The 53,487-nt window shown below is 42.8% G+C and overlaps 2 protein-coding genes across 2 annotated transcripts; both read right to left on the bottom strand.

The window, feature by feature from the left end:
* Window positions 1-24,610: 24,610 nt before the first annotated feature.
* On the bottom strand, window positions 24,611-32,512 carry LOC106561133 (L-amino-acid oxidase). Its single transcript, XM_014124772.3, has 9 exons — window positions 31,948-32,512; window positions 31,705-31,850; window positions 31,059-31,267; window positions 30,814-30,926; window positions 30,159-30,360; window positions 29,952-30,020; window positions 29,517-29,653; window positions 28,880-29,177; window positions 24,611-28,581 (listed from the first exon to the last, which is right to left on the bottom strand). The coding sequence occupies exons 2-9, from the start codon at window positions 31,733-31,735 to the stop codon at window positions 28,105-28,107; spliced, it is 1,536 nt and encodes a 511-aa protein (XP_013980247.1). The 5' UTR covers window positions 31,736-31,850; window positions 31,948-32,512; the 3' UTR covers window positions 24,611-28,104.
* Window positions 32,513-43,730: 11,218 nt separating this feature from the next.
* Window positions 43,731-44,925, bottom strand: LOC106561134 (maternal B9.15 protein). Its single transcript, XM_014124774.3, has one exon. It carries the CDS (start codon window positions 44,765-44,767, stop codon window positions 43,913-43,915), a length of 855 nt encoding a protein of 284 aa, XP_013980249.2. The 5' UTR covers window positions 44,768-44,925; the 3' UTR covers window positions 43,731-43,912.
* Between the last annotated feature and the right edge of the window lie 8,562 nt (window positions 44,926-53,487).

Raw genomic sequence — 53,487 nt, 5'->3', positions numbered from 1 at the left:
CTTAGCCTATGAGCACAAGACAAAACAACATATTTTTTTATGTCTTTATCAATGTCTTATGCTAACTGAGTTACAGAAACTTGCTGTTTTATGTTTTACTCTAACATTTTGGAATGTTCATTCATATCGTCCAACTGAAATTGTTATTAGGGAACATGTTTCCCACAAACGGAAGCCTTGCTTAACACAGCTCAGATAAAGATTGTGGAAACTCAAATCAAGTTTGTCAGTTGGATTTCACATGGTAGAGGAGATGCTGGGAAGGAACGATTTGTCCAATTCAATGTCAGTGTCTGCTATTTCATCTTCAGAGTGTTATAAAAATCGGGAGATTGACCCTTTCTGACAGCGGAAACCTGTGCTGTTAACCCCCTCTTCCATCTTGCCTACATGCTGTCCGACCCTTGGTCTCCTCCCTGGAGCTGTGACACCTTTCCCCTCTGTTATCTTCTCCTCACATATCACTGCAGTCCTGCCTCAGATCTCAGTCATACATCCTGTGTGTCTCCAGGCAGACATCGGCTCAAAATGGATGTCTTCAATCATCTTTGTAGGTCAATCGCTGTCACTCAATCTCAAATCGACCCCCATTCCTTATCTCCCAGGGCAGGAGTGTCAAACTAATTTTGCCCCGAGGGCCGCATTCGGTCTTCAACGAGGTCTTGTGGGCTGCACTGCAAATGTGTTATATTTCCTTGCTCCCACCCCCAAATATAAATAAAATATTTACAGTATATATATATATATATATATATATATATATATATATATATATATATATATATTTTTTTTTTTTTTTTACTCAAACCACCCGCAGGCCAGATTGGACCCCCTCTGTATGTTTGACACCCCTGTCCTAGGCACTGGATTTGAAATGATAGGATAGGTATAAGCACATTCGATCATATCTCCTTCTATGGCCAAAATGTTATGCTTTCACACAACCTTCATCAGGGAGTGATGAAGTTTAGCCACCAATTTTTTTGTCAATGTCACAAGCCTTCCCATATGAACTCTAATTGAAATGCAAGACCACAGAGATTATTTTAACTTTCAAGGTGAAGGGTGTTGGTAAGAGAAGTAGAGTCCCTAATGGGTGGGGAGTAAAATAGATTAACAAGAAATGACTGTTTCTCTTGGCTGTATGTAGAGCAGTTGAAACCGGAATCAGCCAAAGCCAAAGCAAGGAGACTTTGGGATTTCGTTCCAGATGCTGAAGAGAAGCTCCCCAATGTCGGGGGAACCCCCCAAAAAAACACACCCCTATACGATTTGTCATTGGCACCAGCTGTCCCGCCTATCCGGCCCTGGTGGCAGTGTCACAGAAAAGTTCTAGGAGCGTGGCCAAATGGCAGTCTGAATCACACGTCTGGGAGCCATCAGGGACATTTGCTGGGCACATTTAAGCGACCTGACTAACCTGCCATTTAGTCCAAAACCACAGGAGGTGGTGGTCTTGCCTCTGCAACCACGGTGACGGAATGAGGAGAAAAACAGCCATCAGCCCATTAGCTAACTAGCTAATTATAAAACACTCGCTAATTATGAAAGACATCAATAGCTGTCATACTAACTGCCTCTGTTTTTATTGCGGCCATGATTGCCTGTCATTTTGTCTCTATTTGTTGCCTGGATGGATGAGGCCCGAAGCAACAAACAACAGTGCGGAGGCTGTGGTCCAGTTATCTCCATCATCCAGCGGATGAAGGTGTCTGAAAAGGAGGTCGCCCAGTGCATTGTGGCAAATGGACTAACGGTTATCATTATCTTCAGGCCTCTGTGGACACAGTGGTGCAGTGTGAATGACAGATGGGGCCTTGATGAGGTACCAAACAATGTTCCAGGACCTAGTGGAGACTATCTCCCTGCAGCTAGGAGGCTGGTTGCAGTCTGATGGGGACTCATGTGGAGGACATTTAAACAAGGGGGTTTGGAGGAAGAAGCTGCTCGGTGGGGTAGACCAATTCAAGCACCCCTAGAGGACACTGATTTGACAACAGAGAAGCATTTCATTTTAATTTAGGGCATTTTCTGATTCGGATCCTGGAGTGTTTGGTACCCTGATCGATGCTTAATGTTTCACACCCCCAGAAGTAAATTGAGTTAGCTAGCTAGATTTGGTTATGGGTTCCAAGATTGAAAACAAATTCTGCTACCTGCCTGAGTGGTTGGTCCATGATTCAGAACCAAAGTACCAGATATTGTGATATGTTAATGCATGTTCCATGGAACTACATGTACAATACAGGAGGCTGGTGGCACCTTAATTGGGGAGGACGGGCTCGTGGTAATGGCTGGAGTGGAATAAGTGGAATAGTATTAAATACATCTAACACGTAGTTTGACGCCATTCCATTTGCTCAGTTATTATTATTATGAGTCATCCTCCCCTCAGCAGCCTCCTACCATGCACATTACACCCACCTTAAAACCTTCCCATAGATCACAGACTGCTGTGTTTGAACTGTTCTAAACACCAAAGTTATAATCTAGGATAAAGGTATACATCAAAGGGAACAACCTCTCTTCCTCTCTCCTCTCCTATTTCTATCTATCCAGGTGGGAGGGCCTGGTGGGCTTGCAGTACTGTAATCACCTGGGGGCCACTAAGGCAGGTTTGAGCACACCGCCCTGAGCATTAAATTCCCCCATCCGCCATGCCTCCTGTACACACACATTAGTTGAGCTATTTGGGGGGAACAAGGGAACAATCACACCTGCGGGGGTTGGGGTCAATTTATCTTGCAGGCGTTTGAGGGGAATTCACTATATGGGTCTCTAAAGTGATACAAGGTGCCAGACATATATCATAGTGATGGTCTAGAAATAAACAAACACATTACCAACAGCAGATGAGATGAAAGCTGGAAGATATGATGTGGCACATTGTTTTTTGTATGCAAAATACATGTAAACACATGAGGCAGTGAGCCAGAGATGTCCACCTTTCATGACTATATCATGTGTCTGCTTTGGTTCGAGCCAACTCACGCCGTGTGGCATGCCTTGTGAGTCCTCTTGTCCTCTGAAACAGAGTGGATGGCTCTGAACACAGCCAGTCCCATTCTCACAGTAAACACCCCAGCCAGGCATCTGGACTGCAATAAGCAGTGGGGCCAGCTACTGTAACTCCCACCTGTGGGCCAATGTGTGAGCAGAGGAGAGGAGCGAGGGATAATACAGGGCATTCATCCTAAATGATATACAGTGTTTACTTCCTCCAGGCCTCTCTAACTGCTCTCCTCTGTCCGGCACTTGAGATGAGCACAGCAGAGGCCTGAGGGGGCAGACAAAGTGTGTGTGTGATTACTGAAAGATACTCTAATGTCCAAAGGGATTCAACTGTCTTTTGTGGAAGCCAATATATAAGAGAGGTCTTAGTAAGAGCTCTAAGCTACCTTAATAATCCAAGGAGCAATGTGAAGAGAGCGAGTGAGAGATTGTGTGCGTCTGTGCGCGTGTACTGTACAAAATTAACAGATAGAAACTCCATAACAGAAAAAGTCCAGTAATTTACTGTGCACCATCTTTAACAATGCAGCCAGCAACCATGGTTAATTTCATTGCTCCATGGCTCTCATTCATGTAGACACACTGCTATGTTGTGGTGAATGGAAGAATTACAGCGTACTGCCTGATAAGTTTTCAGCTTTACCTTCTGAATCCCTGTACTGTGCAAGAAACCAATTCGATTCCTGTTCCACCTCCAGCAGTTGAATGCGGTTCCTTTTCGGAAGAAAATGCTATCACTATCAAAATACTATCTCAGAGAGAGAGAGAAAGAGAGAGATTGAAAAGGTAAAGAAAGAACAGTGAATTAGTGAAGCGCACCTTAGCAGAATGTTTAATGAAGTCCGTCCAGAGGGAGGTGATTAATGGGCAATGCGCTTCCCTCCAGATGGCCATCATGCATCGCCGGCGAAGACAGAAACTCGATCACAACGAACGCCACGCCAACCCACCTCATGCCCACTCTGGAGAAACACAAACACTGACAGAAACCGTCGCACAAACGTTCACATAATGTTGGTACATATCTATTTTAGAGTTTTCCACCCACTTTCACCGCCATTTCACTCTCCCATAAACACACTCCCCAGCTCCACTTACTCTTAAAGAAGTGGGAAATAATAGAGCGTCGGCACACCTTACCCTCACATCTGTTTATCCAATTAGACAGCAGCACCAATGTCACTGCCATTCACGCGTCTGAGTCTTTGCTCTCTTCATTGTGTCTATGAACAGGACAACGTGATAACGTGAGGTGACACAATGTCTGTTTTCACCAGACAACCTTGAGAGTTTCAAACAATATCGCTTTGAAGTGTCTGACTTCAACTAAGTGACCCCAAGGTTCACTGACTCACTGTTCACTCCATCTCACCAACCAATCCTTTTTGATGATTGATTCACGAATTTCAAGTCACATAGGAAGGTGACACGCCAATTTCTAGATGTCTACGAGAACAGATTGTGTCTTTCAACAGATAACCCCCCGGCTTCAACATTCCATGTCAAGGAGATGAATCTGAAATGCCCATTGTACACAAAATCGTCACCCTAACATTGTTATTTTCTAAAATGCCCATCATAAGAAAATACAAGGCATTAACATTTTGAAAGAGGAAATCTTCTTGCTTAAATTGTGAGTATTTCTCTTTGACTAGTAAACAAATAACATCATCTGACTTTTTTTTAAGGTAATGTGCTTGGAAGCTTCACTCGTCTCGTTTGAAGACATGTCGCATGGAGGGATATATTAAGTGGGTTCTTCATATGCCAGACTGCAGGCACTCTTGTGCACGCACACAGAGTTGACATACTTTATTTGAATCCACAAATCACATTACAGTTGAGATTAAATAAAATATTTCAAAGGACATGGATATCTGGACACATGGATACAGATAGCACCTTCTTCTCCACACAGAAAAGGTGCCCATGACCGCTGACACAGAGCAGTTCCTCGCTAGCTGCTACCGCCTTTGTCTTATGCAGGCCTGCAATCTGAAGGCCACATACTGTCAGTCTATGTACATGGCCTAGACTCCCAAATATCAGCACCACAAGCTTGCACTGATATCCAAGGCTGTTAAGGCATGGTATTTCAGTCACTTGTTAGAAAAGGCCCGCTCCATGTAAGAGTCAAAAAGGCAACCCACTTCCAAAATGAGCACCTCCCTTTGGCCTCCCCCCACAACGTCTGGCATATTTGGCATACAAGAAAACATATCATCATCAACATTAAACCAGCCTGAGAGAGTTTGTGAACGTGTGCTGTTGGTGAGACTACCTGTCTCACCTCAGTAGCTATCAGGTCGATAAGGCGGTGTCTGGCTATGTACTTTGTATGTGTCAACCATTAACAACATATACCCAAGAAAGCAAAGGTAACTGAACTAAATTACTACCGTCCTGTAGAACTCACTTCTGTCATCATGAAATGCTTTGTCAAGGATCATAACTGAACTATCAAGGATCATATCACATCTACCTTACCTGACACCCTAGACCCAATTCAATTTGCTTACCACCCCAATAGATCCACAGACGATGCAATCGCCATCACAATGCACACTGCCCAATCCCATCTGGACAAGAGTATACCTATGTAAGATTGCTGTTCATTGACGATAGCTCAGCATTCAACACCATAGTACCCTCCAAGCCCATCATTAAGCTCGGGACCCTGGGTCTGAACCCCGCCATGTGCAACTGGGTCCTGGACTTCCTGACGGGCTGCCCCCAGGTGGTGAAGGTAGGAAACAACACCTCCAACTCAATCATCAAGTTTGCAGACAACACAACAGTAGTAGGCCTGATTACCAACAATGACCAGACAGCCTACAGGGAGGAGGTGAAGGCCCTGGGAGTGGGGTGCCAGGAGAAATTTGGCTTGACATCTAAAACCCTCACAAAATGTTACAGATGCACAATTGAGAGCATCCTGTCGGGCTTTATCACTGCCTGGTAAGGCAACTGCACCACCCGCAACTGCAGGGCTCTCCAAAGGGTGGTGCGGTCTGCCCAATGCATCACTGGGGGCAAACTACCTGCCCTTCAGGACACTGACAGCACCCGCTGTCACAGGAAGGCCAAAAAGATCATCAAGGACAACAACCACCCGAGCCATTGCCAGTTCGCCCCACTATCATCCAGAAGGGGAGGTCAGTACAGGTGCATCAAAGCTGTGACCGAGAGACTGACAAATAGCTTCTATCTCAAGGCCTTCAGACTGTTAAATAGCCATCACCAGCACCTTAGAGGCTGCTGCCCTATATACATCGACTTGAAATCACTGGACACTTTAATGATGGAACATTAGTCACTTTAATAATGTTTACATATTTTGCATTACTCATCTCATATCTACATCATGTATTCTGTTCTATTGTATTTTAGTCTATGCCGGTCCTACATTGCTCGTCCAAATATTCATATATTCTTAATTTACTTTAGATTTGTGTGTGTTGTGTGTATTGTTATGAAATTGTTAGATATTAATGCACTGTTGGAGCTAGAAACACAAGCATTTCACTACACCCACAACAACATCTGCTAAACATGTGTATGTGACCGGTACAATTTGATTTGATGTGCAACAGACACCAAAGTGCTAGGTTGTATTTTGTTGGTAGGACCTGCAATCTCGCCTTAACACTAAAAGTGAGAATGTCTTCGCCAATAGCAGCATTCTGATACATGGAGTGGGTGACAGAATGGTAAGCACAGTCCATAGCAGCGAGTTTCCCAAGCAGCCTCAAGCCAGTCCAGTGCTGCCGTTGCTGCATCTGCCTGATACCAAAGAGAAGGAGAAGTCTACAGTGTCCGGAAACGACTTCACCATATATTTTCTGTATTCAGGGTTCACTCAAACATCGTTTTAAACCTTGTTTTACTATTGACAGCTGATTTCAGGATTGTCTATCGACCTATAAGTCACCTGATTTATTAGTTTCAGTCTCTGAGTTGTTTAATCAAAGTTTTCTCCTCTAGTTCCTGATATCAGGGCATAAAAACTACAATCTGTCTCCTGAATTAACCTAGTGCGCATGTGCTCCCAGCTCGGCGCACATGAGCTCTAAGCGAGCTCAATCCAAGTTCAGTTTTGAGATAGGGCATAGGATTAGCTGGACGTTTCTGACTTTTTAAACTGACTATCGTATTTGTTGAATAAATCTGAAGGCCCTGAAGGAATATAATTAACATAATACAAAAAACCCATATAAAAATCTGTTAGTTTAAGATATCTGTTCACCGCATCCGCCGTTGTCGCACTCCCACATCTACGGTGAAAGGGTACAGAGCTAGAGCGGTGTTTGTCAAACCATGAGACATCCTGAAAATCGGTCTTCTCAAAAAATTGTCTGTAGCATCCGAACAGTTTGCGGTACACAGTATTGCTCGAGGATGCCCGCAGGCCCCACAAGACTCGTCCGAAGGTCCCCTGGTACAGATTGAAAAAATGTATGGAAGTATATATGGAGACTGTTTAGTGCCAAAAATAAGGGGTTAAATACATGTAAAAAAACAAATAAAAATAAAATGTTTCCTGATCTTTCTTATATCTCTCAGCTATAGGACAGACACTTCAGAACAAACTTCCTTTAGATTTGGGGGGGGATTAAATTTGGTTGTTCATCTCAGCTAACATTTCTTAGATTGATGAATTAGTCTAGTGCCCAGCTATCTAAACTTAGTAATCTTGGTCAAGTTACCGGTCAGGGGGCCCCCACCGGTAACTCTCAACAAAAAGTAATCTGTGCGGGAGAGCATGTCTTTGATAACATGCTCCTCTCTGGAGGAGATTGGAACATCATCAGCATAACACTGTACTGGGTTCCAAGACCTCAAAAGTGTTGAGGCACACTGGTTGACGGATAGGATGAAGTTAACAGCAGCCTGTTTTTATGCCAACCCTGAGTGGAATTGGTTCAGTCAGCTGCTTCCACAAATAACTTGGAAAAATGTGCCTTTGTATACATCGGATATAATGCCCAAATAAGGCTGAGGCAGGTGTATTTCTTCAAGGGCATTGATCACTACACTTTGCTAAAGTACCAAAGGCATATCTAAAAGTCCAATAACACAGTGTTAAACTTTGTGGATTCATGCTTAAAGTCAGCAATTCCAGTTTTTAGGCAGAATACATATTCATTCATGCCTGTCTGTCTACAGTGTATATATGCCTTTTGTTTGGGAGAGAGAATGCCTGTATCTACAAGCCATGGTAGTATGCGGGCAATCAAGCATTTCATTAACACTTTATAGACAGTGGGCAAGAGAGAGTTGTCTCTCCATGTAGATGGATCATCTGGAACATTGTCTCCTTAACTTCAACATATGTTTAAACCCGACATCATTAACAAAGACTCAACAACCTGACTCAGATAGAGAGGAATGATATGTATGCTAGCTTGCTGGCTAAGGCTTTCCAACACTGCAACTTTTCCAAGTTAAGGTAAGCTTTCGGTTTTATTAATTTATTGAAAAATGGGAATTGAATTCTTGACAAATATAAATGAGATTCCAGAAAACCATGAATACCTTATGTTTCCCACCAGAAAAAGTGGATTCCTTATCTATTCTATTCTTCTCACCATTAAAAAAAACATAGATACAACATAGATTCAAAATGGCAATTTGGTACCCTTTGAAAACACTTTGGTGACAAGCACTGAACCAAACAAAGCAACGACTGTACTGTCCTCAGACTCTCTCATTCACAGTTGAGCAGCTTAGCAGAGGGCACTAATGATATACATTAGGGGGTGCAGGCTCCCTGTCAGAGGGAAACAGGAACATTCCTGAGAAGGTTCCCCCTTTAGGTTCAACAGAATGTATAATAACAGTACATGCACAAAAATGGTTCCAAACCCAAATATGTCCAGAGCTATCTGTTTGCAATTATGAGCAGAATTGCGAACAAACCACCCCAAAAAATAACATTCAGTATGAGGCAGGGCCCCGCAAGGATTAGAAGTGCTGTCGCTACTCCAGTGAGGGCATGCAGATAACAAATAATGGTGAAGAGTCGCGGCAAATGAAAATACTGGTGCTTGCTGCAAACAGGGTGCCTCCCTGGCTATGATTAAATCCAGCATCTGCTGACGTATTTCACCTCTGGGAAGTGACAGAGAGCAGATATCATTCTGCGGCACGATGCAGCATAGAACCGAAAAGGGAAACGTTCAAATGGAAAAGGGCCGTGATAACACAGCAGACTGAAAGATATTCAAATTTGTCCCCCAGACAGAATAGGAGCCCATTACTGAGGAAAGTATCCCAAGAGCAGCCATGAAAACAATCACACCTTTAAGACAGGAGATGTGTTTACTTGGTGTCCAGGGAGAGGTGGTGGCAGAGAAGGCCTTTGGGCCAAATTAAAATGTTCCAAGATTTGTTCCCTTGGTGCAACGCTTAGAGCCTTACCAATGGGAATTTACCAGTGAAAATGGAATACAGATACCAAAACATTTCTTTGCCACCCGGTCTCTTTATTTTACACATATACCCTAAGGATGGCAAAGGGTCAATATTTTTTTACAGATTTGATTGCACAATGATGGCAAGCTGCTTCCCCCGTTATCTACTGTATAGTCCTGGTCCCGGTGCAGCTGTAGGAGCAACCAGTGACAACAAGATACGTTGTCTTAGTGGTCTTTGAAACGTGTGATTCAGACCTTTTCACATAGAGCGTTAGCAACACACAGTAGCAATGAAACACCTTTTTCAACCATTGATGATGCTAAGTTCATCTGGTTAAATACAACAGAAATCAACAGAAAACATGGTGTTTACTAGACAGGACCTTTAACCCCAATTATCATATAACAAGTGAGCCAAACCTTGGTATTAATGCTCCTGTATCCTCTTTACCAGGGAGTATTTGTCTGACTGACATTAACTTTAGGAATTTATTACCGTGCAATTAGCAGGAACAGCTGGGTAACCAGAAGATGTTTCCAGGAATAATATGCTCTGAAATGTCAACTTTTACCACCACTGGGACTTTCCTTAAACCACACTGGCTGGCTGCTGCAGCTACACTGCACAGAGAACGGCCTGGCCACCGCATTACATAAGTGACATTAATATTCGCCTCACACGGAAAATTCAAACTGGAGCAAAAATAAGTTGACATGGAGCAAATTAGAGATTGTGAGATAAGGGTTGTCAGTAGGTGAAGTCATTATCAAAACCTGTAGTAATACTTGTCTGTTGTGTCTCCATAATATAGCGTGGTTTAAGGGAAGTCCCAGTGGTGGTAAAAGTTGATCCAAATTAATAAGGCTAATCATGCCACTATTCTTCTCCTCCCTCACAGCATGGCCGCAGTTCACTACCTCTTTCCTTATCAATGTGGGTCCCTCTATATAAAAACCATAATGTATAAAGGCTTCATAAGCACTACATAACTGCTTCACAAATCACAGAAGTCATACTACATAAACTTTGATCCAGTTGCCCCTTTTCTGTGTCAAGCATGCGCTTCCACTGAGTATGCAACCATACCTACATGGCTGTTACAAGGTGCAACCTGCCCATTTACTGCCAGTTTGATAAAGGTATAGGAAACATCCCAGTGCTTCCAGCGAGCTGTAAGTGATTATGCTGCTTAGTACCGGAGGAAGCCAGATGGTTTATTCATACAGAGAAACATTTGCATAGCTTCCCTATGGCTTCTTAACAAGAGGACCAGCCTGGGGAATAAGCCTGATATTTCAACATACAAAGCTCATCACAACAGTTTACAAACAGCTGCAGGGACAGCAGCATTATGCCTTAAAATAGTTTTTTAATTGTTTACTCTTTACACAATCACTTGAATGGGTGAAAATATTAATTATTATACTGTTATTTATAAGCCTTTCACAAACTGGTTATCGGAATGAGGGCAAATTGGAAGCGTAGTATTCTGTAGACTACATGTGACTGGAGAACGTTCTTGAACATAGCTCTGAATCTTATGATCTAGTGACACCAAGTGGCTTTGGTAGGAAATATACAAATGAAATGAGTGAGCAATTAAGTCCCAAACTCTGCTAACATTGAGCAGTGATACCAAGCTACCAAGAAACTTGAAAGAAAGAAAAACATGTTGTTTTAACGAGAACCCACAAGTGAAATCATGCACCCTCAGTCGGGGGTATTGGAAAACAGTTATTCCCTGGACCGCATCAATGGAATGAAAGGGGGAGGTCAGCCATCCCTATCACAAGACAAATAAATTGCTCTCCCTTTCTTTTTTTACAACTCTGAACGGCCCGGAGGGAGGTCAGAAGACAGAAAACAGATGCCTTCGGCAAGTCAGCAGACTGTGTTATAATCTGCATGTGTTACTGGTGATGACCAGCAAGGCTTTCGAACAGCCAGGGATGTACAGTGTCTTCAGAAAGTATTCACACCCCTTGACTTTTTACACATTGTGTTGTGTTACAGCCTGAATTGAATTTCTTTTGTCACTTCTATACATAATACCCCATAATGTCAAAGTGGAATTATGTTTTTAGCGATTTTTACAAATTCATAAAAAATGAAAAGCTGAGATGTCTTGAGTCAATAAGTATTCAACCCCTTTGTTATGGCACGCCTAAATATATATTTATATTCTGACATTGCTCATTCTGATATTCCTTAATTTCTTTATTTAAATGTTTTGGGAATTGTGTGCATTGTTCTATTGTTATTGTTATTTATTACTGCATTGTTGGAGCTAGAAACAAGCATTTCGCTGCACCTGCGATAACATCTGCAAAACATGTGTACGCGACCAATAATATTTGTTTTGAATTTGATTTAATAAGATCAATACTGTAATACATTTTTGAGGTGAACTCCCAAACTCTTAGTGGTTTTGGCTTTTCAACATGACATATCTGATTGAATCTATGTCAGATAAATAGATAAAGATTTTGTTGGTCACAAAGACGTTTACGATTACGCGTTTACAATCAGTATACAACCTGACTAAATAGGACTTTAGCCTAATGTAATTGCAACCAGTTTTGAACACCAGGAGTAGGCTAGGCTAGTTTTCCATTCTTTGCAGCCCCCCCCCCCCCCCCCCCCCCCCCCCCCCCCCCCGTAAGAAACAATGAGATTACAGTGTGTGCAACTCTTCATTTAATCCAATTCACTCTAACTTTTTATTTTATGAGCTGAGAATTGAGTGATTGTGTGATTTCAATTGTTGGAGGTCTGAGAGAAGAGCACTGATGAGATTCCTCTCCAGTGTGTATTATCTGGTGACGTTTTAAGTTACCCAGTTGTGTGCACTCTGATGAACTGTTAGAATATCAGTTCTTATGAAGCACTCCCCACAGTCAGAACAGGAGTAAGATTTCTCTCCTGTGTGCACTCAGATGAATTGTTAGATCCCCTGATGTTGTGAAGCACTTCCCTCAGTCAGAACAGTAATAAGATGTATTTCCAGTGTGTACTCGCCTGTGATTTCTTAAGTTATGAACTGTTAAAAGATCAGATCTTGTGAAGAACTTCCTACAGTCAGATGAGTACAGTCAAAAACATGATGGGGTCGCCCTTTCCTGCAGTCAAATGACTAAATCACCCTCTAGTGGTCTCATGGGTGGAATATCATTAATATTTTAATTATCATGACACTAGGCGAGACCCAAATGCAGACACAGGAGGCAGATGGATGGAGTTTAAGATGTTTAATAAATCCAAAGGGAATAGGCAAGAGAAAGGTTGTGGACAGGCAAAAGGTCATAACCAGATCAGAGTCCAGGAGGGACAGAGTGGCAGGCAGGCTCGAGGTCAGGGTAGGCCGAATGGTCAGGCAGGCGGGTACAGAGTCCAGAACAGGCAAGGGTCAAAACCAGGAGGACTAGAAAAAGGAGAAAAGGCAAAGCAGGAAAACGGGGAAAAAACGCTGGTAGGCTTGGACATACAAGACGAACTGGCACAGAGAGACAGGAAACACAGGGATAAATACACTGGGGAAAACAAGCGACACCTGGAGGGGGTGGAGACAATAACGAGGACAGGTGAAACAGATCTGTGTGTGACATTAATATTATAATGAATAAACATAATTTTTTTTAAACCTGCCGAAAATCCCGTGTTTCTGTCAAACGGTCAGTCTTCTGTGATGTATATAAAGTGTAATATTGGGATGCAAACTCAAAATGTAATACATTTAATCTCTATATCTGGCAATGTACATGTGACTTTTTTTAAGCCCATAACCATGTGCGTGAGGTGTATACTTTTGTGTCAAAGCAGATTTTTTTTAAGATTACCAAGACACAATCTGTGTGACCCTAATTTAGCCCACTGCAATAAAAGGTTTTAAAAACAACCCAATGCTGAGTAAATAGTGGACAGAACACAATTTGGGTTATTTTGACCCAAACATTTGGGTCACTTAGTTAGGTTGTTTTCTTTGAAGTCTGGAGGCATGGCTTAGTACGGGAGTGGGGTTGAGATAATTTTTTGGGCCACCTGTGAGAGTAAATGTAATTCCGGTTAAATATTAAAGGAAAATATACATTTGCAGTGTATAAACATAACATGAACAGGAATGACATTTCTGTAACGGGTGGCCAAAAATAACCATCTAAAAGACACACCCCCAATAGGAGAATAATTGTATCTACTAAACACGGAAAATAAGGTATGTGGTAAACATTGTCAATTTCTGAGATTTTTTTTTGTACATTTTGAATCATTTATGTAATCAAAACAAGCAAATAAAGGCTTCATAACTCATAAAGGTCATGTAAATTCACTGATATCATCTCATAGAACAAAATTTTGAAGTTCTCCTAAGCCTGTGTTAACCCCTTTAGGTCTAATCCCTAAGATTGCAATATCTACGAAACTAACATATGGAATTGATTTAAGATGGACATAAAATGTATAATTTTGCCATTTGATTTAGAATTTTAGGATCCATTTAAGTAAAAAATAAAAATACAGTGGGGGGAAAAAGTATTTGATCCCCTGCTGATTTTGTAAGTTTGCCCACTTACAAAGAAATGATCAGTCTATAATTTTAATAGTAGGTTTATTTGAACAGTGAGAGACAGAATAACAACAAAAAAATCCTGAAAAACGCATGTAAAAAATGTTATAAAATGATTTGCATTTTAATGAGGGAAATAAGTATTTGACCCCTCTGCAAAACATGACTTAGTACTTGGGGCAAAACCCCTGTTGGCAATCACAGAGGTCAGACGTTTCTTGTAGTTGGCCACCAGGTTTGCACACATCTCAGGAGGGATTTTGTCCCACTCCTCTTTGCAGATCTTCTCCAAGTCATTAAGGTTTCGAGGCTGACGTTTGGCAACTCGAACCTTCAGCTCCCTCCACAGATGTTCTATGGGATTAAGGTCTGGAGACTGGCTAGGCCACTCCAGGACCTTAATGTGCTTCTTCTTGAGCCACTCCTTTGTTGCCTTGGCCGTGTGTTTTGGGTCATTGTCATGCTGGAATACCCATCCACGACCCATTTTCAATGCCCTGGCTGAGGGAAGGATGTTCTCACCCAAGATTTGACGGTACATGGCCCCGTCCATCGTCCCTTTGATGCGGTGAAGTTGTCCTGTCCCCTTAGCAGAAAAACACCCCCAAAGCATAATGTTTCCACCTCCATGTTTAACGGTGGAGACGGTGTTCTTGGGGTCATAGGCAGCATTCCTCCTCCTCCAAACACGGCGAGTTGAGTTGATGCAAAAGAGCTCCATTTGGTCTCATCTGACCGCAACACTTTCACCAGTTGTCCTCTGAGTCATTCAGATGTTCATTGGCAAACTTCAGACAGGCATGTATATGTATTCTTGAGCAGGGGGACCTTGCGGGCACTGCAGGATTTCAGTCCTTCACGGCGTAGTGTGTTACCAATTGTTTTCTTGGTGACTATGGTCCCAGCTGCCTTGTGCTCATTGACAAGATCCTCCCGTGTAGTTCTGGGCTGATTCCTTACCGTTCTCATGATCATTGCAACTCCACAAGGTGAGATCTTGCATGGAGCCCCAGGCCGAGGGATATTGACTGTTCTTTTGTGTTTCTTGTTCTTTTGTGGTCTTGTAGCCCATTCCAGCCTTGTGTAGGTCTACAATCTTGTCCCTGACATCCTTGGAGAGCTCTTTGGTCTTGGCCATGGTGGAGCGTTTGGAATCTGATTGATTGCTTCTGTGGACAGGTGTCTTTTTTTACAGGTAACAAGCTGCGGTTAGGAGCACTCCCTTTAAGAGTGTGCTCCTAATCTCAGCTCGTTACCTGTATAAAAGACACCTGGGAGCCAGAAATCTTTCTGATTGAGAGGGGGTCAAATACTTATTTCCCTCATTAAAATGCAAATCAATTTATAACATTTCTGACATGCGTTCTTCTGGATATTTTTGTTGTTATTCTGTCTCTCACTGTTCAAATAAACCTACCATTAAAATTATAGACTGATCCTTTCTTTGTCAGTGGGCAAACGTACAAAATCAGCAGGGGATCAAATGCTTTTTCCCCCACTGTATATAAAAAAAAGATTTGATGAAACATAGAATTTGGTCTTTACTGCTATAGCCCATAGAAACGCATTGAATGACAAATTTGTACATTGCAAAACATACAGAAAAAAAATCACATGGAACAAGGTTTTGAAGTGTCTGTCCTATATTTGAGAGATATGAGAAAAACAAATCAAACAACAGTAAAACAAAATCAACCCATGTTTGGTCACAGTATTCGTGGCGCAGTTTACCCCTATGCACTTTTTAAGCCATAACTGGGTTACCTTCAGATGACTCCCCTCACCCTTGTGTAGAGCAGATGAACCGACACCTTTGTGTTCGTGACAGTCTCCCCTTTCAAAACTGGTGCCATATGTGACCCGTTTCAGGAAGCTAGGCATATGTCGCACGTTACTACTTCACAGGAGAGGCATTTGAAAGTATTTTTATTTCGATCAAAATGTGCTTTTTGGCAGAAATGCCTTCTCGAACATGTGAACTTTCATGTGCCTTAATATCAAACTTGTATGATATTGTATGATAAAACTTGTATGATAAAATTGTTAAATTACAAGCCTAGTTGGTTTAGCCACTGAAAAATACAGCAACCTTCCCGCTAGCCATGATTGGCTGAGATCATGAGTGGACTGGACATGCCGAGACATGAGTTTGGATTGGTCTGTGGTGTAGCATCTTGTGTCTATAAAATGAGCTGCTCGTAATGTGTAAATAATCCTTTCTACTGCAGTTTTTTTTTTAAATATATAACGTTAGCCATGGAGAACTGCAAATATGTTGCCACTGCTCTCAATAAAATTGCTGCCCTGAATTTATCAGGCGCCATCGACAAAGGTCAGTGGGAAAAAGTTGTGACGGACTACTTTCTGGAGGACGATCGTGCCATGCTGGCTTGCTAATGTTACTCTATGGATATTAATAAAGGGTGACTTGACACAACTGGCCAAACAAGCTGTGCAAACTAATCAGAAACAACACATGACGTCTTATTTAATAAAAGGGGTTGTGGTCTGCAGTGAAGCTTTCATCCATGTATACGGGTAAGAATCTAACATTGAACCAACTTGGTTAACTTTAGCTAGCTATGACAATCGGTTTGTATTGCTAGTGAAAGCTTGCTGTTAGCTAGCCAGCTGGAGTTTGATGACTGGCTTGCCAACATTACTCTATGGATTGGGATTTGAGTACATTTTTTAGCTAGCTTCTCCGGGATCAGTGTCCCTTCCACGGGACGGTTGAGCTAACGTAGGCTAATGCGATTAGCATGAGGTTGTAAGTAACAAGAACATTTTCCAGGACATAGACATATCTGATATTGGCAGAAAGCTTAAATTCTTGTTAATCTAACTGCACTGTCCAATTTACAGTAGCTATTACAGTGAAAGAATATCATGCTATTGTTTGAGGAGAGTGCACAATTTTAGACATGAAAAGTTATTAATAAACAAATTAGGCACATTTGGACAGTATTGTTCCAAAAGTTTGAACTGAAATGCAATGGTTGATTGGATCAGTCGAAAGCTTTGCACATAAATTGATGCCATCTAGTGGCCAAAGTCTAAATTGAAAACCGGCTCTAACCAGAATAGAAAGAGGAGTGGGAGGCGCCGGTGCACAACTGAGCAAGAGTACAAGTACATTAGAGTGTCTAGTTTGAGAAACAGATGCCTCACAAGTCCTCAACTGGCAGCTTCATTAAATAGTACCAGGAAAACACCAGTCTCAACATCAACAGTGAAGAGGCGACTCTGGGATACTGGCCTTCAAGGCGAGATCAGTGTCTGTGTTCTTTGTCCATCTTAATCGTTTCTTCTTATTGGCCAGTCTGAGGCTTTTTCTTGGCAACTCTGCCTAGAAGGCCAGCATCCCGGAGTCGCCTCTTCACTGTTGATGTTGAGACTGGTGTTTTGTGGAAAGCTATGGCTAGCATCAACACCTGACTCCGTACTTCAGGCCGCTTCCACAGATCAAGCAGTACCAGCACTTCAGGTGAATATAATTTTCATTGCATTGTATAAGGTTATTCTTCATATGTAAACTTGGGAGGTGAATTTATGTTGTGCAAGGTTGTAATATCTTGTAATTTTTTGCTGCTCTGGAGTCTGGTGTTGTTGTCACCAAGGAGTGTTCGGACTCAGTCGGGACCAGGTTTCAGCTGCTGCGCAACGCTGACGTCCTTCCTCCCATAGATGGTCTGCCTGTACAAGCACCATCTGGACTGGACACAGCTAGACAAACATATATTTTTGAGAAGATCAGGGAGTTTTGCAACGAAGAGGCTATGGACATCACATGCCATGCACCAAAGTCAAGGGCAGGACAGAAACAGGCTCTCCGAATATAGATTATCTTGTTCATGCATGGTTCAGATGGACCAGTCATCAGCACTATCTGCGGTGCCTCTATTCAAATGACTCTCTCCTAACACAAAAGCCATACGTTGCTGCTACTATTTTTTTTATCCTGCTGCTCAGCCACTTTACCCCTGATGGTATGCATACAACTATCTCATCTATCACTATCGTTATTGATAGTGATTGCTACCCTGAGATTAGGCTGAGTACACCCCATGAAGATCTCCTCCACCGCATGAGCCAGAGGGGTCGCAAAGATCACGTCAGTGACTCAACGCACTCAAGTCGAGTATAGCGAAACAAGCCTGGCTCGACGTGACGTCGCCTCCTAGGGACGGCATAGAAAGGCACTAGTAAGCCAGTGACTCATCCCCCGTAATACGGTCAGAGAATCCCAGTGGAGAGAGGGGAGCAGGACAGGCAGAGACAGCAAGGGTGATTCGTCACTCCAGTGCCTTGCCATTCACCTCCGCACCCCTGGGCCAGACTGCACTCATTCATAGGACCTACTGAAGAGATTAGTCTTCAGTAAAGACTTAAAGATTGAGACCAAGTCTGTGTCTCTCACATGGATATGCAGACCATTCCATAAACATTGAGCTCTATAGAAGAAAACCCTGCCTCCAGCTGTTTGCTTATAAATTCTATGGACAATAAGGAGGCCTGCATCTTCTGATCGTAGCATACGTGTAAGTATGTACGGACGGACCCAATCGGAGAGATAGGTAGGAGCAAGTCCATGTAATGCTTTGTAGGATAGCAGTAAAACCTTGAACTCAGCCCTAGCCTTAACAGGAAGCCAGTGTAGAGAGGTTCTAGCAGTGGTATTTAGCACTAACTGAAGTTTATTTAGTGCTTTATCAGGGTAGCCAGAGAGTAGTCTAATCTATAAGTGACAAAATCATGGATTTGCTTTTCTGCATCATTTCTGGACAAAATGTTTTAAGATTTTTGCAAAGTTACAAAGGTGGAAAAAATCGTCCCTTGAAATATTGTTGCTATGTTAGTCAAAAGAGAGATCAGGGTCCAAAGAAATGCAGAGAACCTTCAGTTTTATTTCAGACGACTGTACAACCATCAAGATTAATTGTCAGATCAAACAGCAGATCTCTTTGTTTCTTGGGACCTAGAACTAGCATCTTTGTTTTGACTGAGTTTAAAAGTTTGTCATCATCTGCTTCTTTATGTTTCTGGGATAAATTCCTGTTGCTGCAGGATTATTTTCCTTCTGTAGCAAACTGGATCAAATTAAGATCTGTATGCATCTTAGAAATAGTTTTCACATACAAACTTTATATGTTCGAACTCAGCATCAAATAGGTTTTCTAAAAATAACATGGTCGCTGTGGTAGAATGTTTATTTTGATTGCAGATTTTGTGCATTTATGAAAATCACATCAGGTTGTCTGATTTCAGATGTGTCATGTAAACAAGTTTATTAGGGAAATTGATATTCTTTCAAAACATGTAAATGTTTAAATGAAACTGGTATACTGAACAAAAATATAAATGCAACATGTAAAGTTTTGGTCCCGTGTTTCATAAACTGAAATAAAAGATCCCTAAAATATCCCATACAGTGAGGGAAAAAAGTATTTGATCCCCTGCTGATTTTGTACGTTTGCCCACTGACAAAGAAATGATCAGTCTATAATTTTAATGGTAGGTTTATTTGAACAGTGAGAGACAGAATAACAAAAAAATCCAGAAAAACGCATGTCAAAAATGTTATAAAATGATTTGCATTTTAATGAGGGAAATAAGTATTTGACCCCCTCTCAATCAGAAAGATTTCTGGCTCCCAGGTGTCTTTTATACAGGTAACGAGTTGAGATTAGGAGCACACTCTTTTTTCCCTCACTGCACAAAAAGCTTATTTCTCAATTTTTTTTGGCACAACTTTGTTTACATCCTTGTTAGTGAGCATTTCTCCTTTGCCAATATAATCCATCCACCTGACAGGTGTTGAAGCTGATTAAACAGCATTATCATTACACATGTGCACCTTGTGCCGGGTACAATAAAAGGCCACTCTCAAATGTGTAGTTTTGTCAAACAACACAATGCCACAGATGTCTCAAGTTTTGAGGGAGTGTGCTATTTGCATGCTGACTGCAGTTTTAGAGAACTTGGCAGTACATCCAGATACTGATCGTCAGCTTCCTCTTGAGGAGCTCCTGTCCCAGCTTGTGCGAAGTAAAAGAGTTATCGCATGTGATGTTGTGTCCTTGTGTCACATCCAGGACAACCCATATCCTTGGCTCTTCTCCATCTGGCTTCCCCGTCTACACGTGCAAGTTCCAAGCATATGATGAAGCAGCATTCCAGGCAGCCCAGATCTTGATTCCATATTTTGCAGGTTTAGACGGTATGTACTGCCTGGGGGCAGCGGCCCCTAAATGGCATAAGCTGTTTATCAACAGTAATGTTGGGCCCAGGGTTGTAAAACAGGGGATGGTGGTCCACCCACTTGTCACACACTGACCTGATTGCAGCTATCTTGTCTCTCTGCCTCCGAGATGGTCTGGTGTCTCGGTTATCGAAGCGGATAATCCTGGAAATAATGTGGAAGTTTTCCAGAGACATTGTTGCACGGAAAGGTTATCTGCCAGTTTCGGCATCCCACAAGGATTCTGTGGATTCTCCATTAGATCTGAAAACACCAACAAGGATAAGAACCCCAGAGACTGCATGTAAATGAGTTTGGTCCATCTCCTTCCATCTCTCCAAAAACACGCCTTTCCTACAAATTAGTACAGTCCAGAATGATTTTCTGGAGAGTGTCTGGGATGAACAGTTCAAAAGAAGACTATGTCCTGCACATGAGTAACCACCATCCGCGTCGGCCTGGTTGCTTCCTTATCACATTGGCAGCCATGCAGGGTGGCTCATTCCTTGGACAAGAATACCATTCAATTTCACAATTTTTTGACATCCATATTTCTCCACCTGCAGGCTGCTGATGAGCTGGTTGCTGACGGCTGTTCCTGGGGCTGGCTGCTGACGAGCTAGTCCTGGGGCTGGCTGAGGGTCAATCTCATCCTCTTCTTCCAACTCACTGTTAGACTCCGAATTGACAGAGACATGATTCTCATATTCGTACAATTCTTAATCTTCAAAGTGGAAGACGCTCCTTCTACACTAGCTTCTCTCTCTGCAAAAATAATTTCTAAGGCGCTCTGAGCAGAGAATCTTTTTGTCATACTGATTGTGGTCAGGAACCACACATGCAAAGCTATTTATTTATTGTGTCCCTCCCCCAATTTGCACCTGGCTGGGGTAGAGTGTGGGAAAATACTGAATTTTCTACAATGTATTGTAATAACATTGTGCAGGTTCCCACAAGCCATTGTGTAGTTTCACACACTACAAAGGGTAAAGAGTGCAAAGGGTAAAGAGTGCTATGCTGAAACAGCAGGCCCAGGGAGGAAGAAGACATAGTGAAGGCACAGGGCAAACATTTTTGTTTCATTTTTACTTGTTTTCATACACACACTTCCACACTTGTATTACCCCAGTGGACCCGAACACCACATTTGTAATATAAATGTGTAGGGGCTCCCTTTTTCTTGGCCCCCTCCACTCTTTTTCTAGCTTCAGCCAGCCAAACATGAGCGGTGTCGAGCCCTTCTGTCCGTTGCTTCTCTGCCTTGTCCCCACAAACCCTATTTATTTGTTTAATCATTGATTCCAGTTTTTCTATATTTAAACGTCCATCAAATTCGTACATCTTCCTCCATTTTGGGCCAAAATAGATGTTTCTTTAACTTTTCCCTGCATATATCTCTCATCTCCGGTTAATACCGGAATCCCCTTAGAGGATTTACTACCCATGTTTATTAAATTACTATTGCTGTTATTATGCTTCTTCTCACAATCTATGTGTTTGTGCTATTTTTCTCTATGTGTGTGCGCTTACTACCGTTATTACCCTTAACCTATGTTGATAAATACCTCCCGTTAATCCTTCCTAGAATTTTTGAATAATTATTTGTATGAATCCTGATATATTATTTAGGTCTCACACGTATACAACTACAAGTTCTACTTATTTTTTGTTGTTCCTTGTTACTTTTGACTGATCAATATATCTATCTCACACACAAATAATTATCTTCTTATTCTATGTGAGTGCTTTTAAAACTCTGATTCAATTACCCATGTGTATCTCTTCTCACAATCTGTGTGTATCACAATCTATGTGTATGTCACTCCTCTCTATGTGTGTGCTCACACTCTATGCTCACCTTCTCACGATTTTATGTGTGTGCTTCTTCCCCTTTCTTGAAACTTTATCTATAGAGGTGTCTTTCGATCCGACATTAGGTCTCACACATATACAACAATAAGCTATATCCCAGGGTTTGTAAAGTCCTAGTTAACAGCCTATTTTTCTGCTGTTCCTTGTGATTTTTGACTCGTTAATATCTTGTATCTCACACCGCTATATTAGGTTTCCCTTCTTCAATGGATAATCAGACCTAGATGTGCGCCTCCGGAAGATCTGACTATCCCCTTCTTCTAAGCGTATTTAGACAGGTGACCTATATTAATATAATCATGTCTCTGACCTCCTCTCTCATAATTCTATTATTATATTTTGCCTTCCAATTTACGTTCTTGTGCCTACGTCGTTTGACCCTATTATACGTTTCAGGTCTCACCATTAGCTAGTTTAAATTGGCAGTGGCCACAGTTGCCCAGGGTCATTACGGACCCTGCTTCATTGTTGAATTTACAACTAATTCCTGTCTTCCATTTGCATAGAATTCTTGGTTCCCTTTAAAACATTTTTCTCCACACAACATTCTAATGACAGGTCACCAGATATAAACTCCATCGGATATTTCAGCGTCTAACACCCAGAGTACATTAACCTGTTAGGGCTAGGGGGCAGTATTGACACGGCCGGATAAAAAACGTACCCGATTTAATCTGGTTACTACTCCTGCCCAGTAACTAGAATATGCATATAATTATTGGCTTTGGATAGAAAACACTCAAAAGTTTCTAAAACTGTTTGAATGGTGTCTGTGAGTATAACAGAACTCAAATGGCAGGCCAAAACCTGAGAAGATTCCATGCAGGAAGTGGCCTGTCTGACAAGTTGTGTTTCATCTTGGCTCTTTTTATTGAAGACTGAGGATCTTTGCTCTAACGTGACACTTCCTACGGCTCCCATAGGCTCTCAGAGCCCGGGAAAAAGCTGAACGATATCGAGGCAGCCTCTGGCTGAAACACATTATCGCTTTTGGCAAGTGGCCGATCAGAGTACTATGGGCTTAGGCGCGTGCCCGAGTCGACCGAATGCTTTATTTTCTTTCGTCTGTTTACGTAAACGCAGATTCCCGGTCGGAATATTATCGCTTTTTTATAAGAAAAATGGCATAAAAATTGATTTTAAACAGCGGGTGACATGCTTCGAAGTACGGTAATGGAATATTTAGAATTTTTTGGTCACGAATTGCGCCATGCTCGTCACCCTTATTTACCCTTTCGGATAGTGTCTTGAACGCACGAACAAAACGCCGCTGTTTGGATATAACTATGGATTATTTTGAACCAAACCAACATTTGTTATTGAAGTAGAAGTCCTGGGAGTGCATTCTGACGAAGACAGCAAAGGTAATATCATTTTTCTTATAGTAAATCTGACTTTGGTGAGTCCTAAACTTGCTGGGTGTCTAAATAGCTAGCCCTGTGATGCCGGGCTATCTACTGAGAATATTGCAAAATGTGCTTTCACCGAAAAGCTATTTTAAAATCGGACATATTGAGTGCATAGAGGAGTTCTGTATCTATAATTCTTAAAATAATTGTTATGCTTTTTGTGAACGTTTATCGTGAGTAATTTAGTTAATTCACCGGCAGTGTTCGGTGGGAATGCTAGTCACATGCTAGTCACATGCTAATGTAAAAAGCTGGTTTTTGATATAAATATGAACTTGATTGAACAAAACATGCATGTATTGTATAACATAATGTCCTAGGGTTGTCATCTGATGAAGATCATCAAAGGTTAGTGCTGCATTTAGCTGTGGTTTGGGTTTATGTGACATTATATGCTAGCTTGAAAAATGGGTGTCTGATTATTTCTGGCTGGGTACTCTGCTGACATAATCTAATGTTTTGCTTTCGTTGTAAAGCCTTTCTGAAATCAGACAGTGTGGTTAGATTAACGAGAGTCTTGTCTTTAAAATGGTGTAAAATAGTCATATGTTTGAAAAATTGAAGTTTTTGCATTTTTGAGGTTTTTGAATAACGCGCCACGGGATTACACTGGCTGTTACGTAGGTGGGACGATTTGGTGCCACCTACCCTAGAGAAGTTAAAATCCTTTATCTTTTGACTAAATCCTAATCGCTCCTGCCCTTTACTCTCGCTTCACTCATTTCATCAATTAATGCAATCATACAGGTACTATCCCCCAAATCCATGAATAAAGCGCACTGACCTTATTTTTTGCAGCTGAGGTTTCAATGTTGGTAGGATCTCATCACCGTTTCTGTTGCATACCAGTTCGCCACCGGCCTGTAAAGAACCCTCAAACTGGGGCCAGGTCTTTAATCTATGGATATTTCATCCGCCCGTGCACGGTTTCAGTGTCTCCATGGAATGACAGAAAAAGATATTGAGATCCGGCTCGAAGGACCAAGCTGTCATGAGAATTTTCAATCCCAATGATAATAACTAACAATCAATAAGCTTTGACTAATCCCCAAGGTTTGTAAGACTCTGGGTTTAATAACAATTAGGCAAAGACTCAGCTTATGCAAAAGGTTCGTACAGTTTATTCAGAGAACGTTCTGAAGTCCATAATACAAAGGCATCCATTTTAACTCACTCCCTATTTACGCACATACATACACACAAACAGTAGATATCCTACGCACATACATACACACGAACTGTAGGTGGGATGTATCCCTCCCCAGAGTTCTCACCACTGTTCATCACTACCCAGCGCTGTCAGTTCCATTCCCCCGAGATTAGAGGAACCTTGAAAATGACTCCCTGTCCTATCATAAGTTTCTCAGAGTTCTAGCCAGGTCAGGTCAAACACAGTTGAAATGTTCTCGGTATTTTCTTACACACACACACACACACACACACACACACACACACACACACACACACACACACACACACACACACACACACACACACACACACACACACACACACACACACACACACACACACACACACACACACATTTCTATCCCTCACATCTCTACCAAACCTTATTGGACTTACGTTTAGTACTTTAATCCTTCATTATACATGCTACATAAACTAATAATCAATAATAGTTACGTTAGTTTCATGTTGGAATCCTTTAATCATTACCTTTAAGAATATAATTCCCTTTCAGTATAATTTCTGTTTTCCAATTGGATTTGTTAAAAGTTTTATTTTGAAAGCAACAATAGTTACAACTAGTAAATGTACTGATCATAACAGAATCATTGTTATGTAATTAAAATTATATACAGAGCATTCGGAAAGTATTCAGACCCCTTGACTTTTTACACATTTTGTTACGTTACAGCCTTGGATTAAATAGTTTTTTCCCACTCATCAATCTTCACACAATACCCCATAATGACAAAACAAAAACAGGTTTTTAGACATTTTTGCAAGTTTATAAAAAATGTAAACTGAAATATGACATTTACACCTTTATTTGGGGAGTTTGTCCCATTCTTTTCTGCAGATCCTCTCAAGATCGGTCAGGTTGGATGGGGAGCATCACTGCAGAACTATTTGCAGGTCTCTCCAGAGATGTTCAATCGGGTTCAAGTCCGGGTTCTGGCTGGGCCACTCAAGCACATTGAGACTTGTCCCAAAGCCACTCCTGCGTTGTCTTGGCTGTGTGCTTAGGGTCGTTGTCCTGTTGGAAGGTGAACCTTCGCCCCAGTCAGAGGTCCTGAGCGCTGTGGAGCAGGTTTTCATCAAGGATCTCTCTGTACTTTGCTCCGTTCATCTTTCCCTCGATCCTGACTATTCTACTCATAGTCCCTGCTGCTGAAAAACTTCCCCACAGTATGATGCCACCACCACCATTTCTTATGGTCTGAGAGTCCTTTAGGAGCCTTTTGGCAAACTCCATGCAGGCTGTCAATTGTCTTCTACTGAGGAGTGGCTTCTGGCCACTCTACTATAAAGGAGTGATTGGTGGAGTACTGCAGAGATGCTTGTCCTTCTGGAAGGTTCTTCCAGATGGAAGAACCTTCCAGAAGGACAAGCATTCTCTTGAGTGATGAATCTTCTCCATCTGGCCCTGTGCACAAAGCGAGGAATGGTTTGCTGAGATCGGTGTGGAAGAACTTGACTGGCCCATATTTACGCCCAGGATTTTGGAAGGAGATGTTCGACGAGCAGGGGTCCACATACTGTTGGTCTTGCAGTGTACATAAACAAATACAGTTGAAGTCGGAAGTTTACATACACTTAGGTTGGAGTCATTAAAACACGCTTTTCAACCTCTCCACAAATGTCTTGTTAACAAACTATAGTTTTGGCAAGTCGGTTAGGACATCTACTATGTGCATGACACAAGTATTTTTTCAACAATTGTTTACAGACAGATTATTTCACTTATAATTCACTGTATCACAATTCCAGTGGGTCAGAAGTTTACATACACTAAGTTGACTGTGCCTTTAAACAGCTTGGAAAATTCCAGAAAATGATGTCATGGCTTTAGAAGCTTCTGATATCAAATCAAATCAAATGTATTTATATAGCCCTTCTTACAGCAGCTGATATCTCAAAGTGCTGTACAGAAACCCAGCCTAAAACCCCAAACAGCAAGCAATGCAGGTGTAGAAGCACGGTGGCTAGGAAAAACTCCCTAGAAAGGCCAAAACCTAGGAAGAAATCTAGAGAGGAACCAGGCTTTGAGGGGTGGCCAGTCCTCTTCTGGCTGTGCCGTGTGGAGATTATAACAGAACATGGCCAAGATGTTCAATTGTTCATAAATGACCAGCATGGTCAAATAATAATAATCACAGTGGTTGTCGAGGGTGCAACAGGTCAGCACCTCAGGAGTAAATGTCAGTTGGCTTTTCATAGCTGATCATTGAGAGTATCTCTACCGCTCCTGCTGTCTCTAGAGAGTTGAAAACAGCAGGTCTGGGACAGGTAGCACGTCCGGTGAACAGGTCAGGGTTTCATAGCCTAATTGATAGGCTAATTGACATAATTTGAGTCAATTGGAGGTGTACCTGTGGATGTATTTCAAGGCCTACATTCAAACTCAGTACCTCTTTGCTTGACATCATGAGGAAATCAAAAGAACTCAGCCAAGACCTCAGAAAAGAATGGTAGACCTCCACAAGTCTGGTTTCTCCTTGGCAATGTCCTCTCGTCTGATGAAACAAAAATCGAACTGTTTGGCCATAATGACCATCGTTATATTTGGAGGAAAAAGAGAGGCTCTTGCAAGCCGAAGAACACCATCCCAACCGTGAAGCAAAGGGGTGGCAGCATCATGGTGTGGGGGTGCTTTGATGCAGGAGGGACTGGTGCACTTCACAAAATAGATGGCATCAATGGGAAAGAAAAGTATGTGGATATATTGAAGGAACATCTCAAGACATCAGTCAGGAAGTTAAAGCTTGGTCGTAAACGGGTCTTCCAAATGGACAATGATCCCAAGCATACTTCCAAAGTTGTGGCAAAATGGCTTAAGGACAACAAAGTCAAGGTATTGGAGTGGCCATCACAAAGCCCTGAACTCAAGCCTATAGAAAATTTGTGGGCAGAACTGAAAAAGCGTGTGCGAGCAAGGAGGCCTACAAACCTGACTCAGTTACACCAGCTCTGTCAGGAGAAATGGGCCAAAATTCATCCAACTTATTGTGGGAAGCTTGTAGAAGGCTACTCAAAACGTTTGACCCAAGTTAAACAATTTAAAGGCAATGCTACCAAATACTAATTGAGTGTATGTCAACTTCTGACCCACTGGGAATGTGATGAAAGAAATAAAAGCAGAAATAAATCATTCTCTCTACTATTATTCTGACATTTCACATTCTTAAAATAAAGTGGTGATCCTAACTGCCATAAGACAGGGAATTTTTACTCGGATTAAATGTCAGGAATTGTTTAAATGTACATTTAAATGAGTTTAAATGTATTTGGCAAAGGTGTATGTAAACTTCCAACTTCAACTGTATGTGTTCTCTCTTCTCCAGAGTATACAGACATACGCTTTCACCAATGGATTAGAATATATACTGTACTGCACCCGTTCTCTACTCTCTGATGTTATTGATATTTCTAGCTGCCCTTAGAGCAGACTTCATGCTTGTCTCTATCCAGGCATGAGGCAGGGCTGTGTGCTCCCCAGCAAAGTGGATCCTATTGTGGTTCCTGAACAGTTCTGAGGCGTAGTCTATATGTTGGTACGGGGTGAAGAGGGCAAACGCCCCAAGGCTATAGGGATCCAGTGCCCACTTCTTCACCAGCCCTCCAATGCAGAGTGGCCGTATGCCCTCCCCGTGGATCTTGACAAGGTCCTCCAGCACCAGACCCTGCAGCTCCTCGTCATTCACCCCCTGAAAGAGGGTGGAGTCATCCGAGAAGGTATAGGAAGCCAAGAGGGCCCCGATGTCCGTGTTAGGGAATCTGTGGCTGGGGTAGTAGATGAAACGAGAGTGCATATCCGTGATGCTCCTCCCTCCATTGATGCCCTCCTTCTCCCAGAACCTCTCACTGAATATCAGGACCACCTTCATAATGATACCAACTTTATTAATAGCTCTTCTCATTAGAACAGTTTCAAATAACAGGATCAAACTATCAGATTGCACAGTACGTAGTACACCAATTCCAGTATTGGGGACACACAGGACTGCAAATGTTAATGCTAGCTCAGTAACCCCTGGTTCAACTAATCATTGAGCGTTTGATTAGGTGCATCAGGGGTGTTAGTGCTGGCAAGAACAAAAATGTGCAATCACCAAGGCCCCCCTCCAGACCTACAATTGAGAAAACCTAAACTACACTATATTACACTGCAACTCTTACCTTGGTGGAGCTATCATAGTGCAGCGAACGCAGCGCCTCCATCTTGTCTGCTGAGAGCGGGGGCTGGAAGTCGATAAAGAGAGTAGCCTTGGCGGTGGCTGTCACCAAGGCATAGTCTACTGTCAGGTGGATGAGGGAGGATGGTTTGTGCCAGAGATGGTGGTCCTGGTAGGACACGGTCACTTTATTGCTGGTCTGGCTGATACGTTTCACCTTGGAATTTAGGTGGATGGTGCCCTTCAACTCCTCGCAAATGGCATTGGGTAGTTTGTCAAACCCGCCTGTCACCTCAAAGTAGCTGAAAAAAATAATAATCACACTGCTGTAAAGCTTGGGCATTCAAAAGCTATACCGCACATGTGTAAATGTGTTGTAACCAAGGTAGTGAGGCAGTGGTGCCTAGTTTTATCTGGAAAGAGCCGTTGTGGATCCAGGCTTTTGTTCCAACCAAAAAGTAACATCTCTATACGGGTGTGTTAAATTATTAACAGTCTTCATTCAAGGCGAAGCTGCATCAGGCTTGCTACTGTGGTTGGAACGAACGCATAGACCCACACCTACCCTCTGTGGCTATAATTGAACTCCACCAAGTAGGGCTCTCTATAATCAGATGATTGGGGTGTATACACATTCTTACGTAGTCTCATCATTGATATCAGACTGATCATACAGCGCCTCTGTGAGTGCAGTGTAGAATAAACTGTTCTCATTCAGAATATCCCCAATCATCCGCAAAGCACCACGACTCAGATTGGCCTCCTTCACAAGATACTCCTGTGAGAAACAAACAATTTAGACTTAACGTTAGCTGTACTGTATATGTAGAATGGCTGGATAAAAAGGGCAAGGGTTTACGTTCAAAGGCATATATGCAAAATGTATACATAATGTTGTAATAATGTTACAATCCATATCAACCCATCACATTCTAATTTCCAGGTCAGAAAAGTGAAAGACAGTCTTTACTCAAAGCAGCTGCTGTATCTTGTCTGGTGTCATCATTCAAAATGGATTATCTCATAAAAGCCAACCATATACAGTAGGCCTACAAGGAAGTTGTTTCTTTCTTTACCTTTACAGAGTACATGTCATATTTGTCCAGCATGGCGCGGCAGCCATTGTTCTTCGCATAATCTCTTATCTGCAACAAATCATGCATAGCTCATGTATATGTCATGTACATTTTGTGATAAGATGTCACTGCAACTGTTCAGGAGAATAGAAAATAGTTTGTATTGTACCCTAAAACCCTATTTGATTACATTGCATCTGCACCAACCTTCTGCAGAGACAAATCGAAGAGCTGATCAGCTGACTTCCCTCTCTCATCTTCATTCAACGGATAGTTGAGGACGTCTGGGTCCCCATTCACCTGATATGTTTTGTGCAGCAACCCATTCACCAAATAGTAGGTATTAATGTCCTTCTCAATGAATGGGTTCAGACTAAGGCCTGCATTGTTTGCAATCTTCAACAGAATTCTATGGAGTGAGATATCTTATGGTTAACATTGAAATATTGACGGTAAAATTGAGCACATGCTGTCATTCCCATGCAAATCATTTTTGATAAGATACTTGACTTATTTGCAATAATAAACAGTAAGAGATATTGTGATACCTTTGTACTGTGGCGTATAGAACTGAATGTCTGACTCCATTCAAGATCATTCTGAACTGCTTTATTTCCTGTTTTTACAACTCTGAATCTCTCACGTCTACATAATTGTCTACTACTAGAACTACCCATGACCAACATTGCAACACTCTGACTCATATCTATCATATGGTGTTGGGGTCAAGAGCAAGAAATGTGATTCAGATAATCCCCATGGAAACAATACGATTTCAATTCACTTCATGAAATCATTTGAATTCAAATTCAATTGACCCTAACCCTGCAATGATAAGTCAAGGCTAACAGGCCTTACTCACGTATGGAAGCTAGGGATCCTCATGGCACCAAGCTCTGCGTACCAGTGCTCTCCCTTAGGTCTGTACGTCTCCACCCGTCCTCCAATACGATCGCTTGACTCTATTATGGTTACCTTGTGGTCCAATAAAAGTCATTTCAGTGATCATGTACCGCACATGCACTATTTGTAATAGGTGTTATACTGACACAGAAGTGTGACATTCACATTGTGTTTAGATGCTGTTCAGTGAATCTGGGTGACTACCTTGTGTCCTGCCTTCTCCAAAAACTTTGCTGCCGTCAGGCCAGCCATGCCAGCCCCAACGATGGCAATATGATGAGATGTGTTGGTGTGGGGGAGACCCTTGTCCACTATTCTGAGTAGCTCGTTATAGTCGGAGTCTTGTAGGCAATCAAATAGAGGGTCCTTTCCATTCACACTGGAAACTATGACCACAACTATGGCCAGAGAGACTAGGGGAGGCCAGAAATAGATCATGGAAATCAAATGAATAACAAATAAGAGATCAAATATCAGTAATTGCAAGAATGTAAATGGTAACAATGAATAGCACAATAATAGAAATCAAAATAATTTGTGCAGAATGTAACAACATCCCTTTCTTTACTTCTCAACAATGTGGAAATACCAAAAAGTTACTGGTTCAAATTTAATGCAGAAGTTACTGGTTCACATTTACATTGTTGCATTAATCAATCTAAGATAAATCAGTCTCTTATGTGGAATTTGACAGCATGTTCAGCTATACATTTTGAATGTGTAGGCTAAGTTGAGTGCACATTGAAGACCATAATAAACTATGCCTAATTTACGAATCGAGCTGTCATTATAGGCTATAAGAACATAATGATGTTTTGAAGAAAAAGGATATAATCAATCAAATACTTACAGTATTTACACAGAGCCAAGTAAGCGATCATCCTCACTCCAAAGCCCAATTACTTCCAAAGGTAAATTATAGCAAAACTAAACCTATTTTCTTCTGATAAAGTTGTATGGTGGTGTTATTTTCAAGTCTCTAAATGCTCACCTTACCTGAGAAAGAAAATTGTTTTCTGTTTCATTTGTTTTATCAGTAAATTGAACTGCATTGTGTTCATGTGTAGGCTCTACCAGAATGATGTGTACTCACCCTGTTCTTCTGTCAAATGGCAATAAGCTGCCGACTTGTCTTTTTATAAGGATGTATCAGGCAATCAAGCATCATAATTATTCCTTATTTCCGTGAATTGTTTGACTGGATACCAAAGTGTTTGATATGGAGGATAATTCATGTTTTGAGTTAGCCTGGTGGTATTGTAGAGACATTAAAGGGGCAATCTATCCACAAAGCTGCATAAAATATACATTTGTTGTCTCACCTTTGTGTGACAAATAGCACTCAATGGAAGCAACAGTGCTTCACAGCTATGCTCTTTGTCCCCCTAAAAAAAATCTGAACACGGAGCTCTCTTTTAAATGACAGGTCTGGATGATGTCGTGAATCAACCTGGTCAATATGACATGATGACCCCTCCAGTCTCCCGAGAAGATTCTGGCAACACTGAAACCAGGAAGAATAAGAAGAAGCGGAAGAAGGACAGGAAGGAAGAAGACCCAACCATAAGCAGCTAGAGAACAGCTTGACCCAGTTAAAGGCAGGGAGGAAGTGACTAGTGTGGGTAGACTGTATGCAGATGTTCCTCTGCTGGAGGATGGAGGTTCATCTAATATAGCAACACCCCCGTTAAACTCAAGCCCTGGGTTAGAGCTGCCAGATGGCATGTGAGCCTTGAAACAGATGACACCACGGATTGTTATCATGTATGAAGGAAACAATGTGTTAACCGACCTGCGTAGACATCACGTGTAAAAGGAGTCAAAGTGTTATTTAACTTCTTTTTATACATATTTTTTATTTAATTAGGCAAGTCAGTTAAGAACATATTCTTATTTACAATGACAGCCTACACCGGCCAAACCCTGACGACGCTAGGCCAATTGTGCACCACCCTGTGGGACTCCCAATCACAGCCGGTTGTGATACAGCCTGGATTCGAACCAGGGTGTCTGTAGTGATGCCTCAAGCACTGAGATGCAGTGTCTTAGACCGCTGTGCCTCTCGGTTTAAACTTTGCTTAAACATCACGTGTGAGAGGGAGGATGTGATGTGTGGCTGTAGTCAAGAGAGGCCTAGGCTTGGGCAAAATGTATAAATGCCAATGTAAAAGATAGGGAAAGGGCAGATTCTAGGACTGACAGAGCAGGAGCTGATTGATGTATTATAAGTGTGAAGACTGAGGCCAGGTAAGCACAGAGCTTAATTACTATTGTTAAAGCAAATGTAGAGTGTAATTCCTATTAAAAATAATCTTTTAAATCCATCAGTTGTGAAGCTGAGGAACAAAAAAGGGAAGTGTTACTAGTTTTCATTAACTAGTTAAAGGGGAAGATCATCCAAAAACACAATCTTTGTCCCCATATGCAGTTGCAAACCGTAGTCTGGCTTTTTTATGGCGGTTTTGGAGCAGTGGCTTCTTCCTTGCTGAGCGGCCTTTCAGGTTATGTCGATATTGGACTAGTTTTACTGAGGATATAGATATTTTTGTACCTGTTTCCTTCAGCATCTTCACAAGGTCCTTTGCTGTTGTTCTGGGATTAATTTGCATTTTTCGCACCAAAGTACGTTCATCTCTAGGAGACAGAACGTGTTTCCTTCCTAAGCGGTATGATGGCTGTGTGGTCCCATGGTGTTTATACTTGCATACTATTGTTTGTATAGATAAACGTGGTACCTTCAGGCGTTTGGACATTTTTCCCAAGGATGAACCAGATTTGTGGAGGTCCACAATTTTTTTTCTAAGGTCTTGGCTGATTTATTTTGATTTTCCCATGATGTCAAGCAAAGAGGCACTGAGTTTGAAGGTAGGCCTTGAAATACATCCACAGGTACACCTCCAATTGACTCAAATGATGTCTCGCCCTTAAAATGTCCATAATGGAGGTGGCACACGATGCCATGTTGCAGGAGCTTAGAAGAAAGATGAGAAAATAATTACAAGTGGAAAGTAAAAAGAAAAGGAGAGTTAAGAATTTCAGAGGCTGAAGACTCAGAGGGAGATGACTCTAGCTCTGAGACATTAAACAGCAAAAGCTGCTGGGCCCCCAGTGCTTCCTCGAGAGGACACGCTGGCAGTTTTGATCTGAGCTCTGACAGACCGCTACAGGAAGCTGGGTTACCACAAACACAAGCAATTCCCATGAGAACCTTGTTTCTGTCTGATGTGCTGTGAGAACTGAACATATTATAGACAATGTTGTCTAAAAGATATAGACTACCTACAGTATCTAGAGTTAAACATTTACTAGACACGTATGGCTTTTCTGAAGAGCCCCAACACTTGTGGTAACTTCAAACTGCAGTATTTGAAGGCCTGTTAAAACTAAAGATAAGCACATAAAAAATGTGAGAATAATAACTGATAGTGACTATTGCCATAGAGCCCTAAAATAAGACTTAGTGATCTGGGAACAAAATGGCTATGAAGGAGCTAAAGGAAAGCAGATAGCTAACCAAGGTGTATGGGCTAAAATAGCTGACTTGCTAATGCATTTGCAACATGAAATAATACACTAGCAAGCACATGTGAAAGAAGGGGAGTACTGGCAGGGTAATGAGGAAGTAGACTCTATTGCTCAGATGAGGAGGGTAATAGTGGAAGGGGAGGAAGCTGGAAAACAATTCCTGGGGAGGCTGAGCGAGAGCTGATCTCTGGCGTCCATATGGGTTTAAAACACCAAGGGATAAAACGAACTAGAGAAAAACGTATGGTCCAGAAGAGCCTTACCGCTACCAGAGTTACAGTAGCAAAGGACAGCATGACTAGCACGGTGCCTGAAGGTCTGAAGTGGCACCAAGATGTAGAAGGAGAGTGTGCCACCCGCCCGTTGTCTGGCAGTGTCATGGGACAGAAATGCCAAGAAAGATACCGGGCGGAGAACAATGTTATTAGATGGAATAACAGCAGGAGCAGTTAAAGTGGGGGATATATTGTTTTGCTACCATTGCCGAGTTAACCTACTCCTTAGGCTGAAGATTGTCATGGAGTGGAAAATAAGGGTGATGAAGTAACAATGCCCACTGACTGTTTCTGTAAGTGGGATGGTGCCCAGCTGTCCAAGTGTTAAAAAGGCCCCAAAGAAGGAGGCCAAAGACTCTATGAAAAGGGTGAGCATGGTGAAGGAGGAAGTGCTGGGTATGGTGGGGAGCTGTCCAGGAAGCGCTCGTTCATGTTTAGACTCCCTGACATTCTCAGACGACTAATCTCTCTTTCAGCGGGATCGTCCTCTAAAGTGTAAGTATTGTTACCGCTGGAGCATGGGCATGCTGTTTTTAGTACTGCTGTTGGTGTCTCTGTACTTGATTGGAGAGCCAGGCTTGGAACAAACACATGTTAGAGTAGGGATAAAGAGAACAGAATGATTGAACAAATCTGCCCGCATTCCAGTGTTTACGACTCGTGCACTCCCGATAATATGTGAATGGGCGCAGGGTATGAACTCTCCTAAAGGTGGTTTGATATTTAAGCACTGGAAAGTCAGCAGAAAATGAGAAAAGCTTTTTAAAGGATATAGGAAAAGAGATAAATGAGACTCGAGTCGGGTGCTCACAGAGATTAGTGAATTGGAAGGTTGACGGCCACTTGAATAATGAGGTTGACTGTGTGCGGGATTGTTACTGCTTTGTGCTGTAAGGGGTGCGTGCCTGCACCATGGGCTTTGATTCATTTTTATACGGTATGTGTTTACCGTGGGCAGTTTGGCTAGTTAGTTTGCGACGTAGAGATTTCTCCGCTGTGTGTACTGTAGTTTCTCCCTTGTGGGTGGAGGCTCCATTTGTGCAGTTTTCCCGTTGTGTTTTGTGCTGTGCTGTTGGAAACGCCTGGAATAAACGGTTGTTTCCCTTAAACCCATCTGCTCTCCTGCTCCTGATTCCACACACCCCCCTCTTCCAGAGAGGCGTCATTACAGTCACACTGCAGTGGACCGAGTTAGAAGATAAGGCCATACAAGTGGATGTGATTAAAAGGGAAAGGGAACATTAAGGCTATACACATATTGATGTGTTCAATACCTTAAAGGGGATCCGGGCACGCCTTTATGGGAAAAGGAGTGTGTAGAAACAGCAAATTAAGGACTGGAAGAATGTAATGTAAACATACCCTGGGTCAAGTCTGTTCTGGGGTAATTTAAATTCGACATGCCCAGGGATAGAAAGAATTGTTAACGCTGAGAGGACCGGAAGCAACTCTCCTAAAGGAACATCATGACTATAATGCAGACTAAAAAAGACCCTGCAATATATAAATATTATGAGAAGTGTGTTAACGCGATATTGAATGTGGATAAAGGTCTGTGGGTAGATGGGGATGCCCCCCAGAGGGGTGTTGGGCCCCAATTACAGCATAATGGGGTTGGGAATAGATAGTGAGATTAATAAGACTCTAGGTGTGGAAAAGACCTGTTACTTTATACCTACTCCACCCAAACACACCCATAGAAGAATGGTAGAAAGTGAAAGAGAAATGAGGGCACGCCAGCCTAGTCCTAGGGACTTGGAGGGGGTTAGTTGTGTGAATAAAACAATGGCAGAAGCTCTGGAGGGAAGGGACTTCATCATGGATTTGAATTGAATTAGACTTTGGTTCACTTTTTGAGTTGACTGGAATTTAAATGGAGTTGACCACAACCCTGGTAGATATTTATTTTTATTATCATGATATTAAAATAATTTCCTTACTCCAAGCTGGAATATTTTTTATGTTTCCAGGATGTGCTCAGAAGGGTTAAAATGGCATATTGACACAGAGAACAGATAATTAATTTACCATACACTCTGGTCACAAACCATTTAAATGACAGATGTAGGCCTAATGATGGAAATGGTATTATATAATTAAAACTGAAACACTGCAGTTGAGAAGTCAGTTGTTCATAAGTTGTTCACACATCCTGGTCTTCCCTTTACATGGCACAGCCACACCACCTCCCATGACCACCGCTCTGGGCTGAAGTTTCCTCAAGCCAGATTTATGGTGGTTCCTCAATTAAAGGTCTTGAGCTTTTGCTGCGTCAGTTTCTGGTAAATGATGTCATTCTGTCATTGCGCCACACTATCACAAGGAGTTAGAACGCTGATAATGCATTTGGTTTCTCTCCCTATAAAAATAGAAAGAAAGTATTTTAAATGACCAACTGGCTTTATTTAGCAGTGTGAAAGAGTGATAGCCCCTCCATATAAATTGAGTTTCTGAAACATGGAGTCCTTCTTCGCTGATGAGAAGGAGAAACTGAATGAAAGAGAGTCCAGCGAGGATAGGGAGGGGAAAAAGTTTGTCCATATTTTCAAAACCTGAGCTACTTAAATGTATTTATTTAATTTATGAAATGTACTAGTTTATTTAGGCAATTTAATATATTTGTTTACGCTTGACCTATTTGGTAGGCTATTTTGCACCATATATCTAGATTTGTCAGCATAAAGCTGAGTGACTCACTCATTCGTGGCTTTGGATCAAAGTTAATAAGTACCAACATTCTGACAATCTTTAATAAATAAATGTTTTGACCAAGTTCATCTGCTCATTTGTATGTGTGTGTGTATATGTTCAATTATTTGTGACATTGTGGTTAAAATGAATATTAACGAAATAAATCAAATAAATGCTATTACGTTGTCACGTCCTGGCCATAGTAAGATGTTATTTTCTATGGTAGAGTAGGTCAGAGCGTGACAGTGGGTGTTTGGTGTTTTTCTATGTTTTCTATATCCATGTTTAGTTCTAGTTTTCTATTTCTATGTTGTTGTTTTTTGGGATGATCTCCAATTAGAGGCAGCTGGTCATCGTCTCTAATTGGAGATCATACTTAAGTCGATTTTTTTTCCACCTGTGTTGTGGGCAGTTGAATTCTGTTTTGTCTATGTACCTGACAGAACTGTGAGCTGATTGTTTTCTCTTTGTTATTTTCTTTAGTGTTCTGTGTTAAAATAAAAAGTCATTATGAGCACTCAACACGCTGCGCTTTGGTCCCCTCGCTACGACAGTTGTTACAGAACTGCCCACCACAACTGGATCAAGCAGCGTGCTCGGGAGGAGATGGATACCTGGTCTCTGGAGGAGAGGCTAGAGAGGATAAACTGGACTTGGGGCCAAGTATTGGACAGATATAGAAGCCTGCCGGGGAGGCACGAGAGGCTACAGAAACCCAAATAATTTTTTTGGGGGGGGGCACATGGAGCAGTCGGCGGAGCCCGAGGAGTAAATCAGAGCCAATCCGGGAGAAGAGGGAAAATTTGGAGAAGGGAGAAATGGGAGAGTTGTTGAGTTGGTGGAGGACGCACAAGTTTTTCCCAAAGGAACGTGTCGTCAGTTTGGTGCCACCTGAGTCAGCTCCCCTTACTCGTCCTGAGAAGTGTGTGTGGAAGTTCCGGAACAAGTGATACCGGCTATACACACCAGGTCTCCAGTATGTCTCAACAGCCCGGTACGTCTTGTGCCTGCTCCTCACATTCGCCCTGAAATGCGTGTCACCAGTCTGGTGCCACCTGTCCCGGCTCCACGCATTAGACCTCCAGTGCGCCTCCACGGCCCAGTATACCCTGTGCCTGCTCTGCGCACCCGGCCTCCAGCGACGTTCCCTAGTCCAAAACTCTCAGCAACGTTTCCCAGTCCGGAGCCTCCAGCGACGTTCCCTAGTCTGGTGAGACCTATTCCAGCTCTACGAAAGAAGCCTCCAGTGATGATCTATGGTCCGAAGCCCATAGAGATGATCCATGGCACGAAGCCTCCAGTGATAATCCATGGCGGCCTGCAGCTCCAGCGACGCTCCCCAGTCCGGAGCCTCCAGCGACGCTCCCCAGTCCGGAGCCTCCAGCGACGCTCCCCAGTCCGGAGCCTCCAGCGATGCTCTCCAGTCCGGAACCTCCTGAGACGCTCTCCAGTCCGGAACCTCCTGAGACGGCCTGCAGCCCGGAACCTCCTGAGACGGCCTGCAGCCCGGAACCTCCTGAGACGGCCTGCAGCCCTGAGTCTTCTGCGACGGCCTGCAGAACAAAGTCTTCAGCGACGGCCTGCAGCCCAGAGTCTTCAGCGACGGCCTGCAGCACAGAACCTCCAGCGGCGGCCTGCAGCCCAGAACCTCCAGCGATGATCTACAGTCCTGTTCCTTCGACGACGATCCACGGTCCGGTGGTACTAAAGCAGAGGGATCAGCGGGTGGAGTGGGGGTTACGCCCCGAACCGGAGCCGCCTCCTTTGCTGGAGGATAAGGTTATGTGGACTGCACTAGAGCAGCCATAAACAGGTGTTACCCACCCTACCCTCTCTTTTAGATTTTTTTATTTTTTAGGAGCATTTGGAGTCTGCACCTTTGGGTGGGGGGGTACTGTCACGTCCTGACCATAGTAAGATCTTATTTTCTATGGTAGAGTAGGTCAGGGCGTGACAGGGGGTGTTTTGTGTTTTTCTATGTTTTCTATATCCATGTTTAGTTCTAGTTTTCTATTTCTATGTTGTTTTTTTGGATGATCTCCAATTAGAGGCAGCTGGTCATCGTTGTCTCTAATTGGAGATCATACTTAAGTAGTTTTTTTCCCCCACCAGTGTTGTGGGCAGTTGTATTCTGTTTAGTCTATGTACCTGACAGAACTGTGTCGTGTCTTTAGGGTACCATTAAACTGAAGACATGTTTATCAATTAACTCCCGGTAATTATTATCACGCGATCAAACTGATTAATCGTTTAATTGTAATTAATTAGGAGATCGGGGCACCAAGGAAAATATTCAGATTACAAAGTTATAATTTTCCTAATATAACTTTCCTATATTATAACATTATATATTATATTCTATTATAGTATAGGCTGATTATCTTCTGGTTTAAATGGTGTATTTTACCTCGCGTCCAGTCTCATTCCAAACGTCGTAAATTGTTGTATCTGCACGAACCCAGTCTTTACTAAGAGTCATCCATACATCAATTGTCTTAAAATCATTTATTTACTAAAGTAAGTAATTCACAGAAAGCATACAAACAGTATTATCATCACAAAGAATTGGTAGAGTAATGTGCCCTAGTGGGCTAAACAGGCATGGCTGGTGTCTTGTTCAACAATGGGTCATAAACGGTCAGCTGAGGAGACACACAGAGTTCATAAATATTAACATTTAACATTTAAGTCATTTAGCAGACGCTCTTATCCAGAGCGACTTACAAATTATTAACAATTGATATGCTAACCCTTTGTACATGAACGCTCACTCATTCGGAAACAACTGCAATCAATATATATTTACGCTCAGTGTGTCGTCGGGATCCTTGTTTAAGAGTCGTTCTGTTGGAGAGTTCTCTCTCTCTCTCTCTCTTGGTTAGAATGGATCTTTCAAAGCGACATTCATTAATGTCGTTGTAGAATGGATGTTTCGTTGGTCTTCGCGTTCAATGATATAATTTCTAGCTGCAGACTATTAATTAATATCAAAGACTTGTTCTTATTCTGTCGGTATCAATAGTCTAAAAGTTAACCACGTGGTATAGTTCACTTTCAGTAGCGGAATTGGATGGTCAAACCTATTGGCCAACTCGCAATGGAGTGGAGGCCTGGTCTGTTAGAAAGTAAATCAGGGTGGGGTTTTATAGTGAACATAGAACAGGCTTGTCACATGACGCCTGGTCCTGTCTGTGTCCCTGGGGGCGTGCCGATGACTGAGTTAAGCTTGGTACAGAAATACAATTCTATCACATTAACATCAGTACATTGCATCTCAATGTATTACAAATAGCTTTATCCTTATTAATACATTCTATACAACCATTTGGATGCAAGTCCCATCGCTGAGGCTATTATATAAACAGTTTTATGGTAATATGGCTATATTGTCTCTTCTGAGTATCACAAAATTGTACCAAGCGGACCAGTTCGTTGCTGGATTCTTCACCAATCTTTCATACCTTCTCCAGAACATAAATGTCATTCGGTTCCCCAATTCTGTGAGTTGGAAGAATTTCCTGTGTCTCTCTATGAAACCCCTCTGTGTCTCAACTGGGACATGTGGCAAGAGATTCTCCTCTAGAATTTTACCACCCCTTCACACAGGGCCTGGGTGGGGGGAGGTAGGTTGGGGGATGGTGCAAGGGGAAGGGGGTCAACTGTCCTCCCTGTACTCAAAGAGGCCAACGTCATGACAACTGTGAGCTGATCGTTTTCTCTTTGTTATTTTCTTTAGTGTTCTGCGTTAAAATAAAAAGTCATTATGAGCACTCAACACGCTGCACTTTGGTCCCCTCGCTACGACAGTCGTTACAACTCTACCCCAACCCCAATGGAGGTAGGATATTTGAAATGGAGAGAACGTGGGATGTTGACGAAATAAAAGCAATAGTGGGCGATGTCATTGACCCAGCAAAAGATGCTTTGAGGTTTGAGGAAGAGGTAAACGCAATCATCTCCATGTACAACCCCATCACCAGAGAAATTGAAGAGATACTCTGCCGCTGCTTGAAATTTAAATGGAAGGACACGTGCGACCGCGATGTACTAGTTGCTGATCGTGGTGACCAGTTGGTTGCAGTTTTTACCGCTATAAAGGCTGTTTTCCCCAAACGCACAGACTGGCAGAAAATCCATTTCACCAAACAGTGAACTGATGAAAAAGTGAGTGACTACATGGAAAGAATGGAGACAGTCTTCCTCCAACACTTAGGCCTGACATATGACCAAGACTCCTACAGCAGCCTATTGTGTCATGCTGTGGTGACAGGCCTGACACAAGATCTGAAAACAGCTGTAACTACAACTTGTATTGCATGGGGAAAAAATCCCACTGTCTGACATAAAGCCATCTATAACCTATTCAGAAAGACAGTTGAAGGAAAATGAAACTAAGGACCGAAATACACTGAAGAAGGTACAGCTGATGTGCTACTCTGGAGGAGGAAAAGAACATAGAGAAAATGGTGGCAACCATGGAAACCAAAGAGGTAGAGGAAGAGGTGGAGGCAGAGGGGCCCCTGCTGGAGCTGACGGAGGGAGAGACTAGAGTTGCTACAACTGTGGGAAGGTAGGGCATCTTTCAAGACACTGTCCTGGAGAAGGAGAAGCCCAAGGAAAGTGGCCGTCCCCACCTGTGGGCGTGCAGGTGAACAACCCATTTGGAAGAGGTGGATGAGGGGCCTACCAATCATAGGATGAGGCGGAAACAGAAGAAGAAACTAATGAAGAAAAAAATTATGAAGGACCAGAAGAAACCTGTCAAATGCTAAAATTGACCACCTTGTCAACCCAAAACCCACTTGTTATTGATATTTTAGTTAATAAACATACAATTACATTTTTGGTGGACACGGGCTGCGGTCTCAGTGTTGAAAATGTCTGCCATGTCTGTATCCGCCTCAAAGAAAACAATGCACACAGTCTGTAATTCCCTCTGAAGAATGTTTGACCTTTCCCCTGGACCGATTCCTATACTCATCTGCCTGCCCAGTAAATTTATTACATTGAGATTTGATGTGTAAAATTAATTCATCTGTTGCCTGTACTGAAGAAGGATTGTCATTGGGATCAAGAGCAAATGGAATCTTCCCATGCCTGATGAACTATTACTATGAATAATCAACATGTTGGAGGGACAGCTAAGCGAGCAATCCCTCTCTTCCCCGTTGCATGCTAACTGGGAATTATCTGAACACCTACATTGTATTGCTGCTGTTCCCTCATGCAAAGAGGACCCTGAATACCAACAAAGATTATCAAAACAAAAACAGAAAGTTGAGATAACCATGAATGGGATATACAGAGGAGAAGACTTCGTAGCAGCTGGAGTGTTGTTGACGGACATTAACATGAGTTTGTATGACGTCCCTGGTTCTCTTCCCCATTATAGCTTATCAAAAGCTCCTGGAACACAATGGAAATATTTGGGTGTTTGGATGAAGAAAGCTATGGAAGCAACTGATTGGTTGGCCTGGGAAGGGGAAGGAAAGTGGTCAGCTTCAACTTTCACCATACTGGGCTACTGCGATGACAATGCCAAAAACATAAACAATTCCCGTTGAAACCATGCTTGTGGTATTACTGTCACAAGTGTTGCCGTGTTGAATGGACCAAACTGCAGACGGAATGTGGATACTCATCCTTTTAATAGATACGAGCAAAGCATCCACAGGAAAAACAATAACTACTAATGACATGCTAACAGGCTACGTACAAACAAAAGACTAGCAGTGTTAGCACAACCACCCACAAACACAAGTGACAAACATACTCCTAAATATATGACTCCCAATCAGGAACAACGATCCCCAGCTGTTCCTGATCAGGAGTCACAAGACTAACACAGAAACAGACATACTAGACAACACATACAGACTTCTTCTGCCAGGTCCTGACCAAAATACTACACCACTACTCCCTCTGCTGGTCAGGACGTGACAATTACAAGATAATTCACACATTGATTGGCTAAAGGATATACCTGATGAACTGTGGGCTAAATCAAAGACCAACGTTGGACTGTATGAAAGGAGCTGCACCAGTTGTGGTCGTTCCAAAAAGCATCCACAGACCTTACAAAGCTAAAAGGGTATCATTCCCATTCATAGTGCATTAGCTGAAAGAGGCACTCTGGTTCCCTGCCCGAATTCATCATGTAACACACCAATTTTACCTGTTAGGGAACCATCTGGTGATTATCGTTTTGTGCAAGACTTTAGGATAGTAAACAATGCTGTACATGCAAGAGCACCTCTGGTGCCTAACACTGTTACCATTTTATCATCAATCAATCACATTTATTTTTAAAGCCCATTTTACATCAGCAGATGACACAAAGTGCTATACAGAAACACAACCTAAAACCCCTAAACAGCAATCAATGCAGCACGGTGCCTAACAAAAACTCCCTAGAAAGGCAGGAACCTAGGAAGAAACCTAGAGAGGAACCAGGCTCTGAGGGGTGGCCAGACCTCTTCTGGCTGTGCCGGGTGGAGATTATAAGAGTACATCACAATTGTGATGTTCTTCAATCTGGCCTTTAGCAGACTAAAGATTTCTGTTGGTTTAGTTCTTCACAGCCCCCCATGGCTGCAGAGTGGCATAAGGCATGATGAACTGCGGGGGTGGCTGGGGCAGGACGTAGTAGCCGAACACTGGAGGAGGTGGAGGTGGAGGCGCGTATATTGTGGTGAGGAACACAGGACCCTTCTTCTTGTATGTTGTGGGCCACACAGGGGCAGGGTGGTAGAAGTAATGCTGAGAGGTGGGCTGGAGCAGTGTTTTGGTGACCTTCTGTTGAGCATGCTCCACCCTGAGCCTGTCCCGAACCCTGGGCATCATGGCAATCGCACAAGGTTCGCCCTCCGCCTTCTCTTTCTTTCCCTCTTTCTCTTTCGTCTTCTCCTCATCTTTTCTTCCGTCCGTCTCTCCATCCTTCCCCTCCTCCTCTGTATCGCTGGAGACAGCGGAGCCACAGTCAGACGAGCTGGCAGAGTGGTAGTCAGACGTATCCAGGTCAACATCTTTGTCTCCTTTCACATCTTCCTCATCCTCCTCTTCTCCTTCTTTGAAACGAGCTACTGTGAAGTACCTGCAGTTCTCCCCTGACCGTACGCACACCTCCAGTGGGTCGATCCACAGCGCAACCTCGCATGGGAGTCCCAGCTCGCTGGGTTTGAGCTTGCTCTCCTCACACGCTCTCAGCACCTGCTCATCACACACCACCCCCTCGCTTACCCTGATACACCTGAATGCATGTCCTTTGTTGGGGTTGTCGGGGTACCAGTGGTCTTTGAATTTGTCGCACAGAAGTTGCCGCAGCTTTCCAGCAAAAGCGTCAGCTTTGGTACCATCCAAGCCACCCCGCTCCACGGCTAGGCGTCTCAGGAAATTCACCCCGGCGTTTACCTCTCTCTTCATAGTTTCTGTATAATAACCGCAGTATTTTAAATATCCAGTACAATTACTATTTTCTCTATTTCCTCTCTATATTGCTGTGATCATATTACTTGTATAGTTATCGGCACATGTTGCTTCCTTGTTCTCTTTGGTACAGTCAAGCGATAACCATGAGGGCAATCTGTTCCTCTCTAGAGCAGAAATGGTTACTAATCTTACATCTTGACAAAAAGAGTGTTGGGTGTGTGGGTTGGGGCCAGTTAAGGTAGGAGCAGGTTTACCACTTGTGGGAGTTCCCATAGGATAAATCTAACTACACAAATTGACTTACCATTCGTTGGTAGAGATGCCACGTAACCCTGACCCCATGACGTTTTCTGCATTACACAACCACCGTCGTTTGCTAGGCCAGATAATACTTTACTCCCACCCATCTCAGTAGCAGGGGTGATGACAGCCCCTTGGTGTATTAGAGGAGGAGGAGTTAATCATTTGGGTGAACTAGAATGTAATTGTACAATGTATTACAACGGATCCAATACCTGTAAGTTAACTGTTAACAATGCCGACACTGGGGAACCTGGTAATGTTACTTATGGTATTTAAGTCTGTAATGTTATTGTCCCTTTGAGAGGAGCCCCAGATGGAACCTATTGGCTATGTGGGAAAATGGCTTACTATAGCCTGCCCCTGAACTGGAGAGGTAGTTGTACTGTTGGGTTTGTAGTGACAGCTATGAGAACCGTTCCAAACAATGATAAGAGTCTTAAGACTCTGTTTAGAGCCTACAAACCTCCTGGAATGAGAAGAGATAAGAGGACTCTGGCTGACATCACTCACACTCAGGCACCTGCCTCCAGGTTCTCTGGTGTATTTTTTCCTGGGTATGGAGTAACATGCGCACTAGACCAAATTCGTGATATCTCTAAACACGTTGAGGAAATTGGCAATGCTACTCGAAATGCCCTGAAACAATTGAATGACGAACTGAAAGAATTACGTAAATTGGCTCTGCAAAACAGACAGGGTCTTGACTATCTTTTGGCAGGTCAAGGGTGCACTTGTGTAATAATTGTAGATGAGTGTTGCACTTTTGTCCTGGATCGGTACTCTGTTACCAATCTTGCCGAATACATTGCCACTGTGGCTAAGAACAATTCCCGACTGCCAGAGTGGACGCTTACAACTTCAAATCTCTGTTTGGATGTTGGAGATCCCAAATTGCCCAATGGGCTGCAGAGTTTGTTGTTTTGCTTAGTCTATCTAATTGTATAGAAGCTAGCTAGCTAACGAAGAACAACAAATAATATCTAGTTAACAGAAGAAAAGAAAGAGAAAATCAGGACAGAAGAAAAAGGATATCAAAGTGAAACAGTTCTCTAAAGACACAAGAGACAATAATACAAGAAACAACACTTCTGTAGCTTGTCAACTATGTGTCTGTCTATCCCTGTTCTCTCCTCTCTGCACAGGCCACACAAACGCTTCACTCCGCGTGGCCGCTGCCACTCTAACCTGGTGGTCCCAGCGCGCACGACCCACGTGGAGTTCCAGGTCTCCGGCAGCCTCTGGAACTGCCGGTCTGCAGCCAACAAGGCTGAGTTCATCTCAGCCTATGCTACCCTCCAGTCCCTAGACTTCCTGGCGCTGACGGAAACATGGATTACCACAGATAACACTGCTACTCCTACTGCTCTCTCTTCGTCTGCCCACGTGTTCTCGCAATACCCTAGAGCATCTAGCCAGCGGGGTGGTGGCACTGGAATCCTCATCTCTCCCAAGTGGACATTCTCTCTTTCTCCCCTGACCCATCTGTCTATCTCCTCATTTGAATTCCATGCTGTCACAGTTACCAGCCCTTTCAAGCTTAACATCCTTATCATTTATCGCCCTCCAGGTTCCCTTGGAGAGTTCATCAATGAGCTTGACGCCTTGATAAGTTCCTTTCCTGAGGATGGCTCACCTCTCACAGTTCTGGGTGACTTTAATCTCCCCACGTCTACCTTTGACTCATTCCTCTCTGCCTCCTTCTTTCCACTCCTCTCCTCTTTTGACCTCACCCTCTCACCTTCCCCCCCTACTCACAAGGCAGGCAATACGCTTGACCTCATCTTTACTAGATGCTGTTCTTCCACTAATCTCATTGCAACTCCCCTCCAAATCTCCGACCACTACCTTGTATCCTTTTCCCTCTTGCTCTCATCCAACACTTCTCACTCTGCCCCTACTCGGATGGTATTGCGCCGTCCCAACCTTCGCTCTCTCTCTCCCGCTACTCTCTCCTCTTCCATCCTATCATCTCTTCCCTCTGCTCAAACCTTCTCCAACCTATCTCCTGATTCTGCCTCCTCAACCCTCCTCTCCTCCCTTTCTGCATCCTGTGATTTTCTCTGTCCCCTATCCTCCAGGCCGGCTCGGTCCTCCCCTCCTGCTCCGTGGCTCGACGACTCACTACGAGCTCACAGAACAGGACTCCGGGCAGCCGAGCGGAAATGGAGGAAAACTCGCCTCCCTGCGGACCTGGCATCCTTTCACTCCCTCCTCTCTACATTCTCCTCTTCTGTCTCTGCTGCTAAAGCCACTTTCTACCACTCTAAATTCCAAGCATCTGCCTCTAACCCTAGGAAGCTCTTTGCTACCTTCTCCTCCCTCCTGAATCCTCCTCCCCCTCCCCCCCCCTCCTCCCTCTCTGCGGATGACTTCGTCAACCATTTTGAAAAGAAGGTTGACGATATCCGATCCTCGTTTGCTAAGTCAAACGACACCCTGGTCCTGCTCACACTGCCCTACCCTGTGCTTTGACCTCTTTCTCCCCTCTCTCTCCAGATGAAATCTCGCGTCTTGTGACGGCCGGCCGCCCAACAACCTGCCCACTTGACCCTATCCCCTCCTCTCTTCTCCAGACCATTTCCGGAGACCTTCTCCCCTTCCTCACCTCGCTCATCAACTCATCCTTGACCGCTGGCTACGTGCTTCCGTCTTCAAGAGAGCGAGAGTTGCACCCCTTCTGAAAAAACCTACACTCGATCCCTCCGATGTCAACAACTACAGACCAGTATCCCTTCTTTCTTTTCTCTCCAAAACTTTTGAACGTGCCGTCCTTGGCCAGCTCTCCTGCTATCTCTCTCAGAATGACCTTCTTGATCCTAATCAGTCAGGTTTCAAGACTGGGCATTCAACTGAGACTGCTCTTCTCTGTGTCACGGAGGCTCTCCGCACTGCTAAAGCTAACTCTCTCTCCTCTGCTCTCATCCTTCTAGACCTATCTGCTGCCTTTGATACTGTGAACCATCAGATCCTCCTCTCCACCCTCTCCGAGTTGGGCATCTCCGGCGCGGCCCACGCTTGGATTGCGTCCTACCTGACAGGTCGCTCCTACCAGGTGGCGTGGCGAGAATCTGTCTCCGCACCATGCGCTCTCACCACTGGTGTCCCCCAGGGCTCTGTTCTAGGGCCTCTCCTATTCTCGCTATACACCAAGTGACTTGGCTCTGTCATATCTTCACATGGTCTCTCCTATCATTGCTATGCAGACAACACACAATTAATCTTCTCCTTTCCCCCTTCTGATAACCAGGCGGCGAATCGCATCTCTGCATGTCTGTCAGACATATCAGTGTGGATGACAGATCACCAGCTCAAGCTAAACCTCGGCAAGACGGAGCTACTCTTCCTCCCGGGGAAGGACTGCCCGTTCCATGATCTCGCCATCACGGTTGACAACTCCCTTGTGTCCTCCTCCCAGAGTGCTAAGAACCTTGGCGTGATCCTGGACAACACCCTGTCATTCTCCACTAACATCAAGGCGGTGACCCGATCCTGTAGGTTCATGCTCTACAACATTCGCAGAGTACGACCCTGCCTCACACAGGAAGCGGCGCAGGTCCTAATCCAGGCACTTGTCATCTCCCGTCTGGATTACTGCAACTCGCTGTTGGCTGGGCTCCCTGCCTGTGCCATTAAACCCCTACAACTCATCCAGAACGCCGCAGCCCGTCTGGTGTTCAACCTTCCCAAGTTCTCTCACGTCACCCCGCTCCTCCGCTTTCTCATTTTACATTTACATTTTAGTCATTTAGCAGACGCTCTTATCCAGAGTGACTTACAGTAGTGAATGCATACATTTCATACATTTTTTTTCCTGTGCTGGCCCCCCGTGGGAATCGAACCCACAACCCTGGCGTTGCAAACACCATGCTCTACCAACTGAGCTACAGGGAAGGCTACTGGCTTCCAGTTGAAGCTCGCATCCGCTACAAGACCATGGTGATTGCCTACGGAGCTGTGAAGGGAACGGCACCTCCATACCTTCAGGCTCTGATCAGGCCCTACACCCAAACAAGGGCACTGCGTTCATCCACCTCTGGCCTGCTGGCCCCCCTACCTCTGAGGAAGCACAGTTCCCGCTCAGCCCAGTCAAAACTGTTCGCTGCTCTGGCACCCCAATGGTGGAACAAGCTCCCTCACGACGCCAGGACAGCGGAGTCAGTCACCACCTTCCGGAGACACCTGAAACCCCACCTCTTTAAGGAATACCTAGGATAGGATAAAGTAATCCTTCTAACCCCCCCCCCCTTAAAAGATTTGATGCACTATTGTAAAGTGGTTGTTCCACTAGATATCATAAGGTGAATGCACCAATTTGTAAGTCCTCTGGATAAGAGCGTCTGCTAAATGACTTAAATGTAAATGTAAATGTAAATGTATTAATAACATGTTGTAAGGCTATTTGTGCCTCCCTAGCTGATAAGGTTTCGGCAGCCATCATGTTTAATGCTCCTCAAGAGGATGATGAGACTGGCGAGCTGCCGACTATGGAAGAGCTTCCTTTTCCCCCTTTAGATAAGGACGATGAGTGAGAATTGAAAGTTGTTTTTTGTTTGACATGTTCAGAAGGCCCTAGAGGATTTGTTTTATGTTTTGACTAGTCTCGGGAACATTTGGCGCAGAACAAATGTCCCTGCAACCCGATTGTGGTAAGACCTATGTAAACAATGGTTATACATTGAGAGATTTAGTCACCTCTGAGTATGTGTGTATTTTAGATTGTAAAACCCAGAGTGAAGGGTTTGAAAGGATGAAGTGTCTGGTTTTCTGTGTTGATTTCGCTTACTTTAATAGAACTATTTTGATTGAACCTCCTTTGATGGAAGCTATAATCTAATGCTTACCCTAAAATGTTAAGATAATTATCAGAGTGACAAGAGGAGGGAATGTGAGGGAAAATGTACCATTTGCGTATCAAATCAATGCTACTTTTCTAATAACTAATTAGACAGCTTCATGCAGGTGACTGACTGATCGTGAATGGAGGAATCCTCACTATCACTGATAAGCAACTTGGCAGTGCGCCCAGAACATTGCTATGGGAATCGAGGTATCTCAGTTTCTAGGTCTTGGAGAGAGGAAGCCATGTGATGTATTGGTCAGTCAAATGCAGGAGCCAACGTTAATGATGAATAATGAATCATGTAAATCATGGAAATATGTCTGTGTAAGCAGTATATAAGAGAACTTATAGTCATGACCGCCCCCGGGGGAACTCCTGACTTCACTATTGGTGCATCAAGTTTGTTGGAACCTCTCCAGTGAACTGTTAATAAAGAGTGATTCATTTAATATTGACAGGTGTACCTGGTGTTGAATTTCCACCACACAATAACTTCAAAAACAGTCCTTTCATCACTGGATTTCTTCAGATTGCTGTGCAAGAAAAGGATGTCATCCACAGCGCCTGGTCGCAGGCTCGCAGCTGACTTCTCTTGGTAATCACACATCCATCTAACAGTGACGCTTTATCCTTTGGAACCACACAATTTCCAGGTGGACAGTAGGCCTGTTGAAGCGATAGAGGAAATCAACAAGATCCACAAGTCTTTCACAATAGCTGGCCTTATGTTATCTGCAGTTTGAGCTGCACTGTCCCACTCTGTGGTGGATAACACCCACTCTTTGTGTATGTAATGAGCGGTAAGGCACAAGTATTCTATTTTTAGAAAATCGTCAGTTCACATGTCAAGTGTAATTGCGGCATTGTATTTACCCAAGTTCTCTCTCAACTCCGGGACCACCCGATGCAGGACTTGGCTAGGTGTGAAAAATCCCCCAATTTGTGCCACAATTTAGACTACTGATAGATGCTGCAGTCAGAGTTGAGTCCTATTTTAAAAAGTGTAGTCTAATGGCCAAAAAGCAGAAAACTCGCAATGTACTCTAGGCTTATGACCTCTAAAGTTTTATATTTCTATCTCAATATCACAGACCTGACTTGCCCTATCAAAAAATGCATCGACCCCTACAAATGTCAATTTATTATAATCCACATAATAATTCAAACAAAATTAGCTGTAGCAAGAGAGAGACTGAAAATGCTAAAGACAAAATCGGAAAGAATGTGTCTTTAACCCTGCATTATAATATAACTTATTTTGAATGAAGACCAGGAATGAGTGAGTCAGCCCTACGCTTCGGTTCCTGCTTCTCTTGCCTATTTGAGTGTTTGTTTAATATTGTACTGATTCTGTGATCACCAAGCCTCATGCAACCAAAAATGGTCAGATAAAGGAATTTCACAAATCCGTCTTTTTAAAAACTTTGCTATGCTGTAATAAAGGATTTTGTGTTGTTTACATTGTTCTAAACGGGCAGAAAATAATATTGTAATCTAACAGCACCTGTTTGTCATGCAACAGTTTATCTTGCGCTTTTGACAATGATTTTACATGAGGCCTAATTCACATATGCCTAAAATACTTATATCCACTAGGCTAATAAATAATCAACATTTTCCTTTTGATTATTTACTTAACCTATATCATGTTATTTCAAGTTGTCCCTTTGGAGTGCATGCAATAGTGATTTGGAGTTGAATTGAATTTGAATGAACTGAATGATGAGGATGAAGAAGAAAAGGGTGAATTTAGAACAATAGTGTAAGATTGCTCTTCCTCTGTCCCGCGCACTTTTTGTTTCTACTTTGTTAGAAGAAGCTGTAGCTGGACTGTAACCTATTACTTACTAAAACTGTTACACTAAGGTTTTTATTCTATGAGAAACTAAAACGTTCTGTTATATTCTTAAAGTATGTGTTGACTGAATATACACAAGCCATGTCTGCTAAATTAACAAGTTGATGGTGCAGCCATATAGCCTCGGCTAGTAAGCACATATAAATAAAAAAATAGGTTTCACATCTTTAAAACCTGAGCTATTTAATTTGGGTTTTATTTATTATATTTACTCGTGTAATGTTACCTTATGGATAAGAACAATAGAAAGAAGTATCTGTTGGCATTGGTAGAGAGTCAGGTAGAGAATGGAGTGAAAGTGCACTGTAAGTACGCAATAACACTGTGGGCCAGATGTAAATGGTTTAGCAGCCTTTCCAATAAATTGGAATTCAAAAGATGCCATCCACTCTTGATGGTCTATCAGCAGGACAATATACTCTTGCCGAGTTTAGGGACTTTACATGTATTAATGGATGTTTGCGAGGCATGTCACACAACTGGATGGATCCATAACAAAGTACTGTGGGAATATCACTGAATGATGGAAATATTGGAATAAAGTAGGCCAATGCAATTGAAGGCGACAAATTGTTGCTTACTGAAACTCCCAAAGTCATCCAATTGTTATAATAGGATTGGAAGCAAAAGCCTACCCACGTGTGGTCAACTATTTCAGCACCGTTTTGTGCTGCTGAGACAAGCATGGGGACTGGACTTGATCAGATTTTTTTCCCCCCACTGAATCTCCATTTGGCTATTGGTTACCCTACAATTAGGTTGTGGAAATGTTAGGATTATTTTGCTCTTCAATCACAGTCGCTTAGTAGCCTAGGCCTACTCCCGACCGGTCACATTATACAGCTCCATATTTTTCTAACGGAAACCCTGAGGTGTCTACATAGGCAGCTGTAAAATGCATTTTTCTAACAGTATAAACAGCACAACAAATACAATAATATCTTACAAATTATAATCAATCCCATGTAGTCTGTTCTAACAAAAAGGTTGTAAAGTCTTTAGTACAGCCAATATAAGAAACAGTCAAACGCATTCGTGAATTCAATTGCTTTAGCAACATATGTTGCGCTTTATTCATTGTTTAATTATTCAAGGCTCCCTTTATTTTAACTAAAATGCTTGATTGTATTTAAAAGACATGGATGCTGTCTGATGACATACACGACTGAATGATTGATTGATATAGTGTATATTGAAGTTGGCCTTTATGCCAGTAAGTTAAGACAGCTACAGTAAACAGCACTCTTAGGCCTACAGCTTCATGTCTTTTCAATATAAACCTTGAACCCACCTGTCCCCGACTTTTCCTAAATATGTTTAATATACACAATCACAAAGAAATCCGTTAATATTTTCTTTAGAGAGGTAATACAATAAAACAGGGTAGTAAGACAATTTATTTAAAAAGAACAGAATAGCATGTTTTAAGATGTATTTATCTGTGCTATAGGCTATGGCATGTCAATGAAATTAATGTGTTAATTTAGCAGACATTGCATGCTTATATTCCCCAGTCCTTTACAATATGATGGAATATAACACAGTACAATAGAAAGGATCGTTTCCCCAAATGGGTATTTGCTGATTTGCATCAGTGGGCATGGAGCTGCAGTTATTCTAAGAAAAGTTGTATGTTGAAAGAGAGACCATTTGTAAATCATTTTCAAATCAAATCAAATTTTATTTATCACATACACATGGTTAGAAGATGTT

Source organism: Salmo salar, chromosome 10 (genome assembly GCF_965601325.2).
Source record: "Salmo salar chromosome 10, fSalSal1, whole genome shotgun sequence".
Taxonomy (NCBI): domain Eukaryota; kingdom Metazoa; phylum Chordata; class Actinopteri; order Salmoniformes; family Salmonidae; genus Salmo; species Salmo salar.
The sequence above is the reverse complement of the archived record's forward strand: the minus strand, read 5'-3'. Positions and strand labels throughout refer to the sequence as shown.

Excerpts from the sequence above, each read along its gene's own strand:
- LOC106561133 (XM_014124772.3), bottom strand. The coding sequence starts at position 31,735 with ATGATCGCTTACTTGGCTCTGTGTAAATACT. Across the intron at positions 29,654-29,951 it reads ATGACATGTACTCTGTAAAG|GAGTATCTTGTGAAGGAGGC; the intron begins GTAAAGAAAGAA and ends TGTTTCTCACAG. Across the intron at positions 28,582-28,879 it reads ACTATGATAGCTCCACCAAG|GTGGTCCTGATATTCAGTGA; the intron begins GTAAGAGTTGCA and ends ATCATTATGAAG.
- LOC106561134 (XM_014124774.3), bottom strand. The coding sequence starts at position 44,767 with ATGAAGAGAGAGGTAAACGCCGGGGTGAATTTCCTGAGACGCCTAGCC.